This window comes from Aegilops tauschii, chromosome 4 (assembly GCF_002575655.3).
Source record: "Aegilops tauschii subsp. strangulata cultivar AL8/78 chromosome 4, Aet v6.0, whole genome shotgun sequence".
Classification (NCBI taxonomy): domain Eukaryota; kingdom Viridiplantae; phylum Streptophyta; class Magnoliopsida; order Poales; family Poaceae; genus Aegilops; species Aegilops tauschii.
This window is the reverse complement of record NC_053038.3, coordinates 10,161,878-10,233,966: the sequence shown is the minus strand read 5'-3', so window position 1 is coordinate 10,233,966 and position 72,089 is coordinate 10,161,878. Positions and strand designations below refer to the sequence as shown.

The 72,089-nt window shown below is 47.9% G+C and overlaps 2 protein-coding genes across 2 annotated transcripts; one reads left to right on the top strand and one right to left on the bottom strand.

Moving 5' to 3' along the window:
• Positions 1-45,631: 45,631 nt before the first annotated feature.
• Positions 45,632-47,615, top strand: LOC109762217 (protein NUCLEAR FUSION DEFECTIVE 4-like). The gene has a single exon (XM_020321033.3). The coding sequence runs from the start codon at positions 45,681-45,683 to the stop codon at positions 47,499-47,501; it is 1,821 nt and encodes a 606-aa protein (XP_020176622.2). The 5' UTR covers positions 45,632-45,680; the 3' UTR covers positions 47,502-47,615.
• Positions 47,616-53,353: 5,738 nt separating this feature from the next.
• LOC109762216 (ethylene-responsive transcription factor CRF5-like) lies at positions 53,354-53,650 on the bottom strand. The gene has a single exon (XM_020321032.1). The coding sequence runs from the start codon at positions 53,648-53,650 to the stop codon at positions 53,354-53,356; it is 297 nt and encodes a 98-aa protein (XP_020176621.1).
• Between the last annotated feature and the right edge of the window lie 18,439 nt (positions 53,651-72,089).

Here is a 72,089-nt window from a genome sequence, read left to right as displayed (position 1 = left end):
ACATATTGCTGATTGGAAATGATATAGAATTTCTAAATAGCATAAAGGGATACTTGAATAAGAGTTTGAAAGGATCGATATAGTTGACTAGAGGGGGGGGGGGTGAATAGGCAACTAACAATTTTTAGCTTTTCTTTACCAAATTAAAGTTTGCATCAAAATAGGTTGTCTAGAAATGCAACTAAGTGAGCAACCTATATGATGCAACGACAACAAGCACGCAAGCAAGTAAGAGATATAACACAAGTAAACTAGCTAAAGTAAAGGAACGAGATAACCAAGAGTGGAGCCAGTGAAGACGAGGATGTGTTACCGAAGTTCCTTCCTTTTGAGGGGAAGTACGTCTCCGTTGGAGCGGTGTGGAGGCACAATGCTCCCCAAGAAGCCACAAGGGCCACCGTATTCTCCTCACGCCCTCACACAATGCGAAATGCCGTGATTCCACTATTGGTGCCCTTGAAGGCGGTGACCGGACCTTTACAAACAAGGTTGGGGCAATCTCCACAACTTAATTGGAGGCTCCCAACGACACCACAAAGCTTCACCACAATGGACTATGGCTCCGCGGTGACCTCAACCGTCTAGGGTGCTCAAACACCCAAGAGTAACAAGATCCGCTAGGGATAAGTGGGGGGAATCAAATTTCTCTTGGTGGAAGTGTAGATCGTGGCCTTCTCAACCAATCCCGAGCAAATCAACAAGTTTGATTGGCTAGGGAGGGAGATCGGGCGAAAATGGAGCTTGGAGCAACAATGAAGCTTTTGGGGAAAGAGGTGAGTCAACTTTGGGGAAGAAGACCCCTTTATATAGTGGGGGGAACAAACCAACCGTTACCCCCCCTTCTGCCCCGAAGAGAGCGGTAGTACCGCTGCGCCAGCGGTACTACCGCTTGCCACTATAAGCGGTACTACCGCTACACAGCGCGGTACTACCGCTTGGCCCACAGCGGTACTACCGCGGAGGGAGGGCGGTACTACCGCACAGGAGCGGTACTACGGCCCCCCACAGCCGCGGCCAGTACCGTAAAACCCGACACGAAAAAGGAGCCCTCGAATCGAGGCGGTACTAGCACGAGACCACCGCGGTACTATGGCTTGGGGCCACTAGCGGTACTACTGCTCTGGAGTGGTACTACCGCTCCGAGAGCGGTACTACTGCTTGTGGCACCCAAGCGGTACTACCGCTCCGTCCCGCAGTACTACCGCTGGGACCAGAGTTAGTACACACATGGGGGATACTAGCGGTACTACTGCTCTGGGCGGTACTACCGCTCCAGAGCGGTACTACCGCTTGTAGCACCCAAGCGGTACTACCGCTCTGGCCCGCGGTACTACCGCTGGGACCAGAGAGGGCACAAAGAGAGGAGAACCAAGCCCATCATCGAAACGGAAAGGCTCGGAGGGAGGGGCAAAGGAAGTGTACGTGATGATTCCGCCCTAGCCTTTCCAAAACGGACCCCCTCTTGATAGTACGGTGATCCCTATGAAACTAGTCCACCAAACTAATCCGAAAGGACTACACCATCTTCGCTTTAAGCTCCGAGGGGAGGAAATCGTCTCGTGCCAAAAGGATGAATCTCTGAAAAACACTCAACGCACACGATTAGTCCGCAAAAGCATTGTCATCAATCACCAAAACATCTTAGGGATAAATAAGTGCTTACAATCTCCCCCTTTTTGGTGGATTGATGACAATACGGGATTTGCACAACTGGGAAAAAAACAAAGGACATAAGCAAACCCCAAATCTCTAAAATATAGACGGGCTCCCCCTAGATGTGTGCCATCAAGATAAGTGCTTTGAACTGCACGACACACATACTAGGATCAACACTCCCCCTGTATTTTAGAGACCAACAACCTAAGCGAGATACAAGATAGCAGGATATATAACATAATGAAGCATATAACTCATGAGATATCAAATGACTAGAGACAAAGATAAAGATATGATAATGATAGGGTAACATATGTCTCACACCATATGACTCGAACTAAAGTCTCACTGAACACAAAACCAAGCAAAGCACAAGGTCCAAGCAAAGCACAAAGTAGCACATAACGAAAGCACAAAGGCAAAGACACACTCGCAACACAACGACGCAAATCCCTAAACTCTCTCCCCCTTTGGCATCGAGACACCAAAAGGGGCAAAGAGCTAACCTACGGCTCCAGGTGAGAGCATGCTGAGGATCTCGAACATCAGGACTCTGCGTGATCATCTGCACTGCCGTCCTCGCCCAGAAACTGCTCGGCATCTGAGTCGGTCCACGGACAGTGCTGCTGGATCCACTCCTCCTCCTCCTCAGTAATCTGACCCTCTGAGCCGCTGGTGACTGTCGCATCCATCTGACGCATCAGCTCCTTGTGACGTCCTCTTGCCTTCTTCTCAGCCACATGAGTCATGTACTGACCATGAGACTCCATGCAGAACAGCTTCTTCATCTTGCGTTTGAGCTTCTTTGCCCAAGAGGGCTCTGCCGCAGAAGGCTCTGTCCCAGGAGGCACATAATCCTCATCATCATCACTGGCATCAGCCTCGTCCTCGGTCTCCATGGCAGCAGTAGAAGATGGAGCTCCAGATCTACCCCAATTATCCTTCTTCCTCAGACGCTTGATCTCATGTGAGACCAACTCTCCAGTTTCCAGCTGCTCCTCAGGATAGGTATGTCTCCAGGCCCTCTCAATAAGCAACATGATGAACGGACCATAAACTGGGCACTTGCGCTCAGAAACAGCCGCCAGAAGCTCAGACCACATGACGTGAGAGATGTCCAGGGACTCGCCGGTGTTTGCGTCCTTCTCACGCTGGCAGAAGAGAAGCATGTCCACAAGGTAAGAGTGTACCATGTCCAGATTCCCAATACGAGGGAAGAGAGTCTCGCGGAAGATGCGGTGAAGGATGTCCAGATAGGTAGACAACTCATAGGTTTCCTTCCTGGTCTCAGGGTGGACCTTCCGAGTACAGTAGGGCCAGAGGGCTTGCTTGTGAGTGGAGGTGACATTTTGGTGAGGACGAAAACCAACTGGAGTCTCGAGCCCTTGATCTTCCACCTCAAGCAGCCCCATGAAGGCCTGCCACTTGACAGCTAGCACCTTTCCATTTGTCATCCAAGTCAGAGTCCTGTCTGCATCAGTTCCTAGGTGAACAGTGGCAAAGAACTGTGCCAGCAAATCTGCATCAAAGTCCTTGTTGAACTGCATGATCCTGAGAATGTTCAACTGAGAGCACATCTGAAGGGCATCACCAAAGTACTCAAGGTCCTTCTCCATAGCATCCGTGTTGATGGAATGAACATTGACAAAGAGGTTCTTCTTAGCCTTGATCACATCAAAGTATGTGGCATACTGAAACCAGTTCCAGAACGGGCGATTGACAAGATTGGGTTCTTGGTCTTCCTCATAGGGGTTGCGCCGACGCCTGTCCCAGAATTCCTTGCTAGACATCTCAGTCACTTTCTTGCCACTTGGCTTCGGTCGGCTGGCAATCTTCTTCTTGCGAGGAGGATTAGCACTTGACGAAGCACCCCCTGCCGGCTGTGGAGCACTGGAAGAACCACCTGCAGTCTCAGATGAGCGGTACCGCTTCGACGTTGAACGCCCGGGGTTGACACGGCGGACTTGCTGCTCAGGATGTTCATCACCTGGAACCAAACACGCGGACACAAGAAACAACCAGAAGGAACGATCAAAACCAAATAAACACAACAAATATGGATCAACATGTGGTAGGAAACAATGGAACTGGGCATCCAGCGGTAGTACCGTGCCTGCTCAGCGGTAGTACCGCTTAGCCACATAAGCGGTAGTACCGCTCCGTGGAGCGGTAGTACCGTGCCAGATGGGCGGTAGTACCGCCCGAGACGGGGCACGGCGGATTCCTACTGTCGTGGTCAGATCCGGCACTACCGGGGATGCCAAATTCAAAAATAAACCTACCAAATATCAATCCAAAGAGTCTAGTTGCCTTCTCCAACCTACTCAAGCCTAGATTTGGCCAAAAATCTAGAGATGCAACTACTATTGCCCCTAAAACGCGAGATCTGAAAACTAGACAAGAAGAGAAGAGGAACGGGGGCAATACCGGCATCCATGGCAAGAGGACAAGGTGGGGATCGACTCCACCGAAGGAAATGGAGAGGAACGGTCCGGAGACGGAGGGCCGCCGGAGCCTTCCCGCGGCGAGATGGCGCTGGAGAGAGAGGAAGAGGAACCAGGGGACGAAGCAAATGGGTATGGGGTGGAGGAAACCACCCCTGCCCACGACTTAACCCCCTGGCCCCGCCCCTCAGCGGTAGTACCGTGGTGAAGGGCGGTAGTACCGCTTAGCCACATAAGCGGTAGTACCGCTCCAGCGGTAGTACCGCTCCTGCACAACGGTAGTACCGCCCAGTGCAACTCAAACCAGACTCAACACATATGGTGCAAAACGAAAGACGGGAAACAACGGCAAGAAGACCAACAAGAGCACTAGCAAGAGAACAAGAATCACACGCCTCTATACGAGAGGGCGGTGGCCGAGGCCACCTATGTTTGAGTCACTTGGTATGGCACCGCGAAGAATTATCCTTGGGCCCATGACCAAAGCTCGTCTTTGAAGCACAAGTACCATCAAAAATGGCTAATGTGAAAGAGTGAGATCAGTTTATGCATTGTGGGGGGAGGGAAAGTTCATTGAGAGAACAACACTCCCCCTACGTCCATACCTACACCTAGACAAGAATGCACAATGAATGTGAGGGGTGTGCAAAGGTTCAAACCACATTGCTCGAATCAATGATATTTAGCTCATGCCTTAACTCGCGAAATCTTGCTTCATCCAATGGCTTCGTGAAAATATCTGCAAGGTTATCATGAGTGTTGACATAGTTGAGCTCGATCTCCCCTCGCCTAATATGATCCCGGATGAAGTGATACCGAATCTCAATATGCTTTGTCTTGAAGTGTTGCACCGGGTTGAGAGAAATCTTGATAGCACTTTCATTGTCACACCAAAGAGGCACTTTGTCACAAATGACACTGTAATCCTTTAAAGTTTGCCTCATCCATAAGAGTTGTGCACAACAACTTCCGGCCGCCACATACTCCGCTTCGGTGGACGAGAGAGACACACAACTTTGCTTTTTAGAAGACCAACTTACCAAAGAGCAACCAAGAAATTGGCACCCTCCGGAAGTGGACTTCCTATCCACTTTGTCTCCCGCCCAATCGGAGTCCGAATAACCTACAAGCTTGAAGTTTGCTCCTCTTGGGTACCATAGGCCAAAGTTTGGGGTATGAGCCAAATATCGAAAGATTCGCTTGACCGCCACAAAGTGGCTTTCCTTAGGTGCGGCTTGAAACCGTGCACATATTCTCACACTCAACATGATATCCAGTCTAGATGCACAAAGGTAAAGCAAGGATCCAATCATAGAGCGATATACCTTTTGATCCACCGCTTTACCATTGGGATCAATGTCAAGTTGGCACTTGGTGGGCATTGGAGTGGAAGCCGGCTTGACATCACTTAGCTTGAATCTCTTTAGCATGTCTTGAGTGTATTTGGCTTGGTTGATGAAGGTTCCTTCTCTTCTTTGTTTGATTTCGAATCCGAGAAAGAACTTCAACTCTCCCATCATAGACATCTTGAACTTTGAGGTCATGAGAGCGGCAAATTCTTCATTGAAAGCTTTGTTAGGGGAACCAAAAATAATATCATCAACATATAGTTAGCACACAAACAACTCCCCTTTGACCTTCTTAGTAAAAAGAGTGGGGTCGATTTTCCCGATTTCGAATCCACGATCTTGTAACAACTCCGTAAGATGCTCATACCATGCACGTGGGGCTTGTTTAAGGCCATAGAGCACCTTGTGGAGTTGATACACGTGATCGGGGAAATAGGGATCTTCGAACCCGGGGGGTTGTTTGACATATACCAACTCACTTATGGGACCATTAAGAAAAGCACTCTTCACATCCATTTGTTGCAAAGTGAAATTATGATGAGAAGCATAAGCAATCAACAAACGAATAGATTCAAGGCGAGCAACGGGGGCAAAGGTTTCACCGTAGTCGATACCCTCGACTTGGGAGAGCCTTGTGCCACCAAACGAGCCTTGTTGCGAACAATGGTTCCATGAGCGTCTTGCTTGTTCTTGAATATCCACTTGGTTCCAATGACATTATGATTCCCGGTTGGCCTTGGCACTAACTTCCACACTTGGTTATGTTCGAAGTTGTTGAGTTCTTCATGCATGGCGTTGAGCCAATCCGGGTCCTCAAGCACTTCATAAACCTTTTGGGGTTCGACGCAAGAAACAAACGCATGATGTTCACAATAGTTTGCTAATTGTCTACGAGTGCTTACCCCCTTTCTTAGGCTTCCAACCACATTCTCCATGAGATGACCTTTGGTGGTGAGCTTGGAAGCGATCTTAGCGGCACGACGCTCCAATTCCTCCTCGGAAGTGAAGTGAGGAGGGGTTACTTGATCATCTTGAGCGTCGTCTTGAGCTTGTTCTTGATCTTGAACTAGCTCGAGGGGAAGAACTTGACCTTGGGCATCATTTGGTGGATCACCACCATCTTGAGGTCGATCTTGCCCTTGATCTTGTTCATGAGGTTGAGGGCCTTCACTTTGTTCTTCGGAAGCGTGTGGGTCTTGGGTTGGTGATGGCTCCACTTGAGTGGAGTATTGTCCTTCTCCTTCGGCCACAAGGGGTTCCTCAATGGGTAGGATATATCCAATACCCATTCTTCTTATGGCTTGGGGAGGAATTTCATCACCTACATCACACGTACCACTTTGCTCCACTTGGGAGCCGTTATTTTCATCAAACTCCACGTTACACGTCTCCTCAATAAGTCCCGTGGACTTATTGAGAACACGGTAAGCATGGGAGTTTGTAGCATAACCAACAAATATGCCCTCATGAGCTCTAGTCTCAAATTTACACAAACGAACACCTTTCTTGAGAATGGAACACTTACACCCGAACACCCGAAAGTACTTGAGGTTGGGCTTGTTACCGGTGAGGATCTCATATGGAGTCTTGTTCAAGCCTTTGTGAAGACAGAGCCGATTTGAAGCATGACACGCGGTGTTGATGGCTTCGGCCCAAAAGTTGTATGGAGACTTGAACTCCGCCATCATGGTCCTTGCCGCATCCATCAACGTCCGGTTCTTCCTCTCCGCAACACCATTTTGTTGAGGGGTGTAAGGTGCGGAATATTGATGCTTGATCCCCTCATCACTGAGAAACTCATCCAAGGTGTAGTTCTTGAACTCGGTGCCGTTATCACTTCTTATTGTCAAGATCTTTGCATTGTGTTGACGTTGGGCTTCATTTGCAAAGTCAATGACGGTTTGTTGGGTCTCACTCTTCCTCTTGAAGAAATACACCCACGTGTATCTAGAATAGTCATCCACGATTACCAAGCAATACTTTCTACCCCCAAGACTATCAAAGGATGGAGGCCTAAAGAGATCCAAATGAAGGAGCTCCAATGGCCTCTTCGAGTAAATAAGAGTCGTGGGAGGGTGAGCCTTCTCATGAAGCTTTCCTTCGATACAAGCACTGCAAGCACGATCTTTGGCAAAACTAACGTTCGTTAGTCCACGGACATGGTCCCCCTTGAGAAGACTTTGCAAAGATCTCATATTGACATGGGCTAAACGGCGATGCCAAAGCCATCCCACGTCAACTTTAGCCATTAGGCATGTCGCGGTCTTAGTGGGTCGCTCCGAAAAGTTAATCACATAGAGAGCGTTCTCGACATGCCCAACAAAGGCTACCTTAAGAGTCTTGCTCCACAAGAGGGCCACGGTATCAATATCAAAGAAGGTGGCAAAGCCCATGATAGCAAGTTGACGAACGGAAAGTAAATTGTATGCAAGGGACTCAACTAGCATGACCTTCTCGATCGTGAGATCATGAGAAATGAAAACTTTGCCGAGTCCCAATACCTTAGAAGACGAGGCATCACCCCACTCGACATTGGTGGGCATAGATGGAATCTTGTGCACGTCCACCACCAAGTCCTTGCTTCCGGTCATATGATTTGTAGCTCCACTATCGAGCAACCATGATCCCCCCACCGGAAGCAAACACCTACAAGAGATCAATGCTTGGTTTTAGGTACCCATTTTGTAATGGGTCCTTTTATGTTAGCAACAAGGGTCTTAGGAACCCAAATAGACCATTCAATGTACTCATGAGGAGAACCAACGAATTCGGCATAAACATGCCCATCACTAGCACGGCATAACACATAAGAAGGATTAAAGTCGTCGGCTTTGTTGGAAGGAGTGGCATTGCTCTTCTTGACACCGCCGCCCTTCGCATTGTTCTTCTTCTCCTTGGAAGCACCCTCTCCCTCCTTCACAAAAGTTTTCTTGAGAGGAGGAGGTCGCTTGGTCTTGTCATTCTTCTTCTTGTTCTTAGGATTGGGTGCGAACCCAATCCCCTCCTTGGCCACAACTTCCTTTTGATTGCTCAAGAGGTCGTTGAGGTTCTTCTCACCTTGTATGCATGACACAAGGCCTTTCTCAAGTTGCTCCTTCAACTTAGCATTCTCCTCAACAAGATGCACATGCTCACAACATGGGTTAGTAGCATTTGCATTATCAATTAACACCATATGAGGAAAGGTGGCTTTCTCCTTTGTTAGCTTCACTTGGAATTGATCATGAGACTCCTTGAGGCTAGCATGAACACCCTTCAAGACTTTGTGAGCCTTGTCGAGAATGCCAAACTCCTCTTTGAGTCTAGCAAGATCAACCCCAAGTTTTGCCTTCTCGGAGTTTAGCACACGAGACACAACAAGAGCATGATCAAGATCTTTCTTTAACTTAGCATGATCATCGTTGTATGACTCCTCAAGAGCCAAACGAAGACCACGCTCTTCGTCAAGAGCATTGGAAAGATCCGAAATCTCATCGGCATAGTCACGACTATGCCCCTCCATCTTAGAGATGGTATCTTCGTGAGCCTCGATCATGTCATTGGCTTCACCAAGTTGTTCCAAGAGAGCAACGAAGTGCTTCTTGGCTTTACCCTTGAGTTTACCCATAAAGATCTCAAACTTATTTCCTCCACATTTGTCCCCTCATGTTCATCAATGCTATCCGTCGAAGAAAGATGATTAATGATGGTAGTTTTGATGTTGGAGGTTACCTTATTGGTGGCTTTAGCCATGAGGCACTTGGCGGTGATGTTCTCATTGGGTGAGTCGAAGAGAGACACCCGTGGAGTCTTCGCAATGGCAACGGAGGCCATGGCAACCGACTGACTATCTTCATCATCATCATCATCCTCATTGTACTCTTCTTGAACCACCAACGCCTTGGGAGGAGTCTTCTTGGTGAAGTTGCTCTTGTTGGGGAATGACTTGGCCTTGTCTTTTCTAATGAGCTTGCCACCATTGTCTTCCCTCTTCTCGTAAGGGCACTCCGCAACAAAGTGGCTCACATTGCCACAATTGAAGCAAGTCCTCATCCGTTGCTTGCCCTTTGCGCCACTTGAGTTGCTTTTGTTGAAGTTTGGCCTCGTGTTCTTCTTGCTCCAAAATTGCCTTGAAGCAAGAGCCATGTGTTCATGATAGGCATACTTCGTATCTTCGAGGTTGCCCTCCTCTTCTTCCTCTTCATCCTCTTCCTCCATACTAACCTTGGCCTTTAGAGCAAGGTTGGGCTTCTTTACTCTTTGAGAGCGAAGAACCGCATTGTCGGCGGTCTTGTCCTAGATGCTCATAGCAACAAACTCATCCAACACTTCACTTGATGACAAGGTGTGGAAGTCCGGCCTTTGACGAATTACGGAGGACATGGCTTTGTGGTAGGGCATCATTGCCTTGAGGAATTTGCGCTTGATCCAATTGTCATCCGTGTCCTTCCTTCCATGATCTCGGAGAGAGACCGCGAGTTTGGTTACTCTCCGAAAAAGCTCATGAGGTTCTTCATCTTCTTTCATTGCAAACTCGTCGGCTTCATCTTGCACCACTTCATAGTTGGAGCGTTGAATGCTTGCGCTTCCCCGATAGAGGGAAACAACTTGGAGCCAAGCATCTTTGGCCACGGTGTAAGGCCGGAGATGAGGAAGATCTTCGGGTGGGATTGCTTCTTGGATGATGAAGAGAGCATTCTCTTTGAATTGATGATCCACAACTTCTCTAGGAGTGAAGTTACCTCGGTCATGCGGATAAAAACCTTCTTCAATGATTCTCCAAAGGTTAGTGTTCACATGATTTAAATGATGCTTAAAATGATAGACCCAAGAATCAAAATCTACATTCTTCTCAATCTTAGGGGCCGGGCCGGCATGATTCAAATGAGTGGAAGGGAGCGGTCCACCATAGACAGGTGGAGGTTCCACATGGGCAAAGATGCCGGTCCCATTTTTATCACTAGAACAAGGAGCCTTCTTGCTCGAAGCTTCCCCTTTGTCGGAGGTAGCATCCGTCACCTTGTTAGCGGGATCACCCACTTTCAACGGTGCGGTGGTAAGTTTAAGCCCTTCTAAGAATTTATTCAACGTGCTTTTGACCTTGGTCGTCATGGAGGTTTTCAATGTGTCCAACGCCACATTGAATTCCTCACGAGAGACCGCGGTTCCCCCATCTCCCGTAGACGAGACTGGATTCTCACCGGAGTGCTCCTTCGCACCGTCTACGACGTCAACCATACTCTTTGGACGGTAAAGTCCTTAATAAAGAGACAAGGCTCTGATACCAATTGAAAGGATCGATATAGTTGACTAGAGGGGGGGGGGGTGAATAGGCAACTAACAATTTTTAGCTTTTCTTTACCAAATTAAAGTTTGCATCAAAATAGGTTGTCTAGAAATGCAACTATGTGAGCAACCTATATGATGCAACGACAACAACCACGCAAGAAAGTAAGAGATATAACACAAGTAAACTAGCTAAAGTAAAGGAACGAGGTAACCAAGAGTGGAGCCGGTGAAGACGAGGATGTGTTACCGAAGTTCCTTCCTTTTGAGGGGAAGTACGTCTCCGTTGGAGCGGTGTGGAGGCACAATGCTCCCCAAGAAGCCACAAGGGCCACCGTATTCTCCTCACGCCCTCACACAATGCGAGATGCCGTGATTCCACTATTGGTGCCCTTGAAGGCGGCGACCGGACCTTTACAAACAAGGTTGGGGCAATCTCCACAACTTAATTGGAGGCTCCCAACGACACCACAAAGCTTCACCACAATGGACTATGGCTCCGCGGTGACCTCAACCATCTAGGGTGCTCAAACACCCAAGAGTAACAAGATCCGCTAGGGATAAGTGGGGGGAATCAAATTTCTCTTGGTGGAAGTGTAGATCGTGGCCTTCTCAACCAATCCTGAGCAAATCAACAAGTTTGATTGGCTAGGGAGAGAGATCGGGCGAAAATGGAGCTTGGAGCAACAATGGAGCTTTTGGGGGAAGAGGTGAGTCAAATTTGGGGAAGAAGACCCCTTTATATAGTGGGGGGAACAAACCAACCGTTACCCCCCCTTCTGCCCCGAAGAGAGCGGTAGTACCGCTACGCCAGCGGTACTACCGCTTGCCACTATAAGCGGTACTACCGCTTGGCCCATAGCGGTACTACCGCGGAGGGAGGGCGGTACTACCGCATAGGAGCGGTACTACGGCCCCCACAGCCGCGGCCAGTACCGTAAAACCCGACACGAAAAAGGAGCCCTCGAATCGAGGCGGTACTAGCACGAGACCACCGCGGTACTACTGTTGGAAATATGCCCTAGAGGCAATAATAAATGGTTATTATTATATTTCTTTGTTCATGATAATCGTCTATTGTTCATGCTATAATTGTATTGTCCAGAAATCGTAATACATGTGTGAATACATAGACCACAACGTGTCCCTAGTAAGCCTCTAGTTGACTAGCTCGTTGATCAACAGATAGTCATGGTTTCCTGACTATGGACATTGGATGTCATTGATAACGGGATCACATCATTAGGAGAATGATGTGATGGACAAGACCCAATCCTAAGCATAGCATAAAAGATCGTGTAGTTTCGTTTGCTAGAGCTTTTCCAATGTCAAGTATCTTTTCCTTAGACCATGAGATCATGCAACTCCCGGATACCGTAGGAGTGCTTTGGGTGTGCCAAACGTCACAACGTAACTGGGTGACTATAAAGGTGCACTACGGGTATCTCCGAAAGTGTCTGTTGGGTTGGCACGGATCGAGACTGGGATTTGTCACTCCGTGTGACGGACAGGTATCTCTGGCCCAACTCGGTAATGCATCATCATAATGAGCTCAATGTGACTAAGGCGTTAGTCACGGGATCATGCATTGCGGTAAGAGTAAAGAGACTTGCCGGTAACAAGATTGAACAAGGTATTGGGATACCGACGATCGAATCTCGGGCAAGTAACATACCGATTGACAAAGGGAATTGCATACGGGATTGATTGAATCCTCGACACCATGGTTCATCCGATGAGATCATCGTGGAACATGTGGGACCCAACATGGGTATCCAGATCCCGCTGTTGGTTATTGACCGGAGAGGCGCCTCGGTCATGTCTGCATGTCTCCCGAACCCGTAGGGTCTACACACTTAAGGTTCGGTGACGCTAGGGTTGTAGAGATATATGTATGCGGAAATCCGAAAGTTGGTCGGAGTCCCGGATGAGATCCCGGATGTCACGAGAGGTTCCGGAATGGTCCGGAGGTGAAGAATTATATATAGGAAGTCAAGTTTCGGCCACCGGGAAAGTTTCGGGGGTTACCGGTATTGTACCGGGACCACCGGAAGGGTCCCGGGGGCCCACCGGGTGGGGCCACCTATCCCGGAGGGCCCCGTGGGCTGAAGTGGGAAGGGAGCCAGCCCCTAGTGGGCTGGGCGCCCCCCTATGGGCCTTTCCCCCTGCGCCTAGGGTTGCAAACCCTAGGGTGGGGGGTTTCCCACTTGCCTTGGGGGGCAAGGCACCCCCCTGGCCGCCGCCCCTTGCCCTAGATGGGCTTTGGCCGCCGCCCCCCCTCCCAGGGGGCCTATATAAAGGGGGGGAGGGAGGGCAGCAACCTACAGCCTTGGGCGCCTCCCTCCTCCCCTGCTACACCTCTCCGTCTCGCAGAAGCTCGGCGAAGCCCTGCCGAGACCCGCTACATCCACCACCACGCCGTCGTGCTGCTGGATCTCCATCAACCTCTCCTTCCCCCTTGCTGGATCAAGAAGGAGGAGACGTCGCTGCATCGTACGTGTGTTGAACGCGGAGGTGCCGTCCGTTCGGCACTCGGTCATCGGTGATTTGGATCACGGCGAGTACGACTCCGTCATCCACGTTCATTGGAACGCTTCCGCTCGCGATCTACAAGGGTATGTAGATGCACTCCTTTCCCCTCGTTGCTAGTAGACTCCATAGATGCATCTTGGTGAGGGTAGGAAAATTTTAAATTATGCTACGATTCCCAACAGTGGCATCATGAGCCAGGTTATGCGTAGTTACTATGCACGAGTAGAACACAAAGCAGTTGTGGGCGTTGAGTTTGCCAATTCTTCTTGCCGCTACTAGTCTTTTCTTGTTTCGGCGGCATTGTAGGATGAAGCGGCCCGGACCGACCTTACACGTACGCTTATGTGAGACAGGTTCCACCGACTGACATGCACTAGTTGCATAAGGTGGGTAGCGGGTGTCTGTCTCTCCTACTTTAGTCGGAACGGATTCGATGAAAAGGGTCCTTATGAAGGGTAAATAGAAATTGGCAAATCACGTTGTGGTCATACGTAGGTAAGAAAACGTTCTTGCTAGAAACCTACAAACCACGTAAAAACTTGCAACAACAATTAGAGGACGTCTAACTTGTTTTTGCAGCAAGTGCTATGTGATGTGATATGGCCAGAAGATGTGATGAATGATATATGTGATGTATGAGATTGATCATATTCTTGTAATAGGAATCACGACTTGCATGTCGATGAGTATGACAACCGGCAGGATCCATAGGAGTTGTCTTTATTATTTTGCATGACCTGCGTGTCATTGAATAACGCCATGTAAATTACTTTACTTTGTTGCTAAACGCGTTAGCCATAGAAGTAGAAGTAATCATTGGCGTGATGACTTCATGAAGACACAATGATGGAGATCATGATGATGGAGATCATGGTGTTATGCCGGTGACGAAGATGATCATGGTGCCCCGAAGATGGAGATCAAAGGAGCATGATGATATTGGCCATATCATGTCACTATTTGATTGCATGTGATGTTTATCATGTTTTTGCATCTTATTTGCTTAGAACGACGGTAGTAAGTAAGATGATCCCTTATAATAATTTCAAGAAAAGTGTTCACCCTAACTGTGCACCGTTGCGAAGGTTCGTTGTTTCGAAGCACCACGTGATGATCGGGTGTGATAGATTCTAACGTTCGAATACAATGGGTGTTGACGAGCCTAGCATGTACAGACATGGCCTTGGAACACACGCAATACACTTAGGTTGACTTGACGAGCCTAGCATGTACAGACATGGCCTCGGAACACGGAGGACCGAAAGGTCGAGCATGAGTCGTATAGAAGATACGATCAACATGGAGATGTTCACCGATCTTGACTAGTCCGTCTCACGTGATGATCGGACATGGCCTAGTTAAACTCGGATCATGTTTCACTTAGATGACTAGAGGGATGTCTATCTGAGTGGGAGTTCATTAAATAATTTGATTAGATGAACTTAATTATCATGAACTTAGTCTAAAATCTTTACACTATGTCTTGTAGATCTAATGGCCAACGTTGTCCTCAATTTCAACGCGTTCCTAGAGAAAACCAAGCTGAAAGATGATGGCAGCAACTATACGGACTGGGTCCGGAACCTGAGGCTCATCCTCGTAGTAGCCAAGAAAGATTATGTCTTAGAAGCACCGCTAGGTGATGCACCAATCCCACAGAACCAAGACGTTATGAACGCTTGGCAATCACGTGCTGATGATTACTCCCTCGTTCAGTGCGGCATGCTTTACAGCTTAGAACCGGGTCTCCAAAAGCGTTTTGAGAAACATGGAGCATATGAGATGTTCGAGGAGCTGAAACTGGTTTTTCAAGCTCATGCCCGGGTCGAGAGATATGATGTCTCCGACAAGTTCTTCTGCTGTAAAATGGAGGAGAATAGTTCTGTTAGTGAGCACATACTCAGAATGTCTGGGTTGCACAACCGCTTGTCTCAGCTGGGAGTTAATCTCCCGGATGACGCGGTCATTGACAGAATCCTCCAGTCGCTTCCACCAAACTAAAAGAGCTTTGTGATGAACTACAATATGCAGGGGATGGAAAAGACCATTCCTGAGGTATATTCAATGCTGAAATCAGCGGAAGGGGAGATCAGAAAAGAACATCAAGTGTTGATGGTGAATAAAACCACTAAGTTCAAGAAGGGCAAGGGTAAGAAGAACTTCAAGAAGGACGGCAAGGGAGTTGCCGCGCCCAGTAAACCAGTTACTGGGAAGAAGTCAAAGAATGGACCCAAGCCCGAGACTGAGTGCTTTTATTGCAAGGGAAGTGGTCACTGGAAGCGGAACTGCCCCAAATACTTAGCGGACAAGAAGAAGGCCGGCAACACCAAAGGTATATGTGATATACATGTAATTGATGTGTACCTTACCAGTACTCGTAGTAGCTCCTGGGTATTTGATACCGGTGCGGTTGCTCATATTTGTAACTCAAAGCAGGAACTACGGAATAAACGGAGACTGGCGAAGGACGAGGTGACGATGCGCGTCGGGAATGGTTCCAAGGTCGATGTGATCGCCGTCGGCACGCTACCTCTGCATCTACCCACGGGATTAGTTTTAAACCTCAATAATTGTTATTTAGTGCCAGCTTTGAGCATGAACATTGTATCTGGATCTCGTTTAATTCGAGATGGCTGCTCATTTAAATCCGAGAATAATGGTTGTTCTATTTATTTGAGAGATATGTTTTATGGTCATGCCCCGCTGGTCAATGGTTTATTTTTGATGAATCTCGAACGTGATGTTACTCATCTTCATAGTGTGAATACCAAAAGATGTAAAGTTGATAACGATAGTCCCACATACTTGTGGCACTGCCGCCTTGGTCACATTGGTGTCAAGCGCATGAAGAAGCTCCATACAGATGGACTTTTGGAGTCTCTTGATTACGAATTATTTGACACGTGCGAACCATGCCTCATGGGTAAGATGACCAAGACTCCGTTCTCCGGAACAATGGAGCGAGCAACCAACTTATTGGAAATCATACATACCGATGTGTGTGGTCCAATGAGTGTTGAGGCTCGCGGAGGATATCGTTATGTTCTCACTCTCACTGATGATTTAAGTAGATATGGGTATGTCTACCTAATGAAACACAAGTCTGAAACCTTTGAAAAGTTCAAGGAATTTCAGAGTGAAGTTGAGAATCAACGTGACAGGAGAATAAAATTCTTACGATCAGATCGTGGTGGAGAATATTTAAGTCACGAGTTTGGTGCACACTTAAGGAAATGTGGAATAGTTTCACAACTCACGCCGCCTGGAACACCTCAGAGAAATGGTGTGTCCGAACGTCGTAATCGCACTCTATTAGATATGGTGTGATCTATGATGTCTCTTACCGATTTACCGCTCTCATTTTGGGGTTATGCTTTAGAGACTGCCGCATTCACTTTAAATAGGGCTCCGTCGAAATCCGTTGAGACGACGCCGTATGAATTATGGTTTGGGAAGAAACCTAAGCCGTTGTTTCTAAAAGTTTGGGGATGCGATGCTTATGTCAAGAAACTTCAACCTGAAAAGCTCGAACCCAAGTCGGAAAAATGCGTCTTCATAGGATACCCTAAGGAAACTATTGGGTATACCTTCTACCTCAGATCCGAAGGCAAGATCTTCGTTGCCAAGAACGGGTCCTTTCTGGAGAAGGAGTTTCTCTCGAAAGAATTGAGTGGGAGGAAAGTGGAACTTGATGAGGTGATAGTCACCCCTTCCGAACCGGAAAGTAGCGCAGCGCGGGAAAATGTTCCTGTGGTGCCTACACCGACTGGGGAGGAAGTTAATGATGATGATCATGAAGCTTCGGATCAAGTTACTGAACTTCGTAGGTCCACAAGGACACGTTCCGCACCAGAGTGGTACGGCAACCCTGTCCTGGAAATCATGTTGTTAGCCAATGGTGAACCTTCGAACTATGAAGAAGCGATGGCGGGCCCGGATTCCGACAAATGGCTAGAAGCCATGAAATCCGAGATAGAATCCATGTATGAAAACAAAGTATGGACTTTGACTGACTTGCCCGATGAGCGGCGAGCCATAGAAAACAAATGGATCTTTAAGAAGAAGACGGACGCAGATGGTAATGTGACCATCTACAAAGCTCGACTTGTTGCTAAGGGTTATCGACAAGTTTAAGGGGTTGACTACGATGAGACTTTCTCACCCGTAGCGAAGCTGAAGTCCGTCCGAATCATGTTAGCACTTGCCGCATACTATGATTATGAGATATGGCAGATGGACGTCAAAACGGCATTCCTTAATGGCTTCCTTAAGGAAGAACTGTATATGATGCAGCCGGAAGGTTTTGTCGATCCTAAGAATGCTAACAAAGTATGCAAGCTCCAGCGCTCAATCTATGGGTTGGTGCAAGCATCTCGGAGTTGGAACATTCGCTTTGATGAGATGATCAAAGCGTTTGGGTTTACACAAACTTATGGAGAAGCCTGTGTTTACAAGAAAGTGAGTGGGAGCTCTGTAGCATTTCTCATATTATATGTGGATGACATACTATTGATGGGAAATGATATAGAATTCTTGGAAAGTATAAAGGCCTATTTGAATAAGTGTTTTTCAATGAAGGACCTTGGAGAAGCTGCTTATATATTAGGTATCAAGATCTATAGAGATAGATCGAGACGCCTCATTGGTCTTTCACAGAGTACATACCTTGACAAGATATTGAAGAAGTTCAATATGGATCAGTCCAAGAAGGGGTTCTTGCCTGTATTGCAAGGTGTGCAATTGAGCAAGGCTCAATGCCCGACCACGGCAGAAGATATAGAAAAGATGAGTGTCATCCCCTATGCCTCGGCCATAGGGTCTATTATGTATGCCATGCTGTGTACCAGACCTGATGTAAACCTTGCCGTAAGTTTGGTAGGAAGGTACCAAAGTAATCCCGGCATGGAACACCGGACAGCGGTCAAGAATATCCTGAAGTACCTGAAAAGGACTAAGGATATGTTTCTCGTTTATGGAGGTGACGAAGAGCTCGTCGTAAAGGGTTACGTCGACGCTAGCTTCGACACAGATCTGGATGACTCGAAGTCACAGACCGGATACGTGTATATTTTGAATGGAGGAGCAGTAAGCTGGTGCAGTTGCAAGCAAAGCGTCGTGGCGGGATCTACATGTGAAGCGGAGTACATGGCAGCCTCGGAGGTAGCACAGGAAGCAGTCTGGATGAAGGAGTTCATTACCGACCTAGGGGTGATTCCCAATGCGTCGGGCCCGATGACTCTCTTCTGTGACAACACTGGAGCCATTGCCCTTGCGAAGGAGCCCAGGTTTCACAGGAAGACCAGGCATATCAAGCGTCGCTTCAACTCCATTCGTGAAAGTGTTCAAAATGGAGACATAGATATTTGTAAAGTACATACGGACCTGAATGTAGCAGATCCGTTGACTAAACCTCTCCCTAGGGCAAAACATGATCAACACCAGGACGCAATGGGTGTTCGATTCATCACAATGTAACTAGATTATTGACTCTAGTGCAAGTGGGAGACTGTTGGAAATATGCCCTAGAGGCAATAATAAATGGTTATTATTATATTTCTTTGTTCATGATAATCGTCTATTGTTCATGCTATAATTGTATTGTCCGGAAATCGTAATACATGTGTGAATACATAGACCACAACGTGTCCCTAGTAAGCCTCTAGTTGACTAGCTCGTTGATCAACAGATAGTCATGGTTTCCTGACTATGGACATTGGATGTCATTGATAACGGGATCACATCATTAGGAGAATGATGTGATGGACAAGACCCAATCCTAAGCATAGCATAAAAGATCGTGTAGTTTTGTTTGCTAGAGCTTTTCCAATGTCAAGTATCTTTTCCTTAGACCATGAGATCGTGCAACTCCCGGATACCGTAGGAGTGCTTTGGGTGTGCCAAACGTCACAACGTAACTGGGTGACTATAAAGGTGCACTACGGGTATCTCCGAAAGTGTCTGTTGGGTTGGCACGGATCGAGACTGGGATTTGTCACTCCGTGTGACGGAGAGGTATCTCTGGGCCCACTCGGTAATGCATCATCATAATGAGCTCAATGTGACTAAGGCGTTAGTCACGGGATCATGCATTGCGGTATGAGTAAAGAGAGTTGCCGGTAACGAGATTGAACAAGGTATTGGGATACCGACGATCGAATCTCGGGCAAGTAACATACCGATTGACAAAGGGAATTGCATACGGGATTGATTGAATCCTCGACACCGTGGTTCATCCGATGAGATCATCGTGGAACATGTGGGAGCCAACATGGGTATCCAGATCCCGCTATTGGTTATTGACCGGAGAGGCGTCTCGGTCATGTCTGCATGTCTCCCGAACCCGTAGGGTCTACACACTTAAGGTTCGGTGACGCTAGGGTTGTAGAGATATATGTATGCGGAAATCCGAAAGTTGTTCGGAGTCCCGGATGAGATCCCGGACGTCACGAGAGGTTCCGGAATGGTCCGAAGGTGAAGAATTATATATAGGAAGTCAAGTTTCGGCCACCGGGAAAGTTTCGGGGGTTACCGGTATTGTACCGGGACCACCGGAAGGGTCCCGGTGGCCCACCGGGTGGGGCCACCAATCCCGGAGGGCCCCGTGGGCTGAAGTGGGAAGGGAGCCAGCCCCTAGTGGGCTGGGCGCCCCCCCATGGGCCTTTCCCCCTGCGCCTAGGGTTGCAAACCCTAGGGTGGGGGGTTTCCCACTTACCTTGGGGGGCAAGGCACCCCCCTGGCCGCCGCCCCTTGCCCTAGATGGGCTTTGGCTGCCACCCCCCCTCCCAGGGGGCCTATATAAAGGGGGGAGGGAGGGCAGCAACCTACAGCCTTGGGCGCCTCCCTCCTCCCCTGCTACACCTCTCCGTCTCGCAGAAGCTCGGCGAAGCCCTGCCGAGACCCGCTACATCCACCACCACGCCGTCGTGCTGCTGGATCACCATCAACCTCTCCTTCCCCCTTGCTGGATCAAGAAGGAGGAGACGTCGCTGCACCATACGTGTGTTGAACGCGGAGGTGCCGTCCGTTCGGCACTCGGTCATCGGTGATTTGGATCACGGCGAGTACGACTCCGTCATCCACGTTCATTGGAACGCTTCCGCTCGCGATCTACAAGGGTATGTAGATGCACTCCTTTCCCCTCGTTGCTAGTAGACTCCATAGATGCATCTTGGTGAGCGTAGGAAAATTTTAAATTATGCTACGATTCCCAACAACTACGGCTTGGGGCCACTAGCGGTACTACTGCTCTGGAGCGGTACTACCGCTCCCAGAGCGGTACTACCGCTTGTGGCACCCAAGCGGTACTACCGCTGGGACCAGAGTTAGTACACACATGGGGGCTACTAGCGGTACTACTGCTCTGGGCGGTACTACCGCTCCAGAGCGGTACTACCGCTTGTAGCACCCAAGCGGTACTACCGCTCTGGCCCGCGGTACTACCGCTGGGACCAGAGAGGGCACAAAGAGAGGAGAACCAAGCCCATCATCGAAACGGAAATGCTCGGAGGGAGTGGCAAAGGAAGTGTACGTGATGATTCCGCCCTAGCCTTTCCAAAACGGACCCCCTCTTGATAGTACGGTGATCCCTATGAAACTAGTCCACCAAACTAATCCGAAAGGACTACACCGTCTTCGCTTTAAGCTCCGAGGGGAGGAAATCGTCTCGTGCCAACAGGATGAATCTCTGAAAAACACTCAACGCACACGATTAGTCCGCAAAAGCATTGTCATCAATCACCAAAATATCTTAGGGATAAATATGCCCTTACAGAGTTTTTCAATGAAAGACCTCGGTGAAGCTGCGTATATATTGGGCATCAAGATCTATAGAGATATATCAAGACGCTTAATTGGACTTTCACAAAGCACATACCTTGACAAAGTTTTGAAGAAGTTCAAAATGGATCAAGCAAAGAAAGGGTTCTTGCTTGTGTTACAAGGTGTGAAGTTGAGTAAGACTCAATGCCCGACCACTACAGAAGATAGAGAGAAGATGAAAGATGTTCCCTATGCTTCAGCCATAGGCTCTATCATGTATGCAATGCTGTGTACTAGACCTGATGTGTTCCTTGCTATAAGTTTAGCAGGGAGGTACCAAAGTAATCCAGGAGTGGATCACTGGACAGCGGTCAAGAACATCCTGAAATACCTGAAAAGGACTAAGGATATGTTTCTCGTTTATGGAGGTGACAAAGAGCTCATCGTAAATGGTTACGTTGATGCAAGCTTTGACACTGATCCGGACAATTCTAAATCGCAAACCGGATACGTGTTTACATTGAACGGTGGAGCTGTCAGTTGGTGCAGTTCTAAACAAAGCGTCGTGGCGGGATCTACATGTGAAGCGGAGTACATAGCTGCTTCGGAAGCAGCAAATGAAGGAGTCTGGATGAAGGGAGTTCATATCCGATCTAGGTGTCATACCTAGTGCATCGGGTCCAATGAAAATCTTTTGTGACAATACTGGTGCAATTGCCTTGGCGAAGGAATCCAGATTTCACAAGAGAACCAAGCACATCAAGAGACGCTTCAATTCCATCCGAGATTTAGTCCAGGCGGGAGAGATAGAAATTTGCAAGATACATACGGATCTGAATGTTGCAGACCCGTTGACTAAGCCTCTTCCACGAGCAAAACATGATCAGCACCAAGGCTCCATGGGTGTTAGAATCATTACTATGTAATCTAGATTACTGACTCTAGTGCAAGTGGGAGACTGAAGGAAATATGCCCTAGAGGCAATAATAAAGTTATTATTTATTTCCTTATATCATGATAAATGTTTATTATTCATGCTAGAATTGTATTAACCGGAAACATAATACTTGTGTGAATACATAGACAAACAGAGTGTCACTAGTATGCCTCTACTTGACTAGCTCGTTGATCAAAGATGGTTATGTTTCCTAGCCATAGACATGAGTTGTCATTTGATTAACGGGATCACATCATTAGGAGAATGATGTGATTGACTTGACCCATTCCGTTAGCTTAGCACTCGATCGTTTAGTATGTTGTTGTTGCTTTCTTCATGACTTATACATGTTCCTATGACTATGAGATTATGCAACTCCCGTTTACCGGAGGAACACTTTGTGTGCTACCAAACGTCACAGGGTAACTGGGTGATTATAAAGGTGCTCTACAGGTGTCTCCAAAGGTACTTGTTGGGTTGGCGTATTTCGAGATTAGGATTTGTCACTCCGATTGTCGGAGAGGTATCTCTGGGCCCTCTGGGTAATGCACATCACTTAAGCCTTGCAAGCATTGCAACTAATGATTTAGTTGTGGGATGATGTATTAAGAAACGAGTAAAGAGACTTGCCGGTAACGATATTGAACTAGGTATTGAGATACCGACGATCGAATCTCGGGCAAGTAACATACCGATGACAAAGGGAACAGCGTATGTTGTTATGCGGTCTGACCGATAAAGATCTTCGTAGAATATGTGGGAGCCAATATGAGCATCCAGGTTCCGCTATAGGTTATTGACCGGAGACGTGTCTCGGTCATGTCTACATAGTTCTCAAACCCGTAGGGTCCGCACGCTTAACGTTTCGATGACAGTTATATTATGAGTTTATATGTTTTGATGTACCGAAGGTTGTTCGGAGTCCCGGATGTGATCACGGACATGACGAGGAGTCTCAAAATGGTCGAGACATGAAGATTGATATATTGGATGACTATATTCGGACACCGGAATGGTTCCGGGGGTTATCGGATATATACCGGAGTACCGGGGGGTTACCGGAACCCCCCCCCCCCCCCAGAGGCTATTGGGCCTCATGGGCCCAATTAGTGGAAGAGGAGAGGCGGCCAAGGGGCAGCCGCGTGCCCCTCCCCCCCCCAAGTCCGAATTGGACAAGGAGGGGGGGCGGCGCCCCCCCTTTCCTTTCCCCCTCTCTCCTTGCCTCTCCTCTCCTAGTCCAACAAGGAAGGGAGGGAGTCCTACTCCCGGTGGTTGTAGGACTCCTCCTAGCGCGCCTCCTCCTGGCCGGCCGCACCTCCCCCCTTTGCTCCTTTATATACAGGGGCAGGGGGCACCCTAGACACAACAATTGATCGTTTGGTCTTTTAGCCGTGTGCGGTGCCCCCCTCCACCATAGTCCACCTCGATAATACTGTAGCGGTGCTTAGGCGAAGCCCTGCGTCGGTAGAACATCATCATCGCCACCACGCCATCATGCTGACGAAACTCTCCCTCAACACTCGGCTGGATCAGAATTCGAGGTACGTCATCGGGCTGAACGTGTGCTGAACTCGGAGGTGCCGTGCGTTCGGTACTTGATCGGTCGGATCGTGAAGACGTATGACTACATCAACCGCGTTGTGCTAACGCTTCCGCTTTCGGTCTACGAGGGTACGTGGACAACACTCTCCCTTCTCGTTGCTATGCATCACCATGATCTTGCGTGTGCGTAGGAATTTTTTTGAAATTACTACGTTCCCCAACACGAACGTACGGCACCACCGTGTTCAGCACACGTTCAGCTCGATGACATCCCTCGTACTCTTGATCCAGTTGAGGCCGAGGGAGAGTTCCGTCAGCACAACGGTGTGGCGACGGTGATGATGAAGTTACCGGCACAGGGCTTCGCCTAAGCACTACGATGATATAACCGAGGTGTGTAACTATGGAGGGGGGCACCGCACACGGCTAAAAGATCAACTTGTGTTGTCTTGGGGTGCCCCCTTGGCCATGTATATAAAGGAGGGAGGAGGAGGAGGCCGGGCCTAGGAGGGGCGCGCCTATAGGGGGAGTCCATCTAGGATTCCCAATCCTAGTTGGAGTCCCCTTCCTTTTCCAAGAGGGGAGAGAGGGAAGGAGTAGGAGAGGGAGAAGAAAAGAGAGGGGGGCGCTGGCCCCTCCCTAGTCCAATTCGTACTTGCCATAGGGGGCGGGCGTGCGTCCACCCCTTGAGGCCCTTCTCTCCTTTCCCGTATGGCCCATTAAGGCCCACTACGTCCCCCGGCGAATTCCCATAACTCTCTGGTACTCCGAAAAATACTCGAATCACTCGAAACCTTTCCGATGTCCGAATATAGCCTTCCAATATATTGATCTTTACCTCTCAACCATTTCGTGACTCCTCGTCATGTCCGTGATCTCATCCGGGACTCCAAACAAACTTCGGTCATCAATCACATAACTCACAATGCAAATCATCATCGAATGTTAAGCGTGCGGACCCTACGGGTTCGAGAACTATGTAGACATGACCGAGACACATCTTCGGTCAATAACCAATAGCGGAACCTGGATGCTCACATTGGCTCCTACATATTCTAGGAAGATCTTTATCGGTCAAACCGCATAACAACATATGTTGTTCCCTTTGTCATCGGTATGTTACTTGCCCGAGATTCGATCGTCGGTATCACCATACCTAGTTCAATCTCATTACCGGCAAGTCTCTTTACTCGTTCCGTAATGCATCATCCCACAACTAGCTCATTACTCACATTGCTTGCAAGGCTTATAGTAATGTGCATTACCGAGAGGGCCCAGAGATACCTCTCCGATACACGGAGTGACAAATCCTAATCTTGATCTATGCCAACCCAACAAACACCTTCGGAGACACTTGTAGAGCATCATTATAATCACCCAATTATGTTGTGACATTTGATAGCACACAAGGTGTTCCTCCGGTATTTGGGAGTTGCATAATATCATAATCAGACGAACATGTATAAGTCATGAAGAAAGCAATAGCAATAAGCTAAACGATCATAGTGCTAAGCTAACAAATGGGTCTTGTCCATCACATCATTCTCTAATGATGTGATCCTGTTGATCAAATGACAACACATGTCTATGGCTAGGAAACTTAACCATCTTTGATTAACGAGCTAGTCAAGTAGGGGCATACTAGGGACACTCTGTTTGTCTATGTATTCACACATGTACTAAGTTTCTGGTTAATACAATTCTAGCATGAATAATAAACATTTATCATGATATAAGGAAATATAAATAACAACTTTATTATTGCCTCTAGGGCATATTTCCTTCATCTCGGTCATCCCTCAAATAATGTCATTCGAAACATTGTTAAAAATAATGATTTAGTGTGTTCTTCTGAAAGTCAGACTTCAATTTGTGATGCTTGTCAGCGTGCTAAGAGTCGACAATTGTCATATAATTTATCTCATCGTGTCTCCACAATGCCTCTTGAGTTAATTCATTCTAATGTTTGGGGGCCTGCTATTGCCTCTTCTGGAGGTTATAAGTATTATGTTAGCTTTGTCGATGATTACTCTCATTTCTGTTTGATATATCTCCTCAAGAACAAGTCTGATGTTGAGCAAGTGTTTTACGCTTTTCAGGCTCATGTTGAGCATCTTCTTCACACTAAAATCATAGCCGTCCAGTCGGACTGGGGGGGGGCGAGTATAAAAAATTGCATAGTTATTTTCAGCGCACTGGGATCTCTCACCGTGTGTCCTGCTCACATACATCTCAGCGAAATGGGGATGCTGAACGCAAACACCGTCATCTTATAGAAACAGGTCTTGCCTTGATGGCTCACTCTTCTCTCCCATTGCGTTTCTGGGATGGAGCATTCCTTGTTGTGTGTTAGCTCATTAATCGCATGCCCACACCCGTTCTACAACAAGATACGCCCTTGTATCGTCTTCTCAAGGTGCAACCCGATTACAATTTCCTTCGCACGTTTGGCTATGCTTGCTGGCCTAGTTTGCACAAATATAACACACATAAGCTAGCTTTCCGTTCCACCATGTGTGTGTTCTTAGGGTACAGCCAGATGCATAAGGGATACAAGTGCTTGGATCGTTCCACGGGGCGTATATACATCTCTCGTGACGTCGTTTTCGACGAGTCCATTTTTTCATACTCCACCCCTGGTGTCATCGTAGATGTCTCCACATTGGCTGATGTGCTCTCCTTCCCTTCCAATGAACCGGCTACGGGTGACAATTTGCGCAAATATGACCTGTCCTATTTGTCTACTCACTCGCCTGTTTCAGGCAGTTTTCCCCTTGTGCAGGAACCTCAGGTCGCGCATGATGCTTCTCCACCACACGCGACCGACAACTGTCCCTCTCCGGCGATCGACGTGCATGGCGCATGCACGCCTCCCGCAACCCACTCACCCGACCCATCGCCGGCTCCCTCGCCTAGCGCCTCTGGGGACGCCTCGCCCAGCCCATCCTCCGCCCAAGTGCAGGCAGATGATGCTCCATTAACGCCCGCTGCTCCGCCGACGCCAGCCCAACAGCCCACGTCGCCTTCTGTCGAGGGTACTCCTGCCCCCTCGACCGCGACGCCTCCGGCTGTTCCTGGTCACACGATGGTCACGCGCACTCGTGATCATACCAGGTGTGCACTCGTTCCGACTAACGGGACCGTGCGCTATGATCCTCGCCGGCGTGCGTTCCATGCGACGCCTATTTCCCATCACGATGCTCTCCATGAGACTGCCTGGCGTGCAGCGATGCTTGATGAGCTTGCTTCCCTTCATCGCACCAAGACATGGGTTCTTGTGCCTCGTCCGCCAGGGGTTAACGTTGTGGGGAGTAAGTGGATCTTCAAGACCAAGCATCGACAAGATGGTTCTGTTGACAAATATAAGGCACGACTGGTCACCCGTGGTTTCACCCAGCAGCTTGGCATTGACTATGGCGACACGTTCAGTCCGGTTGTCAAGCCGGCTATCGTTCGACTGGTTCTTTCCCTTGTTGTGTCTCGAGGATGGAGTCTTCGGCAGATTGATGTCAGTAATGCATTCCTTCATGGTTACCTGTCTGAGGATGTTTATATGCAGCAGCCGCCTGGGTTTGAGGACGCTCGGTATCCCTCACATGTGTGCAAGCTGTAGCGGGCTCTCTATGGACTCAAACAGTCCCCTCGTGCATGGTATGCTCGGCTCAGTGCGCGTCTTCTTGAGCTGGGTTTTCGCTCCTCCAAAGCAGACACGTCTCTGTTTTTCTTTCTCCACCCTGATGTTCAGATCTATATGCTCGTCTATGTGGATGATATTGTCATTGCCGAATCTTCCCAAAGAGTCGTTGATGGCCCTGTTCACTCCCATGCGGCCAATTTTCCTATCAAGGACCTTGGGCCATTGGAGTACTTTCTCGGTTTGGAAGCGTCGTAGAATTCAGGGGGCTGACATTGACTCAACGGAAGTATGCTTTGGATCTTTTACACTGTGTGAGTATGGAGAATTGTAAGCCCACTTCCACACCGTTGTGTACGTCGGATCAGCTTGCACGAGTGTCTGGACAACCCCTTAGTACCGTGGATTCTTTACGGTATCGCAGTGTTGTTGGTGGACTGCAGTACGTATTTGACACTCACTCGTCCGGATATTTCGTTTGTAGTGAACAAGGTATGCCAGTTCCTTTCACAACCCATTGATGTTCATTGGGAAGAAGTTAAGCATATTCTGCGCTATGTAAAAGGAACATTGCACACAGGACTAAAGTTTCGGAAAGCTGTCTCCACTAGCATTAGTACTTTTACTGATGCAGATTGGGCAGGGTGCCCTGATGATCGCCGATCCACAGGAGGCTTTGCCATCTTTGTTGGACCGAACCTCATTTCCTGGAGTTCTAAGAAACAGCCGACAGTGTCGCGATCCAGTATAGAGGCCGAGTACAAAGCGTTGGCAAATGGAGCTGCTGAAGCCATTTGGTTAGAGTCACTACTCAATGAGCTTGGTGTTTCACGGCAGCGTGTCCTCATACTATGGTGTGATAATTTAGGAGCTGCATACCTGACTGCCAACCCAGTTTTCCATGCACGTACCAAGCACATTGAGATCGATTTCCATTTTGTGCGTAAGCGTGTTGCCTCTGGAGCGCTTGAGGTCAAGTTCATTTCTTCCAATGATCAGCTGGCTGATGTATTCACCAAACCAGCCACTCGACAGATGCTAAACCGTTTTAGTACCAATCTAAACCTTGTATATTGTAGAAGTTCAGATTGAGGGGGAGTGTTAATAGGTCTAGCGTGGCATGTACACGTATTTTGTACGTATGTAAATTGTATGTGTTGGTCATTATATATAGAAGGACGTGGAGAGGCTTTGCCCCACGGGAAATCCTAAACCTATTCTTCTAACTTAGACCACTGAAGGGCAAGGTTCAAACCCTCTTGGCATGCCAAAAGTTCAGCTTGAATAGATCAGGAGCAGTGCAAAATGGCCGGCAAGCGGAGAAGATGATGTTGCCGTCACTATCACGAAGGATCATACCCCCGCAACTGATGCCCCACCATCAGCATCGACAAACGATCCATACACATTTAGCTTAACACGTTCAGCCGATGGGGGAGAGCGCTGGACTGTGGGAGGATGCGGCGGTGGCGAGTGCGAGCTCGAAGACCTGCAACCTACAAGCCAGGCGGTAACCCTTTGATCACATCAGCCAGAGGGAAATGCTAGATACACCGGAGCGACTCTGTATAGCTGATGAGGAACCAGTGAGAAGCATCAATCGGAGGAGGTAGTTTGTCGTGGATGATCTCTTTATGTACGTGCCAGCTCCGCCATAGCACCATGACACTGAATTGTTGGGACACTAGATAAGCAAATACGTACTTCTAGATGGAGGCACATGTTGGATGATTAGGAGGTAAGTGGTATCCTCAGCTCATTATATATGGATCAAACTGTGGGCTTGGAGCTCCGATTAAAATGAATTATTCTTTCAGTGGGAGGTGATGTCCATTTGCAGCGATACATCCGTGGTGACTTTATCAATCTCAAAGCACCGCAATTCAGCCCGGTCTTCAGTGAAGGATCACTAGTAGAAAAAGAGGCTTCCATACGCCCCCATTAGTCCCCAAAATAATCGAACCGCGACCAAAGGGGTCTTTAGTCGCGGTTCGGGAGGAGACCCGTGACCAACTATCTGGGCCCAGCGCGCTCGGTCGACAGCTGGCGGACGGGAGGGGCTTTAGTCCCGGTTGGCCTGGCCAACCGGGACTAAAGGTCCTCAGGCTGGCCCGAAGGCCTTTAGTCGCGGTTGGCCAGGCCAACCGGGACTAAAGGCCCATCCCTATATAGGACTCAGCTCACTTCACTTAGCCACAATTGGTGCCACTTCTATTCACAATATTCAGAAGGGGGGTGGTGGGTTTGCTTTTGGTTCCTCCTATGCACACAAGGTGTTCGATGAAATGCCCGAGAGCATGAAACAAACATGATATGAAGTGTCCGAGCCACACTTCAGCTTTCTCATTTATTTTTCCTCCGCGATCGCGGTTAGCAACTTGAACCTTTCATGTGTCATTAATAAAATATGCATGTGTGTAGTTCATTGTTTAATTTGTATTATTTCTAGCTTGTTAGTTTAACAAATGCATGATGGTTAATTATATACTTTATATAATAATAATGCAGATGAATCGGCAATGGATGTACGGTACCCGACTCTCCGGCGAGTTCACTACGGGTTTGAAAGATTTCTTCGTAGTGGCAAATGCGAACAAGCAGCGAGGTTTTATTATCTGTCCATGTGCTGTCTGTAAGAATCAGAAGGGTTACTCCTCCTCAAGAGACGTTCACATGCACCTGCTTCGGCACGGTTTCATGCGAAGCTATAATTGTTGGACCAAGCATGGAGAAAGAGGGGTTAGAATGGAAGAAGATGAAGAAGGGGATGATATCGATGACAACTATCATGATCATTTCGGTGATACTTTCATGGAGGATGATGCTGAAGGTGGGGAAGGGTTAGGTGAAGGTGAAGAAGAGGCACATGATGAGCCCGCTGATGATCTTGGTCGGACCATTGCTGATGCACGGAGACGCTGCGAAACTGACAAGGAGAGGGAGAATTTGGATCGCATGTTAGAGGATCACAAAAAGTCGCTGTACCCAGGATGCGATAATAGTCTGAAAAAGTTGGGCTGCACACTGGATTTGCTAAAATGGAAGGCACGGGAAGGTGTAGCCATTATGAAGCTATGTGCATTCCTCAATGCAATCTCTCAGAAGGTAATCAATCCAGAAGATCTACCACGGTTACAGAACGATGTGGTCCAATGCCTTGTCAGTTTCGAGTTGGTGTTCCCACCATCCTTCTTCGATATTATGACGCACCTCCTGCTCCACCTAGTCGAAGAGATTTCCATTCTCGGTCCTGTATTTCTACACAATATGTTCCCCTTTGAGAGGTTCATGGGAGTATTAAAGAAATATGTTCGTAACCGTGCTAGGCCAGAAGGAAGCATCGTCAAGGGCTATGGAAATGAGGAGGTAATTGAGTTCTGTATTGACTATGTTCCTGACCTTAAGCCGATTGGTATTCCTCAATCGCGGCACGAGGGGAGACTAAGTGGAAAAGGCACGATCGGAAGGAAATCAACGATATGTATGGACGGTCATTCTATGACTGAAGCACACCACACAGTTCTGCAAAATTCCAGCTTGGTGGCTCCGTACTTCGAGCAACACAAGAATATTTTATGCTCCGACAACCCGGGGAAGCCTGAATCCTGGATTAGAAAGGCCCACATGGAGACTTTCGGCAGTTGGTTGCGAAAACATTTAATGAATGACAATGATGTTGGAGATCAGCTGTACATGTTGGCCAAGACACCATCTTCGACTATAACGACTTTCCAAGGGTACGAGATAAATGGGAATACATTTTACACCATCGCCCAAGATAAAAAGAGCACCAACCAAAACAGTGGTGCCCGCTTTGATGCAGCAACCGAGAATGGGCAAAAGGTCACATATTATGGTTACATAGAGGAGATATGGGAACTTGACTATGGACCCTCCTTTAAGGTCCCTTTGTTCCGGTGCAAATGGTTCAAGCTAACAGGAGGTGGGGTAAAGGTGGACGAGCAATACGGAATGACAATGGTGGATTTCAACAATCTTGGTTACCTTGACGAACCATTCGTCCTTGCCAAAGATGTCGCTCAGGTTTTTTATTTGAAGGACATGAGTAGCAAACCGAGGAAACGGAAAGATAAGAAAACGATCAGTACATCATGCGGTGATCCAAAGCGCCACATTGTTCTTTCAGCGAAAAGAAACATCGTGGGAGTGGAGAACAAGACAGACATGTCAGAAGATTATAATATGTTTGATGAAATTCCGCCCTTCAAAGTGAACACTGACCCAAGCATTAAGTTAAATGATGAGGATGCTCCATGGATACGGATGATTTGTATTTGGTCGATGAACTGAATGATGTATCAAACCTTTTGTCAAACCTTCAAGGGATCGAGGATGTAGAACAAAACAATCGGTCTGAATTTTTAAAATGAATTAGTTTTATTTTTCTGGATTTTTTGATATATTATTTGTATTTTTTAAGATTTTAAAATGAATTAGTTTTATTTTTTTGAATTTTTTGATATATTATTTGTATTTTTAAGATTTTCAAATGAATTAGTTTTATTTTTTGAATTTTTTTGATATATTATTTGTATTTTTAAGATTTTCAAATGAATTAGTTTTATTTTTCTGAATTTTTTGATATATTATTTGTATTTTTAAGATTTTCAAATGAATTAGTTTTATTTTTTTGAATTTTTTGATATATTATTTCTATTTTTAAGATTTTAAAATGAATTAGTTTTATTTTTCTGAATTTTTTGATATATTATTTGTATTTTTAAGATTTTAAAATGAAAAGTATTTGAAAAAGGACCTTTAGTCGCGGTTCGTGACACGAACCGCGACTAAAGGCTCTTTCCGCGCGGGAACGAAAACGGCGCGAAAAAACCTTTAGTCGCGGTTCGTGACACCAACCGCGACTAAAGGGGTACCTTTAGTCGCGGTTGGTGTCCCCAACCGCGACTAAAGGCTTGCCCTATATATTCTCCGCGTCCCTCGTCTTCTCCGCGCTAAGGACCAAACGCATCCAGGACCTCGTCTTCTCCGCGGCGCCGCCCTCGTCTCCGGTAGGTGCCCGCCGCCGCCTGCCGTCCTCCTCGCGTGCCTAGAAGAAGAGGGGACCGCCGCCGTCGTCTTCTCGCCCTCGTCTTCTCGCCCGCCGTCGCCTGCCGTCCTCCTCGTCGCCGCGTACTGGATGCGCGCCTTGCCAGCCTCGCGCGCGTGCGGAAACGGCGGCGCCGTGCGTGCCCGTGCTGGAAACTAAAAATGTTTGCACTAAATAATTAAATACAGAAAAGGGAACTAAAAATGGAAACTTGCAAAATTCATAACTTGAATTCTGTTAACTCAAATTGAGCAAACTTGAGCTCTAAAATTTTGTCTTAACAAAATATACACAATGGTATTTTATTTGGGAATAATTGTATAAATTTGACTCGAAGTTGTATATGGTCACCCGAGATTCATAACTTGTATAAATTTGACTCAAAGTACACATACTCGAAGTTGTATATGGGAATAATGGTATTAAATTTGGGAATAATTGTATAAATACACAATATACACAATTCATAACTCGAAGTTGTATATGGTCACCCGAGATTGAATATATATTATATATTCCTCTTGAATTCTTCTTGTTTGAAATTTCATATGCATGTATATAGTAGCGTAGAATATGTGTACTGAAACTTCATCAAAATTAAAATAAAACACAAAATAAAATATAAAAGAAATAAAACACTACAAATTAAAAAGAAACCAGGTTTAGGGGGGCTAAAACCCTAAACCTGCGGAGGAGGCCTTTAGTCCCGGTTAGCCACGAGAACCGGGACTAAAGGTCCTCCGCCCCGACGGACTCCTGGCGCCCACGTGGACGGGCCTTTAGTCGCGGTTCGTAAGAGGCGCGACTAAAAGGGGGGAACCTTTAGTCGCGCATATTTAGTCCCGGTTGCACAGCCGGGATTAATGGCCTTTGCGAACCGGGACTAAAGGCCTATTTTCTACCAGTGGATGTGTGAGTGCGCGTGATAGTGAGTGTATGCGTCTAGCCATCAAAGTTTTAATCGATGTTTAAAAACAACTCTGCAGATTTTGATGAGTAATTGTCGCTAGCTAGTGTCCAATCCCGACATTGCCACGTAGGTACCCACGTCGCTGTTAAGCAAGAATATGAATATGTCCTTCAGCTCAAAAGGAAAATAAAATACGTATGACTTTTTTCTCCTAAATGCGCATACAACATCTAGACAAAATTCGCATGGACGAGTAGTCAGTCCTTGTGCGACAACATACGATAACGAAGTTATTGTTAACATGTACGTGTGTTCATCAAGATTTTGTCCGAGTTTGCGTCCCGCTATTTGCACCAACAAGTCTGACGTGGAGTAAGTTTCAATTGTACGGGAACCAAACATCATTTGGACTGCTCAAATACAGGCAGAGGCTGAGGGTTATCCTTATCTTTTTTAAAAGATGCTATTAATTGCGGCTCCGTTGATCTCAATGCAATGATGTGTGCCGAAGGTGGAACCTGGAGTTTTATCGGATGTCCCCAAAGGGACGGCGGAAAGTGGAGTTTCAAAATCTAGACATCAACTTTAACTAAAACATCCAAGAGGAATGGAGATTCATCCCCATCCAGGATGCTCCTCTGGCGACTTTTCACAAGTTTTACCTGCCAAGCAGTTGGCAACTACTACTTGCACCACTTCATCCTTGTCCAATTAGGAAGGAAAATGGTAATCTAGAAAGGTTTCTAATTGTAGCAATGCCAAAAAATATATATGATGGTCTGGGGACTGACTAATCCACCGAATTCATCCTTGTCAGTCGACCACTCAATCCATTTCAAGTTTGTATGCAATCCTGCTATAGTTAAAAAGTTATGTAACAAATAGGTCATGGTTTTGTAAAGAGGGGACGTGTGAGAGATATGGTGGCTGACTTCTTTGAATAAGACATGTCAAGGTCTATTAGATGTCAGTTTGGCAGCTAGTTTCACTGTCTTATTGTATTTAGAAAAATATGCTAGTAATGGTCAGAGAGTTTAGGTTCATATTTTAGACAGTGACATTTTGGTGAAAATCTCCCACAAAGCAACTAGAAGAGTTCAAGGAGACGCTGGTGCGTTTATATCCCTATCAAGCTACTCTTGGCCGGAGTATATTCAGTAACTCAAGTCAAGATGTATAGGTCCTTCACAAGATTACGGAACATGAAATGTAAAAGCTCGTATGACCAGAAATGGGTAGCTATCACTTCTCCGGAACTTCTAACAAGTGTCCAACAATTTTTTTCAGTTCTAGTAGCACTTACTAGTCAACAATATTGATCTCACGGATCTCGGATGTTTGCGCGCTAATATGAACACACGTGTAATTGGAAAAAAAATATAGACACGCACGGGTAAGACGTAACTGATCAGATTGCAACAAGATTTTTGTCGGTGACCTCTAAGATCATGAATGGTGGTAGATAAGACTCTTCTCTTTTATATAGTACTCCCTCCGTCCCAAAATTATTGTCTTAGATTTGGGACGTCTGTATCTAGATAAATCTAAGACAGGAATTTTAGGATAAATCTAAGACAGGAATTTTGGGACGGATGGAGTACGCTCTACTACTACGTCATGTAGAGAGGACAAGGCACACAAACATAGCATCCAATATATTATCCTCTTAGTTTCATCTACCTGCAATTAGTACTCACATGCATAAATATATTAGAACGATTAAAACATAGTGTGATGAAAAGATGACTTCTTACAATTGTGTGAACTTTTGAGATTATGGCAGAAAGATATACGTTTCAAACTAGTAGGTATGCAGTCATGTTTGCCTTTTGTTTCTTCCTGCAAAACATACACCCATCCTTGCACCGCAGGAGAGTCGTTCTCGCGAGTCAAGAGGCACACATCAGACAGCACATACCTAGAATACGTAAGAAAAGAGGATAATTAGCGCATGCTAAGTCCTGTACGGCTGTACATTTCCCCCTTTGTGACGAGCCCTGGAATCTGTTCCTGAACTTCTCTAGAAACAAGGTTCGCACCCGGCTCCATGTCTGAACAGACAATTTTGCCGTGAAGAACTTCGAGATCGCACTTCCGTACGTGAGAACTATATTCTGTTCACCGCTAACTGTCCAATGAAAGCACGTCAAGATTTTAAAAAACGAGTGGATCTGCACGTGGTCTTGGCTCCTTGCTTTTTTTTCCACGAACTTTGACCTTTTGTTTAGTCACACAAACTCGCATTCCCACGATTTGATTATTCTTTTTTAGGTCATGTGAGTATCATATGTAATGATATTTTCGAGGGAAAACTCCCTAGTAACCAGCAACCTTGCAGGCTTGAACACAGTCACATCCATGTTCGTGTAGTGGTTGCAAATTAAAGCTACACACCATCAGACCACATCGTAGCATGGGTGATGTTGCGATCGCAACATGGGTGATGCTGTGAGCCGCAACCTCGCAGCAAATCGGAGATTCCTCCCCGTTCTTGCAGTGGAGGCGTCACTCTCCAATCGCAGCATCGTATGGGTGCGGCGACGACCGGCTGCTAGTGCCTCGTCCCTGATGTAGCTGCGAAAGGATGGGAGAGAGAGCGGACCCCAAACGATGCGTGGCGTTATAATTAGTCGGTGGATTGTGAGTGTTTCCCAATTCTATATAGTCAAACAAAGAACTAGGCATGACACGTAAACTAGTAGTAATGAATATCACGGCATGCAATCCTCCTTCATAATTCGAAAAAAAAATCACCGCATGAAAAGTAAAAAAGGTGGTATTTTGTTATCTGACACGATTCTGTTCTAGAAAATTGAACAGCAATCCAGGCATGCAAAGATGATATGGTCTACTGATTGACTAGTCGAATAGGCAGCAGGGGGCGAGCGGGGGCCAGACCCCCCTATGGATCGGCCCCCCTCAACGAGTTGTTGTAGCGGGGGCTAATTACTTTTTTGAGGGCTTATTAGCCTTAATTACTTCGGCCATTAGCAAGGACTAGGAAATGTGCCCGTGCGTTGCAACGGGAGAAACAAATTCTCACATGCCCCTAGCAACCCATTCCATGATTGTGCAATTTTCTCCTCTGTGTCACCATTGCCAATGGTACTCATATTGTCCACCTATTCACAATGAACGTGACCAATCTAAAGTGATGTGCTTGTCATCATACTATGGCATAACGCTCGTGCGTCGCTACGAAGTAAACGCTGAACAGTGGATCATCATCGTCATGCGGTGGTGACGGGTGCCAGCGGCTCTAGCGCGGCGGGCTTCTGCCAGCCGGCACATGCTTTGGCGAGCACCCTAGAAATTGCGAGGCCCTCCTCCTTGATCTGGATTATATAGTAAAAAAGGCCATTATATTGACGCTCGTATTGTGCAATTTTCTCCTCTGTGTCACCATTGCCAATGGTACTCATATTGTCCACCTATTCACGATGAACGTGACCAATCTAAAGTGATGTGCTTGTCATCATACTATGGCATAACGCTCGTGCGTCGCTACGAAGTAAACGCTGAACAGTGGATCATCATCGTCATGCGGTGGTGACGGGTGCCAGCGGCTCTAGCGCGGCGGGCTTCTGCCAGCCGGCACATGCTTTGGCGAGCACCCTAGAAATTGCGAGGCCCTCCTCCTTGATCTGGATTATATAGTAAAAAAGGCCATTATATTGAGCTTTGCACCATCATACTGTAGCATGACAACAACATACTGTTGACCGAATTTAAATTTGCATGCACCAGGTCATCTAATTTTGCATGCGGTATACCATGCACAACATCACTACTAACATCGCGCAGCTCATCTCCCATTGCCGATCTGCTAGTTATTAGGCCTCAATCATCGTCTTAGCTGGAGGTCCAGCGGCCGGCTGCGTCCGAGCTCCACCGCCCTCTACCTCGCGCCATGGTATTCGCCATAGCCGCGTGACTGGCCGACCTGGACGGCAAGGGCGGACTCTTGCTGGATTGCTAGCCCGACATTAATGCTCCCTTTAATTTCTCGCCTGAGATCTGGGGTCCGTAACTCCCACGATTTATGCTTCCTTTATCTCATATTTGCCCATACTGTCTTTACACCCTCTTTATTCCTTTCCTTGCTGGCTCATTCTTTATCGGAATATATTTCCTCTTTTATAACTTTTCTTTCTGTCCCATTGATTCTTCAGGAGGCTTATTGACTTCAAATCATAAACGTATATAAGTTGATGTAATGCAGTATAATGAAGCGAGGTGGGACTATTTAATAATAGAACAAATCATCCTCCTTATATGCATAAACACGATGTAGCTCAATTGGACGTGGGGTTTGCGATTCCACCTTTGGTCGTGAGTTCGATCCACTCCATCCCCTATTTTTGCCTCCTTACGTCCGATGGATCAGATGGGCTGAGGCCCAGGCGCATTGGGCCCAATGCAGCGACCAAGTAAGTTCGTAAATATGTTTTTTTGGGACCATTAGTACCACCTTCGAAATCTGGTAATGACGTACGTACGGACGGACGAAAATTTGAAACGTACGAACGAACGAAAATTCGGAAGGAAGAAGCAATAGCCCTTTTATTAGTAAGTATAGATATAGATATAGATATGGGCTACGCCAATGTCAAGCCCAAAACTCAATTCGCAACAAGGGCCGAGGCTTCATGGCTGGATATCACACAGTCCATCAATGCGCACACACGCATTGATGAAAAAAACTACCCTCTCGTTTAGGGTTTCGGGCTTTGGCGGTGATCCCATCGCCGCCTAGAGTTCTCATCGCTTTTACCTACCGCCGGCTGATCCCCACGCCTTGATCATCTCCTGATCGGCAGGGGGAGTTCGGTTCGGTTTCCTGGCGCCTTTTTCCCGGACGAAGGAAGAACCCTAGATGGCGGACCGAGCGGAGTCGTCGTCGTCGAGCGGGACAGGGAAGAATCTCGAGGAACTGCTGCAACACCTGGATCTCCAGGATGACGAACTTGATGGTGTGGTCGTAGGGGAGGAGGAGGTAAAGAAGTTCGAAGCAGATGCCAGGTGGCTGGCGATCGGGAAAGTGAACACTACTCGCATCTTCAGTTCATCAGCGATGTTTGAGTGCATGAAATCCATCTGGTCACTGGCGCACGTGCCGAAGTACAGAGAGGCGGGAGAAAATCTGTTTATCTTCCAGATGTTCTGTCTGGGGGATTGGAAGAGGGTGGTGCACGGAGGGCCATGGCTTTTTAGGGGGATGGGGATGCTGATCGAGGATTACGATGGGAAGAAGGAACCAACATCTTTTGATTTTGATGGATTATACGTGTGGGTTCAGATCCATAACATACCAGAACTCTACCGCAAAGCGGAGGTTGTTGATCAACTCGCCTGCCGCATTGGAAGGGTGAAAGAAGTCCAGCTTGCTCCTCGTTTGTATTATGAGGGAGATTATGTTAGGGTTCGAGCTAGGGTCATTGTCAGCAAACCTCTCACACGGGTTACGCCTCTGAATGTTGTAGGAGAGGGAAGACTCCGCCTCCCGGTGAAGTATGAGAAGATCCCCTATTTCTGTAAGGTTTGTGGCTTCATGGGTCACAACCACAAGGAGTGCGGTGATGGTGTTTGGGAGGAGAAGGATAAGCAGTGGGGCAGCTGGATGTTGGCACAAAGAAGGGAGGTTGCACCAGAGCAGCAAGGTGGATGGGCCCCTTGAGGGGGTTACTCAGGTGGCAGAGGAAGAGGTAGGGCGGGCCGAGGCAATTCTACCCGCCAGCGCTCTCCACCACGCAAGCGTTCATCTCAGGACGCGGGCTTTGACTCGACTGCAGAAGAGGATGATGTTATTAGCCCTCTGAAGACTGGGGCTGAGAGGCAGGAGACGCCCATCGCTGAAACTGCTAGGAGAAACCTGAATCTTGTCTTGTCGGACAGCTCGGCTACTGCGGAGGATTTGATGAGGAGCAAGGCAACAGATATTGCTGACACCACTTTGGCCGTCCCACCACCACCTCCTGCTTATGTCTCACCAAGGGATGCCAAGAAAGCAAAGAAGACAGGGTCACCATTGAAGCAAGGAACTGATAAGATGGCGTTGTTGGCGGGCTCCTCCTCGGAGCACCGCCAAGCCCAATGAAAATCCTAAGCTGGAACTGTCGTGGGATAGGCGATCCTGCGACAGTTCGAGAGCTCCGCGATCTGGTGGAGCTTAGTTCACCTTCTATTCTTTGCTTAGTTGAAACTCAGCTACAAAAGAGTCGTGTTGAAGGTCTTCGTTTCTCTTTAGGTTTTGATTTCAGTTTTGCTGTTGGCAGTAGTGGTCGTAGTGGAGGTATTTGTATCTTCTGGAAAAATTCGGTGAATGTTGAAATAAAGAACTATTCGGAGTATCATGTTGATGCATGGGTGCTCGAAACATGGAGGGAACAATGGCGCCTTTCTTGCTTTTATGGGGAAGCAACGAGATCTCTCCGGTACAAAACCTGGAACACGATGACAAGATTGAGAGGGGAGAGCACTCTTCCATGGATGTGTATTGGGGATTTCAATGAGATCCTACGGCCCGAGGAACAATTTGGGCCTAATGAGCGTGATAGTGCGCAAATTGATGCATTCAGAGAGGCTGTTGATATATGTGGACTTGCTGATTTGGGCTACCGAGGTTTGGACTGGACTTGGGAGAAAAGTGTCAGGAGGTCATTTCTGCAGAGTTCGGCTGGACAGAGCCTTGGGTACGGCCGAATGGTCTGTTCTCTTTCCATTTGCTTCGGTGGAACATCTAACAGCGGCTAAATCTGACCACTGCCCTATCCTATTGGAGACGGATCTTGTGGACACGAGTGTGAGAGCAAAGCAGAAGCAGTTTCGGTATGAATGCATGTGGGAGCGCGACCCGAGATTTAGTGATGTGGTAGCTGACGCATGGAACTCTAATGGCAAGGCCCAATCTGTAGCGGCACTGTCTGAGAAACTTTCCTTTGTAGCTGGTAGGCTGCGCAAGTGGGGCCGAACCACTTTCGGTGCTGTCAGAACAGAGTTGCGGTCACTTCGTATGAAACTTGCAGAATTGCGAGCGCTGCCAGATCGCACAGGACCGTCGCCGGAAGAAGAGCGGGTCGAAGCCCGCATGGCTGAGTTGTGCTTGCGCGAGGAAATCATGTGGCGTCAACGGGCCCGTGTTCAATGGCTGGCGGAGGGAGACAACAACACCAAATTTTTTCATCGGAAAGCTAGCGCTCGGAAGGCACGGAACCGTATCAGCGAATTGCAACGAGCGGATGGTACTGTCTGTACAGATGAGCAAGAGATGGCAAACATGGCAATGAGCTTTTATGGTAATCTTTATGCCTCTGAAAATACTATTGGGATTGAGGAAGTGCTTTCCCATATACCAACCAGGGTGGATGGTGCCATGAATGACATGCTCAACGCTCGATATACCAACACCGAAGTGAAAGCGGCTTTATTCCAGATGTTCCCTACCAAGGCTCCAGGGCCCGACGGCTTTCCGGCACATTTCTTTCAGAGGCACTGGGAGTTGTGTGGTGATGAGGTAACTGATATGGTGCTACGTGTTCTAAAGGGAGAGGATTCCCCGGAGGAGATAAATCAAACGTTCATTGTTTTAATCCCCAAAATTACAAGTCCAAAAAACTTAGGACAGTTTAGACCGATAAGTCTCTGCAATGTGATCTTCAAGATTGCATCTAAGGTTCTGGCTAATCGGCTCAAGCTCATTCTCCCCGAAATCATCTCTGAGAAACAATCAGCATTCGTACCGGGACGCTTATCACGGATAACTTCATCTCTGCTTATGAATGTCTCCACTACATGAAAACGCGGAAGGTAAAGGGTAACAGATTTTGTGCTTTGAAGCTTGATATGATGAAAGCATATGATAGAATTGAGTGGAACTATCTTGGAAGGGTGATGCTAAAACTAGGCATAAGTGCACGTTTCACAGAGATTATTATGAGGTGTGTTACCTTAGTTTCTTTCTCTGTTGTTTTTAACGGTGCAAAGCAAGAAGAATTCAGCCCATCACGAGGACTCAGGCAAGGTGACCCAATATCTGCATATCTGTTTTTGCTGGCCGCCGAGGGTCTCTCATGTTTGCTCAAGTCAGCTGCTCCGAATGAGAGTATACGGGGTATCAAGGTTGCGGAGGGCGCTCCGGAGGTAAATCATTTATTATTCGCTGATGATAGCCTCTTATTTTTTGATGCCACACCTGAGATGGCGATGAGGGTGGACTCCTTGTTGCAACGTTACTGTGAAGCTTCTGGCCAGCGCATCAACAAGGAAAAGTCATCAATCTTTTTCAGCAAGGGTTGTGCGGAGTCTCTGAAGCAACAGGTGATGCAAATCTTACAGGTTCAGAATAAAAAATTGTCAGACAAATACCTTGGCCTTCCAGCTGATGTTGGGAGAGCTAAGGAAGGGGCTTTCAAATATCTAAAGGACCGTATATGGAAGCAGGTGCAAGGTTGGATGGAGAAGGCCTTATCTGTTGGTGGTAAGGAAGTGCTAATAAAATCAGTTGCTCAGGCGATTCCTACCTATTCCATGGCATGTTTCAAACTGCCTCGGGGTCTTTGTCAGCATATAAATGGCTTGTTGAGGAAATTTTGGTGGGGATCTAAGAAAGGAGAGAGGAAGACTGCGTTGGTGTCATGGGAAGTTATGTCACAGCCAAAGAACATGGGCGGCATGGGCTTCCGAGACATTGAGCTCTTCAACTTGGCACTACTTGCCCGGCAAGCCTAGCGGCTTCTGACCCAGCCGGACTCTCTCAGCGCCCGGATTCTGCGAGTGGTGTACTATCCATCTTCTTCAATCCTTGATGCAGAAGTGGGGAGGAACCCATCACAAGTTTGGCGGTCTATCGTTGAGGGGCGGGATGCACTAAAGCTCGGCCTTCTGAAACGCATCGGATCGGGGGATAGTACCAACATTTGGCACGATAACTGGGTCCCCCGCGACTTCAAACTCCGGCCGGTTAGCCCAAAATCCCAGAATCCTCCTCAACAGGTATCTGAGCTTATAAACCCAGTCACCCACACCTGGAACCGTGCAGTGCTTGATGAACATATGTACCCGATGAACATGGAGGCAATCCTCAACATTCCCCTTAGCAGCAAGGTTCAGGCTGACTTCTGGTCGTGGCATTACGAGAGGAGAGGGATCTTCACTGTGAGTTCAGCGTACAGATTGCTGGCACCGACAAAACAACAACGTACAGGTTGGCTGGAGCATAATGGCGGTCACTCCAACGTCACAGCTGATAGTCGTTCATGGGCCAGACTTTGGGGCGCAGCGGTTCCCTCAAAAGTATGTGTCTTTGCATGGAGACTTGCCAAAACCTCTATACCCACGGGGGCTGTTCGACAACACAGAAGCATGGCCGACTCCGCTGAATGCTCTATCTGTCACGCGGCGGTGGATACGTGGCGTCACGCTCTTTTTGACTGCCATATGGCTCGGTGTGTTTGGGCTCTCGCTGATGAAGAAATCACTGAAACAATCATCTCTAATCGGACGGACGATGCTAAGCTATGTATGTTTTGGTTAGTGGATACCCTTCCCACGGTGGACCTGGCGCGGGTGCTTGTCACGATGTGGGCAATCTGGTGGGCGAGACGCCGAGCTATCCATGACGAGCAGTTCCAGAGCCCCCTCAGTACCCATGTTTTCATCACCAAATTCATGGCGGAGCATGATCAAATCCCAGAGAAGGGGGCGCACACGAAGGACCTGCATGCGCAATCGAAGGACTTGCATGCAATATCCAGGGGCATGCGTGCAATGCCCAGGGACCCACATGTAACTACGGGCGCAGGACAGCCGATGCGGTCTGCATGGCTACCGCCAGAACTGCACGATACCAAGATCAATGCTGATGGAGGCTTCTCCAAGATTGGCGACAAGGGCGCTTCCGCAGTAGTGTGTCGAGACAGAAACGGGAACTACCTTGGGGCTTCAGCGATCATTGTCGAAGGCCTCCTGGATCCGGTGATACTCGAAGCACAAGCGTGTAGTGAGGCGCTAGCGCTCGCTACAGACTTACAAGTCCAGTCCATATGTGTGGCCACAGATTGCCTAGAAGTGGTGACAAGGATCAAGGATGACTCCCCATGCAAGTTTTTCCTAATTCTGCAAGATATCAAGCACCAGAGAAGAGCTTTCAGGGCAGTAGAGTTTATCCATGAGAGTAGAAACATAATGAAGAGGCTCATGCTTTAGCTAAGGCTGCCGCATCCCTCCCTCCCGGGCGCCATGTGTGGCTTTCATCTATGCCCGATATTATCTGTATTCCAATGACGGTTCATGTTTAATAAAGAATACATATTATGCTAAAAAAACGCATTGAGGCGACTACCTCGACTCTGCAGTGTTCCGTGACTCGCTAGGGCTTCGTTGAGCATTGCCGCCGCCCGCCGCCCGCCGCCCGCCGCTTAAGCCAGTCTCTAGCGCACTTGCCGTGGCATTGCTATGTCGCCTATATCATCACGAAAGCCACGACCTTGCAAGCAGGTGCGGGTGGCGGCCGGACTCCGGCCAACAAACAAAGATCCAATCGGACTCACTCAAGTCAATCTCAATTTAAGAAAAACTGTATCGTACATACATGTTTAGTCCTGAATCATTCTCTCCAAATGAAAATCAAGCTTTGATTACTCCATATCCTTTTTCAGTTTAATTATCGCTGATGTTGTACAACGAAGATGACCACGAACTCTAAAAATCCCTTTCCCCACTACAGATTCAGCACACATAGCAGCCTGATCAATCCAGCCACAAATCATTTATTTTCTTCTCAAAACTCATAGCCTATCACCACTACAACAAAATCTAGGGACACAAAAAATACCATTCTGTCCTGGAAGACTAGTATGTATCTCTGTTTTGTTCAGACCACACAAAACAAATGATTTTCAGTCAGTAGAGTGGCAAAACTTGAAAATTTGTTATAAGAACAAAATTTTAACTTGCCATCATACCAATACTAAATAATGTCTAGCAATTGTCACGACTATAAACCATTTTACTATCATTTTTGTCAATGAACGATATATCAGCTATGGGATGTTTTCCTCCCCACCTATACATACAAAACAAATCTGAAGTGATGGCACATTTTTTTTGTTTTTTATTGTTGTAATATAGCATAATGTACAAATCCCAAAATTGTTAACTTTACATTTCACTGCCCAACTACGCAAATTTGCCATGGATTTTGATTCAAATTGGTTATATTTCAAAAATGCAAGGCAAACAATTTCTAAATCTTGCCATCTGATATTTGCCATTGAAATATAGAACATGTTGCCAACATTTTGACATGAACTTGGTCGAAAGCCCTTAACTCCACACTCTACCAGACCCAGATGAGCTTCTCACACGCTCAGTAGATGCGCGAACTTGTAATCTCCGTGGTCAAGAGCTATGCACAATTCGTATGAAAACAACTGAGAAACATGGCATACCTCAGGACACCATCTCTTCATTGACAGCCGGCTCGGGCGCCATTGGTAGTAGACATGGCATGGCTAGTCCAGCGAGCCGCCCCGTCCTTGTGCAGTTCAAACTCGTGAACGCCAAGGTGGAGCTCCATGGTGGCCACCAGGAAGTGCGTGGCCAGCGCCGACGGAAGCAGTGCCACCACGCAGCGTAGGTCTCCGGCTGCATCTCGACACCCGCCACACCTAAATGCGGCAATCTCTAGCGCAGCTCCTTCGCCGCGCCTCCTCTCTGTCGCCCCCGCCGCACCTAAGCGCGGCCATCTCCATCACAGCTCCTTCGCCGGGCCTCCTCTCCGCCTGCCCCCGCCGCACCTAGGCCCGGCCGCCTCCATCACAACTCCTTCGTCCACGCCTCCTCTCCGTCGCCACCGCTGCAACCGGCGGTTCCTCTCCACGCTAGCGCTCGGGCTCTCCATCCGGGATCCGTCGGAGCACAACCAGGGGGCCTCCTCAGCCTCCTCTCCCATGGCCGCAAGCCGCAACGCCTCGAGGATGGCGCAGCCCGCCTCGTCTCCGCCGCAGGACACCCCTGATGTTGGGTCCGGTGGAGCTGCTAGACGGCGTTCTTCCAGCTCCTCGTCTCCGTCGTCCCCTAGCTCCTTCTCGACGTCGCCGGCGCAAGACAGTTCTCCGCGAGGCGAGTGTGTGGGATGCGAGTGAGCGGTGGAGAAGGGACTGGGAGAGGATAAGATAGCGACAGGCGTTCGGGACGAGTCGTTCTACCGAACGAAAAAGAACATGACGTGGCTGATATCCACGCTATAAGATTTGTGCTAGAAATCAAACGGTTCAGGAGGCGTTCGGGCCAAAACGCCAAAATACGGTGCGTTCGGTACTTATTGATTCCGTTTTCTTATCACACGATGATGATAAATCCTACTCGTACAACACATGCCATCGTGAGAGAATTCGTGGATGAAAATGATTCCAATTTGATTTTTCTTTGCTCATGTGGTCAAATAGGAAGCTGACACTCACTTGCTGATCATTCTCGCGCTACATATATATATATAGCTAGCCGCAGCAAGCAAACCAGCCAGCACACTCGTAGCAACTGTAAACTAGCTAGGCCAATCGATAGGCCAATCGAGCTAACTGAGCCATGGTGTCCGGCGATGGCGGCGGCCGAGTGCCGTCGACGCAATTCGCGAAGCACGTGGTGGGCGGGCGGTGGTTCATGTTCTTCGCGTCGATCCTGATCATGGCAGCGGCGGGCGGCACCTACATCTTCGCCATCTACTCCAAGGCCATCAAGTCGTCGCTGGGCTACGACCAGCAGACGCTCAACACGCTCAGCTTCTTCAAGGACGTGGGCGCCAACGTCGGCATCCTCCCCGGCCTCATCAACGAGGTCACCCCGCCCTGGGTCGTCCTCGCCTGCGGCGCCGCGATGAACCTCGTCGGTTACCTCATGATCTACCTCTCCATCACCGGCCGCACCGTGCGCCCGCCCGTCTGGCTCATGTGCTTCTACATCGCCGTCGGCGCCAACTCCCAGTCCTTCGCCAACACCGGCGCGCTCGTCACCGCCGTCAAGAACTTTCCCGAGGACCGCGGCGTCGTGCTGGGGCTCCTCAAGGGCTTCGTCGGCCTCAGCGGCGCCATCTTCACGCAGCTCTACCGCGCCATCTACGGCACCGACAACGACGGCGCCGACCTCGTGCTGCTCATGGCCTGGCTCCCCGCCGCCATCTCGCTCCTCTTCATCCCCACCATCCGCATCATGCCGCGCGGCACCCCGGCCGCCGCGAGCAGCACCCGGGAGCGCAAGGCCTTCTTCTACTTCCTCTACGCCTCCATCGTGCTCGCCGTTTACCTCCTCGTCATGAACGTGGTGGAGCTGGAGGTGCTCAAGTTCCCCAGGCCAGCCTACTACGTCACCGCCACCGTGCTCCTCCTCCTCATCTTCTTCCCCATCGTCATCGTCGTCCAACAGGAGCTCAGGACCTACCTGCAACCGCCACTGCCGACCCAGTCCGTCGTCCCGACGACCACGACCACGACCACGGTCGTCGACGAGACGCCTTCCGCAGCCACCATGACGCCGGCGACGACATGCTTCCAGGACGTGTTCCGGCCGCCGGCAAGGGGGGAGGACTACACGATCCTGCAGGCGCTCTTCAGCGTGGACATGCTGGTGCTCTTCGTGGCCACCATCTGCGGCGTGGGCGGCACGCTGACGGCGATCGACAACCTGGGCCAGATCGGGCAGTCGCTGGGGTACCCGCAACGCAGCGTGACCACCTTCGTGTCCCTGGTGAGCATCTGGAACTACGCGGGCCGCGTGGTGGCCGGCTTCGCGTCCGAGTACGTGCTGGCCCGCTACAAGGTGCCCCGCCCGCTGGTGCTGACGGTGGTGCTCCTGTTGGCGTGCGTGGGGCACCTCCTCATCGCCGTGGGCGTGAACAACGGGTTGTACGCGGCGTCGGTGATTCTCGGCTTCTGCTTCGGGGCGCAGTGGCCGCTGCTCTTCGCCATCATCTCCGAGGTGTTCGGCCTCAAGTACTACTCCACGCTCTACAACTTCGGCGCCGTCGCCAGCCCCGTCGGCTCCTACATCCTCAACGTGCGCATCGCGGGGCGCCGCTACGACGAGGAGGCGCTCCGGCAGGGCGGCCGCAGGGGCAAGGACCTCACCTGCATCGGGGTGCGCTGCTTCAGGGAGTCATTCTACATCATCGCCGGCGTCACGCTGCTGGGTGCCCTCGTCTCGCTGCTCCTCGCGTGGAGGACCAGGAACTTCTACAGGGGCGACCTCTACGGCAAGTTCAACGCCGACCTGGCCATGGGCCCTGTCCCTGCCGGCGAGGAGCGGTCCAAAGAAGAAGCCACCACCAAGGGTGCTGCCACCTCCAGCACCAGTCCTGTTGGCGACGCCGCCGTCGCCACCAACGGCGGCAAGATCGGTTCAGCTGATCACTAACTGAAGACAAAGAGATCCATGGAATCAAACGGATGTATGCGAATGCTACACATGCTTTGCTTAATTTGTGTACGTAGAAATATATAGATGGATCGATTGTATAGTTGAACTACAAAACGGATAACTGAAAATTCTTGGTTCAGTAGTACAATTAGTAGTGGGTAAAGATAAGCAAGTCTTGTGTGATCCCGCATTTCAAGGAAAGGGGACTGCTTTAACTTAAATTCCTACTAGATGTGTAGGTTAGATTGATTGTTCCAACGGTAGTTTGTTGAATCGTCATGTGAACACCACCACTAAGCCTTTGCAACAAGCCTCATGTTGCGCTCAGCGTTTTGCAACACGAGCCTTGTTTCATCCATGAACATTTTTCCTGCATGGTTGATAGTCTGTGTTGCATTGGCGCGCCTTGCAACACATGCCATGTTGCAGAGGGCTCGGTCAGGGCACATGGCGTATGGACGACACTGCAGACATGTCGCATCCGATCGCCCAATTTGCAGTTTTAAATTATTATTATTATTATTTCAACCGTCTGTTATGATTTTCTGCAAAACAACAAATTATTCAGTATTTTTGTAGGTATGTACATGACATGATGTAGAAAAAGAATATAAGAGAAAAGTCTTATAATGTCACCGACAAAAATCTTGTTGCAATCTAATCAATTACAGCTTACCTGGTGCGTGTCTAAATTTTTTCTAATCATGTGCGTATTCATATCAACGCACAAACCTTCAAGATCCGTGTTATCAATATTGCTGACTAGTACGTACTAGTTAGGAAACGTGCCTTGGAGCGCAGTGCCTGGTTTAACACATTGCCCCATCACGTAAACGAAGTACCTATTGTTGCAAGAGTAGTTGTTGAAAATGGATCAGTTCAATGCATCAAACTAATATCAGAAGCATGGCATCGCCTTTATATATAACATAATTGAGCCCAACACATAGCACCTGTCCAAGTAAGTTTTGTGTGATCCCGCCTTTCAAGGAAAGGGAACTGCTTTAGTTTCATTTGCTAGCTCTGTAGGTTAGATTAATTGTTCCACCGGTAGTTGTTGAATCGTCATGTGAATGAAACAGAAAAAGTTTACTGTAAACCATCAAAATCATAGCACGCCATCACTAAGCCTTTGCAACAAGCCTCGTGTTGTGCTCAACGCTTTGCAACATGCCTTGTTGCATCCCCAAACAGTTTCTTGGTTTTTTTTTCTGCACAGTCTGCAACCTAGTTTGTGTTGCATTCGCGCGTCTTGCAATAATGGCCATGTTGTAGAGGGCTCAGTCAGGGCACATGGTGTGTTGACGACGCGGCAGACATTTCGCATCTGATTGCCCAGTTTGTGGGAATCATTTCCGTTTTAAATTTTTAATACTTCTGCAACTGTTTATTTTTATTTTTTTGCAAAAGAACAAATTATTCAGTATTTTGCAGGTATGTACATGACATGAGGTAGAAAAAGAACGTATAAGAGAGAGGTCTTACCAAAATCTTGTCGCAATCTGATCAGTTACATGTTACCCGGTGCGTGTATAATTTTTTCTAGTCGCGTGCGTGTTCACATTAACACGCAAACCTCCAAGATCCGTGTGATCAATATTGCTGACTAGTATGTATTACTTGAGCTAAATAGACATTTCTGGACACTTGTTAGAAGTTCCGGACAAGTAGTGAGAGCTACCCATTTCTGGCCATACGAGCTTTTACATTTCATGTTCCGTAATCCTTTGAAGGACCTATATTTCTTGACTCTTGAGTTACTGAATATCCGTCCGAGAGCAGCTTGATAGGGGATAGGCACACCAGCGTCTCGTCACACTCTTCTTGTTGCTTTGTGTGGGAAATTTGCACCAAAATGTTAATATCCAAAATATGGACCTAAACGTTCTGACCATTAGTAGCATACTTTTCTAAATACAGTATATGACAATGACACTAGTTGCCAAACCGTCATCTAATAGACCTTGACAAGTCATTATTCAAAGACACCGTCCCGCCATCTCTCTCGTCCCTCTTGTTAGATAAGAGAGGGCATCGATCTGCACACAGCCAGAGCATCAGCACCATTGACGATTGTGACTTTTTAAGTAGAGCAGGATCACGTACAAACTTGAAATGGATTGAGTGACCGACCGACAAGGATTAATTTGATAGATTAGTCAATCAATCCTCAGAGCTTCATTTTCTTGGCATTGTCACAATTAGTAAACCTTTCTAGATCACCACTTCTCTTCCTCCTTGGGCGAGGATGAAGTGGTTGTTACTGAGATTTTGTGCAACTAGTACTTGCCAACTACTAGCAGTAGGTAAACTTTGTCCGAAGTCACCGGAGGGACTTCATTTTATTTTTGAAAAGAGGGAATATCCCTCAGCCTATGCACCGGAGGAGCTTCCGAGATGGTGCTAGCTAGCCCGTCTGAGTGAACCTCGGCTTAGTTTTAGTTAAACTTGATGCCTAGTGTTGAGATTAACAGAGTCGCGTTTCCTAACACCTTTTTTTAAAAAGGAGGATAAACCCTCGGCCTCTGCATGCATTTAATCATTGTTGAGCTAGAGAGCTCACAAACCGTCTAAACGATGATTGGTTCTTGCACCATTGAAAATGACTCCACATTACACTTGTTGGTGCGAATAGCAGGACGAAAACTTGGACAAAATCTTGGTGAGCACACGTACGTGCTTACAATAACTTTGTTACCACTTGTACGAAAATTGGATCTTGCCATGTGCCACGTAGTTGTAAACAGAGTATGTTCTCGCACAAGGACTGACTTGTCCATGTAGGCCTCGTTGGTGCGCCTGACCTCGATTTGCTCGAAGGCCTCCCTATTCTCCCACACCTCATGGTGGGAGACTACTCGGGGATCTACTCGGGGACCTCACCTGCATCGGGGTCCGCTGCTTCAGGGAGCCCTTCTACATCATCGCCAGTGTCACGCTGCTCGGCGCCCTCGTCTCGCTGCTGCTCGCGTGGAGGACCAGGAAATTCTACAGGGGCGACCTCTACGGCAAGTTCAACGCCGAGCTGGCCATGGGTCCTGTCCCTGCCGGCGAGGAGCGGCCGGAAGAAGCCACCACCAAGGATGCCACGACCACAACCACTAGTCCCAGCGACAACGCCGTCGCCACCAATGGCGGCAAGATCGGTTCAGCTGACTAACCGAAGACAAAGAGATCGATAGAATCATGCACACGGATGTATACGAAAGCTACGTACATATAGATGGATCGATGGTAGTGTACTACGTACTACAAAACAGATAACTGAAATTCTTGGTTCAGTAGTACAATCAGTAGCAAAAATGCTAGACGTAGGGGGTCTTACATGCCTTTACACGCTCCTTCCTAACCAACTAAACATGCCCCCCCCCCTGATTTTCAGGCGGGTGGGGCCTCTCCCTCCCCTTAGTCCAATCACAAACTCTGGAAATCTCCGTCGATGTAGCATTACTGCAATCAGTAGTGGGTGAAGATCAGCAAGTCGTGTGTGGTCCCGCATTTCAAGGAATGGGGACTGCTTCGGTTTCATTTGCTAGCTCTATAGGTTAGATTGATTGTCCCAACGGTAGTTTGTTCAATCGTCATGTGAATGTGAATGATACAGTGAAAGTTCACTGCAAACCACCAAAATGGTAGCACGCCATCTCCGAGCCTCTGTAACAAGCCTCGTGTTGCACTCAGCGGTATGCAACACGAGCCTTGTTTCATCCATGAACTTCTTTTTTTGGACGGTTGATAGTCTGTGTTGCATTGGCACGTCTTGCAACACATGCCATGTTGCAGAGGTCTCGGTCAGGGCACATGGCATGTGAATGATGCGACAGACGTTAAATTATTATTCTAATTGCAACCGTCTATTATGATTTTTTGCAAGAACAAATTATTTAGTATTTTTGTAGGTATGTGCATGACATGATGTAGAAAAAGAATTTATATAAGAGAAAAGTCTTATAACGTCACCGACAAAAATCTTGTTGCAATCTAATCAGTTACGCCTTACCAGTGTGTGTCTATTTTTTTCTAATCACGTGTGTGTTCATATTAACTCACAAATCTTCAAAATCCGTGTGATCAGTATTGTTGACTAATACTCCCTCCGTCCCAAAATTCTCGTTTTAAATTTGTCTAGATACGAATGTATCAAGTCACGTTTTCGTATTAGCCGTATCTAGACTAATCTAAGACAGAAATTTTGGGACGGAGGGAGTACGTGTTACTTGAACTGAAAAAAAATGTTGGACACTTGTTAGAAGTTCCGGAGAAGTGATAGCTACCCATTTCTGGTCATACGAGCTTTTACATTTCATGTTCCGTAATCTTGTGAAGGACCTATACCTCTTGACTTGAGTTATTGAATATACTCCGCCAAGAGTAGCTTGATAGGGATATAAGCACACCAGCGTCTCCTCGCACTCTTCTAGCTGCTTTGTGGGAAATTTTCACCAAAATGTCACCGTCTAAAATATGAACCTAAACTTAGCATATTTTTCTAAATACAATATATGACAGTGAAACTAGTTGCCGAACTGACATCTCATAGACCTTGACAAGTCATATTCAAAGACGTCGGCCGCCATATCTCTCGCACGTCTCCTCTTTACAAAACCATGACCTATTTGTTACATAAGACAGAACACCGTGTTCATATTGACTGGTCGATGGTAACTTTTTAACTAGAGCAGGATTGCGTACAAACTTGAAATGGATTGAGTGATCGACTGAGAAGGATGAATTCGGTGGATTAGCCAGTCCCTAGACCATCATTTTTTTGGCATGCATTGCCACAATTAGAAACCTTTCTAGATTACCATTTGCCTTTCTAATTGGACGAGGATGAAGTGGTGCAACTAGTAGTTGCCAACTGCTTGGTAGGTAAAACTTGTGAAAAGTCACCAGAGGAGCTTTCTGGATGGGCACCAATCTCCATTTCTCTTGGATGTTTCAGTTAAACTTGATGTCTAGATTTTTCAAACTCCACTTTCCACCGCCCCTTCGGGGACATCCGATAAAACTCCACTTTCCACCTTTGGTACATGTCATTGCATTGAGATCAATGGAGCCACAATTACTAGCACATTTTTTTTAAAGAGATAACCCTCAGCCTTTGCCTGCGTTTGATCATTCGTGAGCTAGAGACCTAACGACAAAAATCTTGATGAACACACCATACGTACGTGCTAACAATAACTTTTTTTTGCGGGTATGCTAACAGTAACTTCGTTATGGTAAGAAAACTAGTTCATGGCATGCGCCACGTATCCATGAACAGTGTATGTTGTTGCACAGGACTGACTACCCGTCCATGCGAATTTTGTCTAGATGTTGTATGCGCGTTTAGGGCATTTCTAACCGATCTTCTAAAAGTTAGCAGAGTATATACCTTGGTGGAGTATAAATATTTCATTAAAATGTTGTCACACCTAACCGATCACCTAAAGTTAGCGGAGTAAAACTAAATTTGCACAAATTCAATCAAATTTTAACCGAAAGATGATGCATTTAAACATGAAGTTGAACATAGAAAGCTCTCGCAACCGAACATTAAACATAAATTTAAATTAGGACTAAAATTAAACAATTTTCGACCGAAGTGGAGGTCGAGCTAGTCCTTCCGGGTGAGGCCAGCCTTGGTGCGAGTTGGGTCCGGGCCGGTGCCGTCGTCGTCGTTGTCGGGGAAGATGCTCCGCCACTCCTCGACGTCGATTTCGTCGTCGCCACCCACCTCACCGCCCACGTTGCCGCCCTACTCGTTGCCGCCCTCCCCATTGGAGATGATGATAACTTCGTTGTCATTGATGGCGAACATCACCCTCTCCGCCTCCACGAGCTCCGGGTACTACCAGTGGACCTCATCCATGTAAGGCCTCGTCGGCGGCCTTGGCCTCGAGGCGCTCCCTTGGCTCCCAGTCCTCCCGCGCCATCTGAGCGCTCACCACCCCTGGCTCCGGCAGGACGAGGTGGACCGGAGCCGTGCCGAAGAGGAAGTTGAGCCTCGCGTCGTGGCCGTGGAACCGGACCTGCCACCGGTCGTATTCCATGGCCGTGAGCTCGGCCGTGTGGAACGAGCCGACCCACATCCGCTTGTGGGTCTCGCGGTCGGTGATTTCGGCCACCCAAATCCCCCACGCCCACTGTCGGACGCCCATGTAGGTCCTCGTCGGCGGCCGCGATGGAGGGAGGTCGGGGAAGTCCTCAAATCACGTGAGGCTCGTGGCGGCGGGCGGATCGGCCAAGCGGCGGAGGCTCAAGGAAGCGGCCGTGGACGACGACCCACGGGCATGGCGGCGCGGATCCGTGCTGCGGATCGGCGGAGGGGACCGACAGCCACCACGTCCGGCCATCGGGAGGAGGGAGGGCGGCGGATCAGGGCGGGGGTCGCACCGACGGCGGGACGAGGGGGAGAAGAGGAGGCGGGGGAGAGGAAGAGAGAGTGGGGAAATTTTACTCGACCGTCGCGAGCCAGAGTAAATATAAGAAGAAGATTAGGGATGGAGCAAAATATTTACTCCACTAACCATTATAAGGGATCGGTTAGGCGCGGTTTAGAGGAGAAAAAAGCCAAATTTACTCTCTAACGACAGATAAGAGATCGGTTAGAAATGCACTTAGAAAAAGTCATTCGTATTTTACTTTTCTTTTGATTTTTTTTAAAAACGATGATGTACCCCGGCCTCTGCATCTGGGCGATGCATGCAACCATTTTATTAATTATTCATAAAACCCTTACAAGGTAATACATCAGTAAGCCTGAAGCCATCATCTTGGCAACACCTGTCGCTACTCCTATCCCCATGATGAAGGGGTGCCGAATGTCCGAGCCTAATACCAAACAGACATCTCACCAACACCTAACATCTAATGTCAGATGCCCCACCCAAGCCACAATACCTGGACTGGGTTACACACCGGTCCGGAGCACCACATGCGCACGTTGCAAGGGCCATCACCTCCTTCATCCATCGATCCATCCTCAGATCAGATACTGACGCATCGACCTTGCCTGGCCTCTCTGCCATCGACACCACCACGACGCCAGACAACGTCGTTCTCCTGCACGAGTCCATCGCCACCCATCGGACGCCGAGTCTTCACTGCGCCATGCCGCCGAGATCAGCCGCCATCGATGTGTAGGACGAAGCGCCGTTCCACCACCTACCGACGCCCGACCACCAAGCCATCCACATGTCCATTCAGCTGATGAATGTCTTCAAAGATGATGCCCCCACAGGGGTGACGACGAAGACCTCGCCATTATTCGATCCAGGAGGCCCCTCAACACCACCAACGAGGGCTACGACGCCCACAGGCGCCGCCGTCAATGTAGCCTCCTCCAGATCTGAGGTTTCCCCCGAAAACAATGGAGCGAGGGATGCCCCCACCATCGCCTCCAACAAAAACGGCACCCACGGGCATCCTCACCCACTTTAGCAGCTAGGTCACCATCTCCTCCTCCACTCGATCCGCCGCCGGGAAGCCACCGCGAGGCAACACCCGCCGACCAGATCCCTTTGGACCAATGATGAAGACAGCCCAAGGTAGAGGAGGTCACATCGCTGCGTGCCCGGCGCCATGGCCACACACATGTCATCCCGAAGTGTCCGCTCAAGATCCACCGTCACAGCCACACCTCCAAGCCGCGGCAATGGGACGCCCCGCCGCCGCCATCATCTCCCCGCACGAGCTTTGCCCAGCCGGGATCCGGCGGCTGCGGGAGGGGAGGCAGAGGGGAGGGGAAGCGGTGGCGGAGATAAAGAGAGAGATCTGGATCAGGAGGGGAGGGGAGGCGGAGCTGGTATGTGATAATAGTAAAGGAAGTCATCTGCTTTGACAGCTCGCCATATATGATAATAGTAAAGGAAGTCAAAATGCTCTTTGGTGAAAAGGGTGTATCTATTGCTCATGTAAGTAGGAATCATAACGTTGTTAGCCATAGCCTTGCTGCCTTCGGTCGCACGGAGGGCCAGACCACAGTCTGGTAGCGTTGTGGGCATGCATATGTTCGTGTGTGTATGAACGAACTTATCATTCATTGAACACTGAAATCCCTCCTAACCCGGCAAAAAGTGTATGTTGACCAGCAGAGTGCCACGTTGGCAGGGTCAAAGTCCACCACGAACTGATTGGCTTACGCGTCGCGCTTGCGTGTCCATGTCCAAGTCGTCATACCCGGAACCTCGGGGCGGGACTAACGCATTGCCGACTAGAGCAACTGCACATTGCCGACTAGAGTATGTGAAGATTCTGAAAGGCTTCAAAATTGTAATACGGTTGTGATCCCCTTTTAAGTACTAGTAATTGGTACTCCCTCCGAAAAGAAATATAAGAGCATTTAGATCAGTACTTTAATGATCTAAATGCTCTTCTATTTATTTGATTGCCTCGGAGGTCCCTAGAAATTAAATAAAATAGGAGTTTTCTTGTAGGCTTATCTCACAAAATATGTTCAAACTAGTCAATCGACGTCAAGCACTGGAGCATACGCAGCTTACCCACATACTCGGAAACCCACCCAAAAGAACTATGCACGCCTGTTTCTATCAGAGACGTGTCACTGCCAGCGACGCGCCGGCCGTGACTTTCTCCGGCGACTAGTAGTAGAAGTCCGTCGCACACCTCATCGGTCCTCTCAAGGATCTTCGAACAAGCAGCCAGCCAGCCGCTACGCGCCGGCCAAAGCCGGGAAATACCAGTCCCCCCGCAAAAAAAAAAGCCAGGAAATACCAGTCATCATTTAGATGCCAGATGGGGACGAGGAGGACGATGGAGCTAGCTATCCAGCTGGGTTCCCCATTCCCCGCCTTGCCAGGATAAGCCCACCGGCGTCTTCCTCTCTGGTGTTTGCGCTTCACACGGGCGGCGAAAACTCATGGCGATGATTGGTTTGACCAGTGACCGCGAATCATCTTGCATTGGCAATGGCAGCCACGCACCTAGTCCATGGCAGGCTCTGACTTCCGACTCCGGAATAGTATGCTGCCGTTGCCGTGACGGCGAGGCCGGCCGTGGGTGTGTGATCAAGCCGTGACTCCAACATCACGTATCTCTGCTCCCAAAGATTTCTCACTATACCTTATAAAATGGTTATATTGTAAAATAGCTGCGTTTTAATGTTTTAGAGCCAAAAAAAACACGCAGATCAGATACTGTAAAACCGGGCGTGCTTTTTTAAAGATGAGTGAATTCCGGTTTTTGCCCCCTTGAACCTCAAAAGTCCAGCATGGGCGTCTTTCTTTTTCAGTATACCATATACGCCTTTTTCAGTACCACATACGCAAATGTTTTGGCACGAGGGAAGTTTCAGGGCGCCACCGTCCCGCCATTGCCACCGTCTCTGCCTGCTGCCCGTGATTCCGGCCGCTGCCTTTGTGGCTAACCCATCGGGATACTCCCCCGATGTTGGCCGCCGCATTCCAAAGGCACTCGGAGCTCGAGGCCGCTCGAATCGAGATGTCGGGTGCCCGCTCAATACCTGCCATGGATGCGGGCTCGAACTCGCCGCCGAGGGCTGGCGACCAGGTAATGACGCAGGTCGCATGTTCTTCAGCCTCGTCGTTCTTCGCGCGCGCCCGCCTCCGCCGCCGACCTCGACGCCGCCCCACCCGACCACCCCCGCCGCCCACTCCTCGTCATGGAGACACAGGAGGCCACCGCTGCCGGCCTCCACGCCGCCCGCTCCTCGGCATGGAGACGCGGGAAGCCGCCGTCGTCCGTCCTGGGGTCGCTGTCGCCGTGCGTGGCCATTGGTCACCAGGCGTGGCCGCGAGCCGCCGCCGTGGCCGCGATCGAGACTGTCGGAGTTCGCCGCCGTTCCCATCATCTATGTTGGTGCTAAAACCGGTAGATCTCAGGTAAGGGGTCCCAAGCTAAATGATCAGAGTTAGATGGAAACAGGAAGAGTAGTAACACAATGTTTTACCCATGTTTGGGCCCACTTGATGAAGTTAAACCCTGCGTCTATTTCTTATATATTAATTGTGATGGAGTACAAAGTATAGATTGGTCTACCTCGAGATCGTATGAGTTTGTCTAAGCTCTAAACCTTGCGAATGTATCTTTGCAGACTAAACCTTCCAGCTTATATGTTGGGAGACATAGTAGAAAATAAAAAAAATCACACCTACTGATACATCTTCAACGTATCTATAATTTTTTATTATTCCATATTATTATATTATCAATCATGTATGTTTTATATGCATTTATGTACTATTTTATATCATTTTCTGGACTAACCTATTAACCCAGTGCCTAGTGTCAGTTGTATTTTTTTGCCTGTTTTTGGTTTTCAGAAAATCAGTGTCAAACGGAGTCCAAATGCTACAAAACTTTTTGACGATTTTTTCTGGACAAGAGAGACCCTAGAAGTTTCGGGAGGAGACCAGAAGGCAAACCACTATAAATTCTCTAAAATTGGGAAACCAACAGAGAGCCATCCAAAGCACTTTTTCCACAGACGCAATTTTCTGTTCTTCCGCGATCTCATTTGAGGTCTTTTTGGGTACTCTGTCGGAGAGGGGATCGATCACGGAGGGCTTCTACATCATCCTTGCTGCCCTCCAATGATGTGTGGGTACTTCACCACAGCCCTACGGGTCCATTGCTAGTAGCTAGATGCCTTCTTCTCTCTCTTTGATCTTCAATACAATATTCTCCTCGATATTCTTGGAATTCTATCCAGTGTAATCTTCTTTTGCGGTGTGTTTGTTTGGATCCGATGAATTGTGGATTTATAATCTAAATGTTTATGAGAGGTAATGGAGTCTATTGATTTGACTTTGTTTGCTTTGTTGATCAACCTAGAGGGGTGAAGGCCTTATGAAACTAGTTGAAACCTAGTGAGCATTTGGTTAAAACCTAAAACAAGTGATAACAGAAAGTTAAATAAAACCCTAAAGGGGTTAAAGCAAGAAATATTTTCAAATGAAATAGAAAAATAATATTAAAAAATGAACTGAAGATGGGTCAGAGAAAAACCAAATTAAAGAAAAATAGAAGAAAACAATTTTGGAAGATAAAATGTGAGCAGGGAAATATTTAACTAAAGTCTACAAATAAAATGCAGAAAATATATGCTCAAAAGGTCCAAAAAATGCTAAAAATATAAAAATTCTAATAAGAATTTTTAGAAAGTTTTTTTATGAAATAAAAATCGAATTCAAAATAAAATATAAATGACAGAAGAACAGAGGCAGAGGAGAAAAGAATAAGAGAAGAAAAAAAAGGGCCCAGCCTAGCCAACTGGCTAGCTCGGGCCAACTACGCGCGCACGGAACCAGATCATCTCTACTCCTAATTAAGGAGTTGGTAGTCTCGCTTTCAGGGTTTTTTTCGTCCCACCTCCCATGGTTTTATTTTGGTACCTCCTCACACCTCCCACTGAGCCGCCACGAACCAAAAAAACCTCGTACTGAGGCCCCCACCCGCCCCACGCACTCCAGGGCCTAACCTCCGATCGCACCCAAGACAAGCGAAGAAAATAAAATCTACAAAAATTAACCAACGAAAAAAACCTATGAAAATTAACCAGCGAAAAAACCTCACAACTAAAACTTTCCTAACTTTTCAAAATTTCCTAACTAGACATGTTACAAACGGGCAAGAAACGATAGCACATTACCAATCAATAAAATTCAGTTTCATGACAATCAATTATAAATCCTAACTTTCCTAATGCATTGATCTTTGCCTTTTGTTTCTAATTATTACGAGTCTCCCGTGCGCACATACGTGGCTCTGTACAGCCCAGTAAAATCCTCAACGATCCTCGTAACAATTACGCCGCACAATTTCCTTCCTTAATTTCGTCCCTTTAATTTCTCGTTTCCTTCCTTGAGATGTGGTCCCTTCTCCCCTACTCCATCCCGTAACTCCCTCAGATTATATTTCCTTCTGCCACACCTCTGCTCTTCCTTCCCCCCTCCGTTAACTCCCTCAGTTCGACACTTGGTGATGGCACGTCCTACGTCGTGGTGGTGGTGACTGGTGACGGCTTCATGTCCATAGGGATCGGAGGTGGTGGCGTCCTGCAATGAAATCCCCTAGATCTCTCTTCCACCTGCCAATGGTATCGGTGGACACCGGCGCCCATGGCCGCCGTCTCACAAGTCATCCTCCACATGGACGATCTCCTCCACAGTAACTGCGACCTATTTCTTCTTTCGCACATTATTTTGCTCATTTTTTTCTTGGCCATGATCTGGGGCTGCGGAATACACGGCAGGCAGCGGGATTGATATTCTGGATCTCAGGAACGGGCGAACACCACTCGTCCTGGGAGGGAAGAGCGTGCACCTCCTCATGGAAATAAAGCTGGTGGGGGGCTGCCGCGACGACGAGATCTCGCGAACACATGAACGCCGACTCAAGGGCCACGACCTCGCCGGGCTGGGGGCTAGGGCTCGATGCCAACGCGCTCCACTTCCTGGTGCACCTCTTCGTCGACGGCCATGACAACACAGAGGTGATCTGACAATCGGTGGCTTCTTTATGATTCTATAGGTGTCAAACTACTCCAGGAGAGGCTCCACGTGTTGGGAAACGTAGTAATTTCAAAAAAAATCCTACACACACGCAAGATCATGGTGATGCATAGCAACGAGAGGGGAGAGTGTCGTCCACGTACCCTCGTAGACCGTAATCGGAAGCGTTATGACAACTGTTGATGTAGTCGTACGTCTTCACGATCCGACCGATCCAAGTACCGAACACACGGCACCTCCGAGTTCAGCACAGGTTCAGCTCGGTGACGTCCCACGAACTCATGATCCAGCAGAGCTTCAAGGGAGAGTTTCGTCGGCAGGACGGCATGATGACGGTGATGATGATGCTACTGACGCAGGGCTTCGCCTAAGCTCCGCTACGATATGACCGAGGTGGATTATGGTGGAGGGGGCACCGCACATAGCTAAAAGATCAATGATCAACTTGTGTCTATGGGGTGCCCCCTGGCCACGTATATAAAGGAGTGGAGGAGGGGGAGGGCCAGCCTAGCTATGGCGCGCCCTGGAGGAGTCCTACTCCCACCGGGAGTAGGATTCCCCCCTTCCCTAGTTGGACTAGGAGAGAAGGAAGGGGGAGAGAGGGAGGAAGGAAAGGGGGGCGCCGCCGGGTGCGCGGCCTGCCCTGGTCTCCTCTCTCTCTCCACTATGGCCCAATAAGGCCCATATACTTACCGGGGGGTTCCGGTAATCTCCCGGTACTCCAGTAAAATCCCGATTTCACCCGGAACCATTCCGGTGTCCAAATATAGTCGTCCAATATATCGATCTTTATGTCTCGACCATTTCGAGACTCCTCGCCATGTCCGTGATCATATCTGGGACTCCGAACTACCTTCGGTACATCAAAACACATAAACTCATAATACAGATCGTCACCGAACGTTAAGCGTGCGGACCATACAGGTTCGAGAACTATGTAGACATGACCGAGACACGTCTCCGGTCAATAACCAATAGCGGAACCTGGATGCTCATATCGGTCCCTACATATTCTACGAAGATCTTTATCGGTCAAACCGCATAACTACATACGTTGTTCCATTTGTCATCGGTGTGTTACTTGCCCGAGATTCGATCGTCGGTATTGTTGGAAATATGCCCTAGAGGCAATAATAAATGGTTATTATTATATTTCTTTGTTCATGGTAATTGTCTATTATTCATGCTATAATTGTATTGTCCGGAAATCGTAATACATGTGTGAATACATAGACCACAACCTGTCCCTAGTAAGCCTCTAGTTGACTAGCTCGTTGATCAACAGATAGTCATGGTTTCCTGACTATGGACATTGGATGTCATTGATAACGGGATCACATCATTAGGAGAATGATGTGATGGACAAGACCCAACTTAAGCATAGCATAAAAGATCGTGTAGTTTCGTTTGCTAGAGCTTTTCCAATGTCAAGTATCTTTTCCTTAGACCATGAGATCGTGCAACTCCCGGATACCGTAGGAGTGCTTTGGGTGTGCCAAACGTCACAACGTAACTGGGTGACTATAAAGGTGCATTACGGGTATCTCCGAAAGTGTCTGTTGGGTTGGCACGGATCGAGACTGGGATTTGTCACTCCGTGTGACGGAGAGGTATCTCTAGGCCCACTCGGTAATGCATCATCATAATGAGCTCAATGTGACTAAGGCGTTAGTCACGGGATCATGCATTGCGGTACGAGTAAAGAGACTTGCCGGTAACGAGATTGAACTAGGTATTGGGATACCGACGATCGAATCTCGGGCAAGTAACATACCGATTGACAAAGGGAATTGCATACGGATTGATTGAATCCTCGACACCGTGGTTCATCCGATGAGATCATCGTGGAGCATGTGGGAGCCAACATGGGTATCCAGATCCCGTTGTTGGTTATTGACCGGAGAGGCGTCTCGGTCATGTCTGCATGTCTCCCGAACCCGTAGGGTCTACACACTTAAGGTCCGGTGACGCTAGGGTTGTAGAGATATATGTATGCGGAAACCCGAAAGTTATTCGGAGTCCCGGATGAGATCCCGGACGTCACGAGGAGTTCCGGAATGGTCCGTAGGTAAAGATTTATATATGGGAAGTCTTATTTTGGTCGCCGGAAAAGTTTCGCACTTTATCGGTATTGTACCGGGAGTGCCGAAAGGGGTCCGGGGGTCCACCAAGGGGGTCCACCAGCCCCGGGGGGCCACATGGGCTGTAAGGGGTGCGCCTTGGCCTATATGGGCCAAGGGCACCAGCCCCAAGAGGCCCATGCGCAAGAGATAAGAAAAAAAGGGAGAGTCCTAAAGGGGGAAGGCACCTCCGAGGTGCCTTGGGGGGGAAGGACTCCCCCCTGGCCGCACCCTTCCTTGGAGGAAGGGGCAAGGCTGCGCCCCCCCCCCTCTCCCTTGGCCCTATATATAGTGGGGGGAAGGGAGGGCAGCAAGATCTAAGCCTTGGGCGCCTCCCTCCTCCCCTGCAATACCTCTCTCTCTCTCTCGCAGAAGCTTGGCGAAGCCCTGCCGGAGACCCGCTACATCCACCACCACGCCGTCGTGCTGTTGGATCTCCATCAACCTCTCCTCCCCCCTTGCTGGATCAAGAAGGAGGAGACGTCGCTGCACCGTACGTGTGTTGAACGCGGAGGTGCCGTCCGTTCGGCACTCGGTCATCGGTGATTTGGATCACGGCGAGTACGACTCCGTCATCCACGTTCATTGGAACGCTTCCGCTCGCGATCTACAAGGGTATGTAGATGCACTCCTTTCCCCTCGTTGCTAGTAGACTCCATAGATGCATCTTGGTGAGCGTAGGAAAATTTTAAATTATGCTACGATTCCCAACAGTGGCATCATGAGCCAGGTCTATGCGTAGTTACTATGCACGAGTAGAACACAAAGTAGTTGTGGGCGTTGAGTTTGCCAATTCTTCTTGCCGCTACTAGTCTTTTCTTGTTTCGGCGGCATTGTAGGATGAAGCGGCTCGGACCGACCTTACACGTACTCTTACGTGAGACAGGTTCCACCGACTGACATGCACTAGATGCATAAGGTGGCTAGCGGGTGTCTGTCTCTCCTACTTTAGTCGGAACAGATTCGATGAAAAGGGTCCTTATGAAGGGTAAATAGAAATTGGCAAATCACGTTGTGGTCATACGTAGGTAAGAAACGTTCTTTCTAGAAACCTACAAACCACGAAAAAACTTGCAACAACAATTAGAGGACGTCTAACTTGTTTTTGCAGCAAGTGCTATGTGATGTGATATGGCCAGAAGATGTGATGAATGATATATATGATGTATGAGATTGATCATATTCTTGTAATAGGAATCACGACTTGCATGTCGATGAGTTTGACAACCGGCAGGAGCCATAGGAGTTGTCTTTATTATTTTGTATGACCTGCGTGTCATTGAATAACGCCATGTAAATTACTTTACTTTGTTGCTAAACGCGTTAGCCATAGAAGTAGAAGTAATCGTTGGCGTGATGACTTCATGAAGACACAATGATGGAGATCATGATGATGGAGATCATGGTGTCATGCCGGTGACAAAGATGATCATGGTGCCCCGAAGATGGAGATCAAAGGAGCATAATGATATTGGCCATATCATGTCACTATTTGATTGCATGTGATGTTTATCATGTTTTTGCATCTTATTTGCTTAGAACGACGGTAGCAAGTAGGATGATCCCTCATAATAATTTCAAGAAAGTGTTCACCCTAACTGTGCACCGTTGCGAAGGTTCGTCGTTTCGAAGCACCACGTGATGATCGGGTGTGATAGATTCTTACGTTCGAATACAACGGGTGTTGACGAGCCTAGCATGTACAGACATGGCCTCGGAACACACGCAATACACTTAGGTTGACTTGACGAGCCTAGCATGTACAGACATGGCCTCGGAACACGGAGGACCGAAAGGTCGAGCATGAGTCGTATAGAAGATACGATCAACATGGAGATGTTCACCGATCTTGACTAGTCCGTCTCACGTGATGATCGGACACGGCCTAGTTGAACTCGGATCATGTTTCACTTAGATGACTAGAGGGATGTCTATCTGAGTGGGAGTTCATAATCAGATGAACTTCATTATCATGAACATAGTCAAAAAGTATTTGCAAATTATGTCATGGCTTGCGCTTTAGTTCTACTGATTAAGATATGTTCCTAGAGAAAATTTAGTTGAAAGTTGGTAGTAGCAATTATGCGGAATGGGTCCGTAAACTGAGGATTGTCCTCATTGCTACACAGAAGGCTTATGTCCTTAATGCACCGCTCGGTGTGCTGAACCTCAGCGTCGTTTGTAGATGTTACGAAACATCTGACATACACGTTTTTGATAACTACGTGATAGTTCGGTGCGGTTTAGAATTGTGGCACCAAAGACGTTTCTGAAACGTCGCAGAACATGTGAGATGTTCCGAAGACTGAAATTGGGATTTCAGACTAGTGCCCACGTCAAGAGGTATGAGACCTCTAACAAGTTTCTTAAGCCTGCAAACTAAGGGAGAAAAGCTCAATCGTTGAGCGTGTGCTCAGATTGTCTGAGTGCCACAATCGCTTGAATCGAGTGGGAGTTAATCTCCCAGATGAGATAGTGATAGTTCTCCATAGTCACTGCCACCAAGCTAGTAGAGCTTCGTGATGAACTATAACATATCAAGGATAGTTATGATGATCCTTGAGCTATTCGCGATGTTTGACACCGCGAGAGTAGAAATCAAGAAGGAGCATCAATTGTTGATGGTTAGTAAAACCACTAGTTTAAGAAGGGCAAGGGCAAAAGGGATACGTCATGAAACAGCAAGTCGTTTGCTGCTCTAGTGAAGAATCCCAAGGTTGAACCCAAACCCGAGACTAAGTGCTTCTGTAATGAGAGGAACGGTCACTGAAGCAGTACTACCCTAGATACTTGGTAGATGAGAAGGCAGGCAAGGTCGACAAAGTATATTGGATATACGTTAGATGAATGTGTACTTTACTAGTACTCCTAGCAGCACCAGGGTATTAGATACTGGTTCGGTTGCTAAGTGTTAGTAACTCGAAATAAAAGCTGCGGAATAAATGGAGACTAGCTAAAGGTGAGATGACGATATGTGTTGGAAGTGTTTCCAAGGTTGATGTGATCAAGCATCGCATGCTCCCTCTACCATCGAGATTTGGTGTTTGCGTTGAACATGATTGGATTATGTTTACCGCAAAACGGTTATTCATTTAAGGAGAATAATGGTTACTCCGTTTATTTGAATAAAACCTTCAATGGTCTTGCACCTAAAATGAATCTCGATCGTAGTGATACACATGTTCATGCCAAAAGATATAAGATAGTAATGATAGCACCACATACTTGTGGCGCTGCAACTTGAGTCATATTGGTGTAGAACGCATGAAGAAGCTCCATGTAGATGGATCTTTGGACTCACTCGTTTTTGAAAAGATTGAGACATGCGAACCATGTCTATTGGTATATGTGCATGAAGAAACTCCATACAGATGGATCATTTAGACTCACTTGATTTTGAATCACTTGAGACATGCAAATCATACCACATGGGCAAGATGACTGAAAGGCCTCGTTTTCAGTAAGATGGAACAAGAGAGCAACTTGTTGGAAGTAATACATTTTGATGTATGCAGTCCAATGAGTGCTGAGGCATGCAGTGGATACCGTTGTGTTCTTACTTCACAGATGATTTGAGTAGATGCTGAGTGTATTTACTTGATGAAACACAAGTCTGAATTATTGAAATGTTCAAGTAATTTCAGAGTGAAGTTGAAGATCATCGTGACAAGAGGATAAAATGTCTGTGATATGATCATAGAGATGAGTATCTGAGTTACGAGTTTGGCACACAATTGAGACATTGTGGAAAGTGTTTCACAATTAATACCGCCTGGAACACCATAGTGTGATGGTGTGTCCGAACATCATAACTGCACCCTATTGGATATGGTGCATACCATGATGTTTCTTATCAAATTACCACTATCATTTATGGGTTAGGCATTAGAGACAACCGCATTCACTTTAAAAGGGGCACCATGCAATTCCGTTGAGACGACACCGTTTATAGAAGCCTAAGTTGTCGTTTCTTAAAAGTTTGGGGCTGCGATGCTTATGTGAAAAAGTTTCAGGCTGATAAGCTCGAACCCAAAGCGGATAAATGCATCTTCAAAGAATACCCAAAAACAGTTGGGTATACCTCCTATTTCAGATCTGGAAGCAAAAGTAATTGCTTCTAGAAACGAGTCCTTTCTCGAGGAAAAGTTTCTCTCGAAAGAATTGAGTGGGAGGATGGTGGAGACTTGATAAGGTTATTGAACCGTCGCTTCAACTAGTATGTAGCAGGGCACAGGAAGTTGTTCCTGTGGCACCTACACCAATTGAAGTGGAAGCTTATGATGGTGATCATGAAACTTCGGATCAAGTCACTACCAAACCTCGTAGGACGACGAGGATGCGCACTACTTCAGAGTAATGCGTGATCCTGTCTTGGAAGTCATGTTGCTAGACAACAATGAACCTACGAGCTATGGAGAAGCGATGGTGGGCCCATATTCCGACGAATGGCTCGAGGCCATGAAATCCGAGATAGAATCCATGTATCAGAACAAAGCATGGACTTTGGTGAACTTGCCCGATGATCGGCAAGCCATTGAGATAAATGGATCTTTAAGAAGAAGACGGACATGGACGGTAATGTTACCGTCTATGAAGCTCGACTTGTGGCAAAGAGTATTTTCACAAGTTCAAGGAGTTGACTACGATGAGATTTTCTCATCTGTAGCGATGCTTAAAGTCCGTCGGAATCATGTTAGCATTAGCTGCATTTATGAAATCTGGCAGATGGATGTCAAAACAAGTTTCCTTACCAGTTTTCGTGAGGAAAGGTTGTATGTGATACAATCAGAAAGGTTTTGTCGATCCTAAGGATGCTAAAAGGTATGCTAGCTCCAGCGATCCTTCCATGGATTAGGGCAAGCATCTCGGAGTCAGAATATACGCTTTGATGGGGTGATCAAAGTTTTTGGGTTTATACAAAGTTTGTTGGAAACTTGTATTTACAATAAAGTGAGTGGGAGCGCTACAACATTTCTGATAAGTATATGTGAATGACATATTGTTGATCCGAAATGATGTAAAATTTCTGGAAAGCATAAAGGGTTGTTTGAAAGGAGTTTTTCAAAGGAAGACCTGGATAAAGCTGCTTACATATTGGGCATCAAGATCCATAGAGATAGATCAAGACGCCTGATGATACTTTCAAAAGACAGCACGCCTTGACATGATTTTGAAAGAGTTCAAAATAGATCAGCAAAGAAGGAGTTCTTGGCTGTGTTACAAGGTGTGAGTATTGAGTGAGACTCAAGACCTGACCACAGCGGAAGATAGAGAAAGGACGAAGGTCGTCCCCTATGCTTTAGACATAGGCTCTATAGTATGCTATGCTGTGTACCGCACATGTAGTGTGCCTTGCCATGAGTTGGTCAAGAGGGTACAATGGTGATCCGGGAAAGGATCTCATGACAGCGGTCGAACTTATCCTTAGTACCTAGTGGATTAAGGAATTTTCTCAATTATGGAGGTGGAAAGGAGTTCGTCGTAAAGGGTTACGTCGATGCGAACTTTGACACTAATCCGGATGACTCTGAGTAGTAAACCGGATTCGTATAGTAGAGCAATTATTTGAAATGGCTCCAAATAGCGCGTGGTAGCATCAACAAGATGACATAGATATTCGTAAAGCACACGGTTCTGAAAGGTTCAGACCCGTTGACTAATAACCTCTCTCACAAGCATAACATGACCAAACCAGAACACATTGAGTGATAATCACATAGTGATGTGAACTAGATTCATGACTCTAGTAAACTCTTTAGATGTTGGTCACATGGTGATGTGACCAGTGAGTGTTAATCACATGATGATGTGAACTAGATTATTGACTCTAGTGCAAGTGGGAGACTGTTGGAAATATGCCCTAGAGGCAATAATAAATGGTTATTATTATATTTCTTTGTTCATGGTAATTGTCTATTATTCATGCTATAATTGTATTGTCCGGAAATCATAATACATGTGTGAATACATAGACCACAACCTGTCCCTAGTAAGCCTCTAGTTGACTAGCTCGTTGATCAACAGATAGTCATGGTTTCCTGACTATGGACATTGGATGTCATTGATAACGGGATCACATCATTAGGAGAATGATGTGATGGACAAGACCCAACTTAAGCATAGCATAAAAGATCGTGTAGTTTCGTTTGCTAGAGCTTTTCCAATGTCAAGTATCTTTTCCTTAGACCATGAGATCGTGCAACTCCCGGATACCGTAGGAGTGCTTTGGGTGTGCCAAACGTCACAACGTAACTGGGTGACTATAAAGGTGCATTACGGGTATCTCCGAAAGTGTCTGTTGGGTTGGCACGGATCGAGACTGGGATTTGTCACTCCGTGTGACGGAGAGGTATCTCTGGGCCCACTCGGTAATGCATCATCATAATGAGCTCAATGTGACTAAGGCGTTAGTCACGGGATCATGCATTGCGGTACGAGTAAAGAGACTTGCCGGTAACGAGATTGAACTAGGTATTGGGATACCGACGATCGAATCTCGGGCAAGTAACATACCGATTGACAAAGGGAATTGCATACGGATTGATTGAATCCTCGACACCGTGGTTCATCCGATGAGATCATCGTGGAGCATGTGGGAGCCAACATGGGTATCCAGATCCCGTTGTTGGTTATTGACCGGAGAGGCGTCTCGGTCATGTCTGCATGTCTCCCGAACCCGTAGGGTCTACACACTTAAGGTCCGGTGACGCTAGGGTTGTAGAGATATATGTATGCGGAAACCCGAAAGTTGTTTGGAGTCCCGGATGAGATCCCGGACGTCACGAGGAGTTCCGGAATGGTCCGGAGGTAAAGATTTATATATGGGAAGTCTTATTTTGGTCGCCGGAAAAGTTTCGCACTTTATCGGTATTGTACCGGGAGTGCCGAAAGGGGTCCGGGGGTCCACCAAGGGGGTCCACCAGCCCCGGGGGGGCACATGGGCTGTAAGGGGTGCGCCTTGGCCTATATGGGCCAAGGGCACCAGCCCCAAGAGGCCCATGCGCAAGAGATAAGAAAAAAAGGGAGAGTCCTAAAGGGGGAAGGCACCTCCGAGGTGCCTTGGGGGGGAAGGACTCCCCCCTGGCCGCACCCTTCCTTGGAGGAAGGGGCAAGGCTGCGCCCCCCCTCTCCCTTGGCCCTATATATAGTGGGGGGAAGGGAGGGCAGCAAGATCTAAGCCTTGGGCGCCTCCCTCCTCCCCTGCAATACCTCTCTCTCTCTCTCTCGCAGAAGCTTGGCGAAGCCCTGCCGGAGACCCGCTACATCCACCACCACGCCGTCGTGCTGTTGGATCTCCATCAACCTCTCCTCCCCCCTTGCTGGATCAAGAAGGAGGAGACGTCGCTGCACCGTACGTGTGTTAAACGCGGAGGTGCCGTCCGTTCGGCACTCGGTCATCGGTGATTTGGATCACGGCGAGTACGACTCCGTCATCCACGTTCATTGGAACGCTTCCGCTCGCGATCTACAAGGGTATGTAGATGCACTCCTTTCCCCTCATTGCTAGTAGACTCCATAGATGCATCTTGGTGAGCGTAGGAAAATTTTAAATTATGCTACGATTCCCAACAGGTATCTCAATACCTAGCTCAATCTCGTTACCGGCAAGTCTCTTTACTCATTCCGTAATGCATCATCCCGCAACTAACTCATTAATCACATTGTTTGCAAGGCTTATTGTGATGTGCATTACCGAGAGGGCCCAGAGACACCTCTCCGACAATCGGAGTGACAAATCCTAGTCTCGATCTATGCCAACTCAACAAGTACCATCGGAGACACCTGTAGAGCACCTTTATAATCACCCAGTTACGTTGTGACGTTTGGTAGCACACAAAGTGTTCCTCCGGTAATCGGGAGTTGCATAATCTCATAGTCATAGGAACATGTATAAGTCATGGAGAAAGCAATAGCAGTAAACTAAAACGATCAAGTGCTAAGCTAACGGAATGGGTCAAGTCAATCACATCATTCTCCTAATGATGTGATCCCGTTTATCAAATGACAACTCATGTCTATGGTTAGGAAACTTAACCATCTTTGATCAACGAGCTAGTCAAGTAGAGGCATACTAGTGACACTCTGTTTGTCTATGTATTCACACATGTATTATGTTTTCGGTTAATACAATTCTAGCATGAATAATAAACATTTATCATGAAATAAGGAAATAAATAATAACTTTATTATTCCCTCTAGGGCATATTTCCTTCACCACGATCATACTGAGCAACGTAGTTGAGAATGCTTTCTAATGATAATTGGGCTGGGATTTTTGCTAAATGCTTACAGAGACTAGATGACCAGGTTTCACAGCGAGCAAGCAGGGTCCTTGATGGGATTGCTGTAGAGAACATTGCCTTGCCGACAGTTGCGGTGTTTTGTGCTCCTGTCATGTTGTGATTCACACGTCACGTTCTCTTATATGAACGAGCATTTGGCTCTCCCATGTCCGAACTGATCAAAAGTAAATAAGCTTTTTGCTAGCATCATGGTATATGATCCACTTTTTGGGCTAATCTCATTATGTTTTGTTGTCTCAGATTTGACATATAGGATGTGCGCATGGGGATTGTGGATGCTAGAATCAAGTATGAAGTGATATGAAGATGTGCTCATGTCTTGAAGGATGTCATGCAAAATGTCCTTCTTCTGTATCGGGAAACGGTACATGTTCGGGATATTACCACTGGGCGTAAACCGGCCAGGAGAGGCCGGGTTAACTTCATAAGTAGTTCATCTATATCTGAAGCCCATGAAGACAGACGGTGACGCTTCATGAAGGCCCAGGGCCCAAAGCCGGTTTAAGGCATGTAGACACAAACCGGTATTGAGATGTAAACTTGTGTTGTAAGATATGCGTAGCAGAGACCGAGCCGGACACGATTATGAGCCGGCCTCGGAGTCTGTAAACCGACGGGCGTCAACCCATGTATATAAGGGGACGACCCGGCGGTGGTTCAGGAACAACAGACAAAGCGTATTCGCTCCCTGGTCATCGAAACCCCATCAATTCCATCACAACTAGACGTAGGCATTTACCTTCATCGAAGGGGCCGAACTAGTATAAAACTCTCTTGCGTCCCTTGTCCGCTTTAACCCCTTCAAGCTAACCCGTAGTGATGGCTCCGTGACTAAGTCCTTTCTCTAGGACATCTGCCATGACAAAACCACGACAGTTGACGCCCACCGTGGGGCTATCGCATGATGGTTTCAAGTTCTTGGAGGGCAGCTTCGAAGGACTCAAGGGTTATGCTGTGGGCCGGATGACCAAGAGTCGTCGCGGCAAGCTCTACGTCGACGATGCAGGCTGGGGCCCCGAGGCCGGCTCAATCGAGTACGGGTACCGGGTCCCCTTTGGTGGCATACACGTTTTCATTGGCAAGATCGGTGAACCGGGCCCTGAGCCGGACATCTGCGCCAACCTCATCGAAACGGCTCAGCGTGCGAGATCTGCCCGGGTCAAGCCTGTCATGAAGCGTGCCTTTGTGGGAGTTATCCATGGAGGTGAATCTGAGGATAGATCGGAATCTGGTGGTGAGACCGTCATTTATTCCGGTGACGAGTCATCGACTGGAGAGACCGAATCGTTATATCAGTTACAAGATGGCCGGATTGGGGGCTGTTCCGATGGCGACAGTATTCCGGACCCCTTTGATCTGCCAAACCGGGTGACGATCTTCATGGCCGGCACGCAACCAGCGCTCCACTCTTCAACCGCAGTGGCGATGATTTCCGGATCAGCAGCGGCGGCAGCGGCTGGGGCAGGAGGCCCTGTGCGACCGCCGGCTCAGGTTCTATCTGATTTGTTTGATATGTTGGCAACGCTGATGGCGGAGGTCAACCCGGCGGATCAGGATGCACACAATGCGGAAGTCGCGAAAGTGAAAGATCAGATCACCCAGGCAAAAGCCGACTTAGCAGCTGAGGATACCAGGATAGCCGCGGAGCGGGCTGCTTTGGATGCACAAGCTTACCGGATTATG

What these genes read in the sequence shown, in the direction of transcription:
- LOC109762217 (XM_020321033.3), top strand. Translation starts at nt 45,681, where the DNA reads ATGGTGTCCGGCGATGGCGGCGGCCGAGTGCCGTCGACGCAATTCGCG.
- LOC109762216 (XM_020321032.1), bottom strand. Translation starts at nt 53,650, where the DNA reads ATGGGCGTCCGACAGTGGGCGTGGGGGATTTGGGTGGCCGAAATCACC.